The sequence below is a fragment of the Desmodus rotundus genome, chromosome X (assembly GCF_022682495.2).
Source record: "Desmodus rotundus isolate HL8 chromosome X, HLdesRot8A.1, whole genome shotgun sequence".
Taxonomy (NCBI): Eukaryota; Metazoa; Chordata; class Mammalia; order Chiroptera; family Phyllostomidae; genus Desmodus; species Desmodus rotundus.
In genome coordinates this window covers 77,371,832-77,443,920 of record NC_071400.1, presented here as the reverse complement: position 1 = coordinate 77,443,920, position 72,089 = coordinate 77,371,832, and the positions used below count along the sequence as shown (strand labels likewise).

Below are 72,089 nucleotides of genomic sequence, written 5' to 3'. Positions count from 1 at the left end.
TAAAAACATTGAAATCAACCATCCCAGGGCATGAACTTGCATATAAAACTGGCATCTACAACTTGCCGTGAAACACATATGCCAATTCCTAGTTGACTATGTCTTTCTTAAGCGTATGTTATAGAAATTTTTTTTTCTTGATTAACTTACATTTATTCTCAGCGTGCCCAATTCTGTGACAAGTAGGCTTGAGCCCTGGTCATTCTGGCTCTCGTGGGCAGCGTGTTCCAACAGCTACCTGCAGCTCTACCCCTTGAACTCCACCTGTGGGTACACCTTGGTGGATCTGTGGTACCTGCCTTCGGAGGGATGGTAGTTGGAGAGCAGTAGTGTATAATCTGGCCCTTCTCTCTCAAAGGGGAACAGACCGGGGTGCCACTTGATGGCTTCCACATGGAGCTCCTGGGATGGGAGTTGCAACTCCTGCAGAGCTTCCTGCTGGGCCTCAAGCATGGACTTGAAGGCTTCCCTCTCCATCTCATGCATTTGCTGCTTGTACAGAAGCAAAGCTCTCTGTTCAACCTCCTCAAAGGAAAGCAATCCCTGAAGTCACTGTCTCACTTTCTCCAAGAACCTCACAGGCATAATAAAATCTTCAATGGGAATTAAATCCTGGCTAGCCTTTCTAGTCATCCGATCCTCTTTTTCAAAGGGTCCTTTGCAGCTGGGTCTTTTTTAAGGATCTGTCTTCTTTTTTTGCAGAGGTGCATCTCTAATGGGAATGAGTTCCCAGAAAGACAACAAGCTCACTGGTAGGTGTCTCTAATCTGTGTTCGCCATGTTCCCAGATGTCAGCATGGCGAGCACAGAGCACATGATAGCTCCCAGCACTGTGGTGGCCTTGGCCCCTAAGGCAGCCAACCAGCTGCTTCTGGGCGCAAACCTCAGCAGTCCAGCCCACGATGCCTCACACTACAGTCCAAGTTATTTTTAATATTGTGTTTGTGACGTCTAGGGCACTTCGCAGGGTCTATGAATGCTAAATGAAAGAAATAAGTGGCCCTCTCATTTTTGTGGCCTCCAAAAAACTAAAGGGATTTTCAAGCAGTATGTATGCGTATACTAATACTCCATAAATTCATTAGTTTACTCTCACATGGCAGTATTAGAACAACCGGTGAACATTTGGTAGATTCAGCTTCTGCTTTTTTCATGTGCTCTCTCTTCCAAAAACTTTTTAATAACAAAATCACTCAGGTAGAGACAGCATATTCTAAGGCTTTAGGCTAATGTTGGTTCCTAAGCGTCCTTCAAATCTGTTTCAAATATGTCATGATGGATCTAGGGGGAATATGTAGACACAGAGATCAGCCAGTCTGATCTCCACAGAATAGGAGTGAATCCACTGCCAGAGCTTGGCCCATTCCTAACTACACCAGACACAGTGGGGGGCTTCTGCCAGTCTGCTCTGATTTTGTCTGGGAGACCTGCGCTCACTCATCAGTGGAAGATATATCATAATGTTTAACTCATCTTATATATGGGACACATGAGAAAGCCTAAACAACTAGAACTCCAGGGTTTCATTTTCATGATTACTAAGCACATTCCTTTAACAAAGGAAGAGAGAAATATGCCTTTCTGCAATGGACAAGTAAAGATTTATTTTCTAGTCTTTTACTGTGTCCCTGTGCCCAGTGTGCTTATAGATGACAAGACTGAGCTCAGGTGTGTAGCTTTGGACACTAAATATCACAAATGCCAGCATCAGGCCTGCTGTAACTACACTGGCTGGCTGGCCAGTGCTTGTGCGGCAAGGCCAAGGGCCTGCCTTGGATGTCATTCATGTTTCATGTTGTACCATTTAGAAAGGGGAAGCCAGAAGTACAGAGACATTTTAAAGGCCATTTGAGATTGCAAACATGTAGGGAGAGGAATGCACTGTGCTGGGAGTTGTAAGAGCCATTTATCCTTTAAAATTTTCCACAGCCTTTATGGGAGGGCAGTAAGGAGTGAGGGCAGGAAAGGGACATGGCTTATTCAGCAGCAGACTTTGGCACGAACAGAGAAACACCACTGCTGACTCTGAAGATGACTCTGAGAAGTCATCCACTCGGGCACAGAGCTTTCTTTGGTCTAGCAAACAAAGAACACGTGCTGGTCCCCTAAAGAATAAAAGTAAGATGTTGTGATGCCACTTGAAATTGTGGAAGTACTTCAGTCTTTTCTTTTTAAGCTGTAGTCTTTCTCAGCCTTTTAGAGAGTATAAAAAGCAAGAGGTAGTACTATTAACTTATTAAGCAAAATCACTATCCCTCGTGTGGTATGTAAGTGAGGCACATATTGTCTGTGAGGTGAGGGTATGAGAAGAGGAAAATTAAAGTCATAGAGGCATAGGAAAAAGGAGTTTTATTAAATGACCCAAAAGATAGCTCAGAATTATCACATTTTTTGTGTGTGTGTAAGCCCGTGGTGTGTATGTAGTGTCAAAATGAAAAGGAGGTTCACATATCAATCCATGCAGAAATCAGGAGCACAAAATAACAGCAAAAGGAAATAATTGAGGAAGAAATTTTGGAAGCCAAAAAATTTAATAAATATTTTAAAGAATTGTACAGAGATTGTTTTATACGGTGGCACCACTGGGCCTGCTGATTTAATCGATGCTAATCACAGCAGGTTGCTAGGCAATACACATCCTGGTGCCAGTCTGGTGATTCTATTATTCTTTGTAAAGTGCCTATCTCTGCTTTCAGAGACTGTCACGTTTTGTTGTTCAAGGGTGCAATTATACTGTTTTTGTTTTGTTTTGTTTTTTTACCATTTAAGGTTGTGATATCTCTATGTACTTTTCTTGAGAATTAAGTATGTGTATTCCTGTCAAAACTGGACCCTGAAGTCCTTCAAAAAGAAGATAACATAGGAAAATGTCAATATTACAGGTAGTTTTCAGTAAGCCAACAAGGGAAACGGGGATTAACACTGATGCTAGTGCAATTTATGTGCAGAACACTTCCTGACACATGTCTCTGGCATTCTTGAAAGTCACATGGTCTCCAGGGAACAAACTCCATTACTGAGGGCATTTCAAAGAGCTTAGAACAGAAATCTAAGTGAATATATGGAAAACAAACCCTGAAATTGCACTTTTATATTGAGGATCACCTCATCCTTTCCATAACGCCATACTAGTATTTCTTTACCATACTAGGATTTCTTTATGACATATCTCATATTCTGTATTCACCGGTTTATCGCCAAATGAAGGTCAGCTCCCTGAGTTTTGCAGTTTTACTCTTGTGCATCTCTGTTTGGGGGAGTATCTTTCACACATAGTCTGGGGTATATAACTGTTGGGAACCAAGTTTGCCCAGATGCATTTATACTGGCATAAATTTAGTGCAAACTTAGTTTTATTTCAACTTTGTTGTGTACGTTCTTATTAGATATAAAACTTTCTTCCTAAAACTATTTTAACTTTGAACATTAATTTTCTAAATAAACTAGAATACATTTTATGTTTGAACTAAATGGCTATACCTCATCTATGCATAGAAATGTTTGTACTTCTAGTTTCACCTTAAACACATAAAGAGCTTGGAAGTCGTCGCTCCCATCCTTGCAAAAATAAGATTGAAAAACTGAAAATTATTGACTTTTTCTCAGACCCATCAGAGAACTAGGGTCACAGGGCAAATTTCTACCCCCCACCCCAATCAGAAGAGACAACCACATCCAGAGAGACGTAGCTAAGATACGTTTACCTGGAGTAGATGTTGATGGAACCATCAACCGATATGAACATGTAAAGAGTAACTTTAATGCATAGTTGGAGACTGGGTGTCGGTTAACATGAGAGTGAGAAATTCTTAGACAGCCAGTCTTATGAAGGCCTCTATACTTTTGTGGGCTTTGTCTCTAGGAACCTTGACAGGCTCTCATAATGAAACCCAGGGAAGATCCCTTTATTGTTCTGGCAAGGAAAAGGGAAGAGTAACCATTGTGAAATATATTCTGAGCTTTCTCCATCACAAAATTCTCACATTCCAGTCTCCTCTAGTCTTCCTGTTTTAGAGAAGGGAGTTGGGGGACATAGTCAACAAAAGTCAGGGCTTCAAGGACATAGACTGTGATGTTGTAGCCGGGGGAGGCAATATGGAGTTGTGGGGGGGCTATATAGCTCTGGAGAAATTCTTGTGGAGACCACAGTATACAAGGCCACTAACAGACTGAGATTTAATATGAAAATTGTAGAATATGCTCTCATTCCCATATTTTACCGTGTCACCTACAGGGCTCCAGTGTCATAGCATTGGGTGAGAGTTGAAAGAGCTGAAGAATACTTTGGGAAACTTAAGAGGAGGAAAAAAAAAAACCCCACAAAAACAAGGACACTAGAAGAGTTTGAAATCTCTGGCACCTATAGCTACATCAAACATTAAATACTGGCAAACTCTCAGAAAGATTAACTTAAATATGCACACTAAATACCTGTTTACTTCAGTGCTAATTACCTGATATAACATATCCAGCTTTCAACACAAATTAAAAGGCATGCCAAAAGGCAAAGGAAAACAGCCCGATGGGGGGAAAAAAACAAGCATCAGAATCAGACTTAGATATGATATAGATGTTGGGATTATTAGGAGGGAAATTTAAAATATCTATGATTAATAATTTCAAGGGTCTAGTGGGAGAAAATGACAATATGAAAGCATGATGTAGGTGGGTAGAGTAAGCAAAGTGATATAAATGCTAAGAATCAAAAGTGTATGCTAGAAATTTTTAAAAATGCAATATCAAAAATGAAGAAACCCTTCAATGGTGTATCAGTAATGTATACTTTTAAACTTATATGAAAAGAGAAGAAATGACAAACACAATGGAACATCCAAGAACAGAGGTACAATATCAAAAGGTATAAATTATGTGTAATTGGAATATCAGAAGCAGAAGCGAAAGAACGCAACAAAAGAAATGTTTGAAGTATTCGTGGCCTGGAATTTCCCAAAGTTATTGACAGACACCAAACTAGAGATTTGGGAATCTCAGAGAAGACAAATCAGGATAAATACCAAAAAACAAAAGAAAACAACAACCAAGAAGCCACACCTATCCATATCACATCAAAACTGCATAAAAGCAAAGGCAAAGAAAAACATCTTGAAAGAAGCTGGTGGTGGGTTGTAAACACCTCACCTACAGAGCAACAGTATGGTGTTTTGAGTGAAAGAATGACCTCAAATGCCTTGGGCTTCAGAGCAGATAAGGGAAATTGGCAGGACCTTCAGAAGAACAGATGTTCAGTAATTAGAAGTTTGCCCAGCCGCCCATATAGATAAATCATAGAAAGTTTGCTGTGTTAATAACTCTTATTATGGGAAAGGACTCCAATTTAGATTCTTCTAGGTAGTGAAGGAATGGGCGGACGTTTCTCTTGATCCCTTAGGACCCTGATTACCTTCAGGTCACAATAATCCACATGCCAAAATAGCACATTCTGGGGAGGCCTGTTCGGAACACCTTTAGGGTAATGTATTTTTCCTTTACTAATTTAGAGGTATATTTCACTATATCTTCCCTAGTTGTAGAATTGGTTTATACTGAAGGGGAGCAGGATATACCACTCCAATATTTGCCTCTTTGGCATAATGATTATTTTGGGCTGGTTACTTTAAAGAAACAACAGACATAGCAGAAGCTTCCTACCAGTAAGAGGAGGATAATTAAAATCTAGAAACTCTGCCCTGGTTGGTGTGGCTCAGTTGGTTGGAGCATCATCCCACAAACTGAAAGGTCACGATCAGTTTAATTCACAGTCAGGGCACATGCCTAGGATGCGGGTTTGGCCCCTTGTCAGGACGCCTACAAGAGGTAACTGATCAATGTTTCTCTCTAGCATTGATTTTCTCTCCTTCTCTCTCTGCCTCCCTTCCCCTCTCTCTAAAACCAATAAGCATGTCCTCAGCTAAGAATTTTTTAAAAATTCCCAGTCAGGGCACATGCTTGAGTTTTGGGCCAGATCCCCTGTTGGGGGCATGCAAGAGGCAACCAACTGATGTTTCTCTCACATATCGATATTTTTCTCTCTCTTTCTCCCCCCTACCGATCGATATTTTATTTATCTCTAAAATTAATAAATAAAATCTTTTTCACAAATCTAGAAACTCTTATCAGTGGAGAAGGCCTGGACTTTAATCTGCATAATAAACTCATGCTTGTTTACTGTGCTTTTCTTGATAACTTCCCATAACTGGCTTCACCCACCCCAACATCTTTTGTCTTTAGCTAAACATGGTATTGAAGATGAAGATTTCGGGCATTTTGGGGAATCACTCAGTTTTCCTGGGTATCTCCCATGTATACAGGAAGTATACATGTTAATAAACTTTTGTTTTTCTCCTGTTAATCTGACTTTTGTTATGAATAGAGGCTTCAACCAAGATCCTAGAGGTAAAATTATTTTTCCTCCCCAACAATACCTTCCTTAAAGAGCTAATCATAGTTTCAGGTTGGTCTAGCACATAGAAACAATTGTGGTTTGCAATGACATCTATTGATTGAATCTCCAGAGATGTGTGCTTTTGTTATAAGGATTTATTAAAGGAATTTGAAAACTATTATTGGCAGACAGTTGGCAATGAATGAGAAATTCAAATGACAGGAAATGGACATAATGGTTTGTTCAAGGAGAAGAGACAGTAAGAGAGATAGAAATTGTGATGAAATGCTGGCATAGGAATAGAGGAGAATAGATGAAATATAAATAGTTATTTTAGGACTTAGCCTAGCATGAAATCTTCTTTCTATTGTGTTAAATACACAGAAATTTTAAATCTTGACCATCTTTAAGGGTAAAGTACAGAAGTGTTAACTATAAACACATCGCTGTGCAATAGATCTGTAGAAAATTTTCGTCTTACAAAACTGAACCTCAGTACCCATCGAAAGACAACTCCTCTTTTCCTCATCCCTGTGGCTCCTGGCAACTGCTATTCCACTTTCTGTTTCTGAGTTTGACTAAGTTCAGATACCACATGTAAGTGGAATCATGTAGTAATTCTCCTTTTGTGACTGGTATGTTTAAGCTGGCATAATGTTCTCAAGGTTCACCCATATTGTAGCATGTAACAGGATTTGTGCCTCTTTTTAAGGGTGAATAATATTTTGTTGTATGTATATGCCACATTTCCTTTATCCAATCTTTTGGGATGGACATTTAGGTTGTTTCCACCTCTTGGCTATTGAGAATAGCGCTGCAATGAACATGAGTCTGCAACTATCTCTTAGAGATACTGTTTTCAATTTATTCCTAGAAGTGACATTCCTAGACCATATGGTAATTCTGATTTCAATATTTTGAGACCATACTGTTTTCCATAGAAGCTGTACCATTTGACATTCCCACAAACACTGTACAAGTGTATTGATTTCTCTACATCCTCACTGACACATTACTTTCTGGATTTTTTTTTCATTTAATTTTTGATAGCAACTCATTGAGCTTCTATAAGATGATTATTTTGAATTCTTTATCAACTAATTCATAGATCTGTATTTCTTCAAGGTCAGTTTCTGGAGATTTATTTTGTTTCTTTGATTGAACCATATTTTCTTGTCTTTATATACCTTGTTATTTCTTGCTTCCAGTATTCCTGGACTGGCTTTGTACAGAAAACTTTCACCAATCAACTTGGATACAGATTCTAGGAGCCTCTCAAACATTTTCTGAGGTGTGTCTTTTTTGTGCCTGTGCATGTAATTTCCTAACTATACAGATTTTCCAGTTACTTTTTCAGGAGTTTGTAATCTCTTCTTCCCTCTGGTGTCTGCTTCAGTTATCTGGGTTCTTTGGCGCTACAACATGCCACCAACCTCTTCTTTGTTCTCAGCAGCCCCCAGGTTTCAAGAGTCAGCTGGTTCTCCAAAAGCACTGAGTCAGGTGTGACAGAATCCAGTCCCTCAGGCAGCCCCCTGAAAAACTGGAACATTCGTTGCACATTCCAGTCTTCTCTTCCTGTCCCAAAGGGGAAGCACTGAGTTGAACATTTTCTTTCAATCACACCCAGCTGTGCTGGCTTGGGGGAAGGGCTATCATGGGTGAAATGCAGCAACTTTTCTTACCAATTTCAGTGTGGCTATTCTTGGCTTTGCCTTTTCCTGGGGCACTGAGTCATCCTAACTGGTTTGTGGAGTCCTCATAAAGCCTTTCTGAACCATATATTGTTGTTAAGTCGGTGTCTCTGTGGAGAATGAGGCCTGAAGGTTTCTATTCTGCCATCTTCCTGACATCACTCTTAAATCTCCATTCATGTTTTATAAGGATCAAGTCACTGGGATAAGAAAAGTGAGTTTTATATACTGAATAATTATTATAATAGCTGACCTTTTAAAAATGCTTACTATGTGTTTGACACATGGTATATAATGAAATTCTCACAACTGTATCAATAAGGAGTCTGAATACCACTTCCCTTCCTTCCCCAATTTACCAAATAAGAAAACTAAGAGAGTTTAGGAAGGTGGTTTAACAATGCCTTTCTAGTCAATAGATAAAAGCCACAAAAAGAATAAGAAATCCAGGAGGTGATTTAGTTTAGTTTAGGTAACATGAATTTTATTGCTTAACATCATAGGAAAACCAAAAGAGTCACAGGTAATAAGCATTCAATAACACAATATAACCACACATATAAAACCTTTTCGGAAGTTTTTAGACTTTGGGGAAGGGAGAATGTTTAACTTAAAGTTGATTTAAATCTGATAAGTATACCATTCAAAGAGAAATGGGTTTCTACTATTTCTTGCATGGGATTATAGTTCTGCTTCTGAAGTAACCCTGGATGCCCATTAGGAAAGGTTTGATTAAAATAAAAGGTCTGGCAGAAGTAATGCCTGCTTGAGTGTGGTCGGTAGGGTAATAACATGGGTGTAATAATCTATATTTTTAATTTGAACATTTCACCTACCATATCATATGGTGTGCTTGAGTGTGATATTGTTATGTTACAGCATGACATGCTTATAATTTTGTAATAAAAGATTTTGTAATGAAATAAGGGTGTTATTTATGCCAGACCCTGTATATTAACAAGTCCTAGATCTGTTTAGTCAAAGGAAACCCCCATGTATGCTCAGGGGTAATTTTCCAAACCCAATTAGATGTAGAGATTTATAGCACATTAGCTCCCGCCAGGATAACTTCATGTTGAACCCCCATAAAAAACCAGCAAAACCCTATAAACTGGTTCCACCCACCCCTCACTAACGTCTCATTCCACTTTCCCGCGGTGCACAACAACTCATAGAATTTTATGTCTTCCCATACTCAAGATTCAACTTTGCTATGTTCTCTTTATTATAAGGAAAAAGAATAATTTCTAAGTCAGATTATGTTAATAAATTTTCTTCAGCTACTTTTTCTGTACTGTTCATTTTGCTTTCTCTCTTTTTAGTCACTTTTGCATTTTTAGCACTGCCTCTCAGATGGGAGGAAAGACAAAGGGGCATTGACCAGATATTTTCATTAGATATAACTTTTGTTATAAAGTTCCAGTGCTTAGAAAATATTAATCTCATTTATCATGTTTTAGAAAAGCCAATAAAACTTACAGATAATTCTGGGTTGGAACAAAAAAACAGTAGCATGTTTCTTGTTTATAGATATGGCTTTCTTGATTATCACTTACCAAGGACTGAACTGATTCACAAGCTGGTGGCCTCCAAATTACCTTCCCAGCCTACAGTGCTTCCCTTCCAACCCTTTAAGTGAAATTACATCAAGTCATAATCATTGTTAAAGGTAAACTAATAAAAAATTAAAACAGATTCCCTAAAGCACAATTTCTAATAAGCTAAGTATATATAAGAAAGTGAATTTAAATGGAAGGTATAAATGCAAGAGGAAAAATAAAACCAACAGTAGAACAAAATTTGAGTAGAACTTCAGATGTGACTATTCATTATTTCTGAGCAGAGAGAGTCAGGGCTCATTAGTTCTAGGGAAAATTAAGAATATACATGAGGGAAAGTAAAGTTGGTCAATGCCTCCTAGTGCTTCCTATTCCCTCAGCAAATATTACCATTTCACTCCACTTAAAATATAAAACCCTAATCCTTGGAAAGCTTTCTCTGTGCATTGCATGCCATTTAACTTGCATTTATAATCCTCTGGGAAATAGCCTAATAGCATTTATTATTAGTTTTAGTATTAGTAGGTAGAACTCAGACTCAGTAACTTGTGTCTAGGTTACTAAGAGGTTGTCAAAGCCCTACGGGTCTGCGAGTCTTCTGCCTCCTGAAATATTCACTTGCCTGATACAAAAAATAAAATTACAACCATGAGTATGTTTCCATGATACCAAAATAACAGATGGCTTTAGCTGGAAAAAACTGCATGCACATTTCTGGAATTGTATCTTCAAACAAATATAAACTGACAGATTTTTCATATTTTCATTTTAATTTGGGTGCTGTGAGGATGCAGTTGAAGTGTGACAAAGCCCAAGACAGTGATTGAAATTCAGAGCAGTCAATTTTAGGAAACGCTTATTGTGCTGATAATCCATGGACACACACTTATTACAAAATCTGTTTCCTAGCTCTCACGTCTGTCCTTTTAGTGACCACCACGGTCAAGCATTTCCTATGCCTGCACTATAGCAGGGTGTGAAGTGACAGTAATTTCCTAAACTGTAATAATTTCAGAGCACTGCATGGAGAGTAATGAGGACCCTCATTCAGTGTCATGGTGACCGCTTGCCTCTCTTGGATTGTACATAACTCTAAACTAGGGAAAGTACGTGTGATGTAGCAAAAAAGACACCTGGTGTGGGTGACAAAATACATTTTCTTTGTCTCAGTTGTGCAATCACCTTATTGGAGGAACTTGGAAATGTCATCTAACCCCTTTCAGCCTCAGTACTCAATTTCAGAAGAAGGGCGGGAGGCGAAAGGGAGGAAACCAAGGAAGGGAAGAGGGAAGGAAAAAAGGAAGGAGCCAAGGGAGGAAGGGAGGAAGGAAATGAAGAGGAGAGCGGAAAGAAGTGTAGCAAGCAAAGGGATGAGCAGGAAATAAATAACGGAAGGAGGAAGGAAGGAAACAATAAGGGAACAAAGGGGCATAATTTTAGAAATGTGTTTTTACATATGCCCGTAGACTTTACATCTCACCTTCTGCCTCAATATCCCCTTCCACTTTAATGAAAGCATTTTCCCTATGATCATTCAACAATCATGTACTAAACACCTACCATGTGTAAATGTTATGCTTTATGCTAGGACTACCACAATAAATATCCAACCAGGCCTCCATTCAAAGTTTTTGGAGTGCAGTTAGGGTAATATGTAAAAAAGGCAATTACATCCCTGTCACTTCAGTGAATAAAATCAGTTACAAAGAGGACCATATTTTCTCCATAAGGAAGTGTTTCTGGTTTTGTTCTGTTTTGGTTCCTTTCAGCACTCCTCAGGTGTCACATTTATGGTTTCTGACTTCACTATCTGTTGGCGTCCCTGGAACTGAAGCACATACCAAAGCAAGCCAGGAGGTAGGCTGTTCTTGGCTGAAATAGGCTTTCCCAAACGTCTTGCCAAGATCACCTTTAATTTTTCATCTTATTTCTCCTATGATGTTTCTCCCCCCCCCTCAGGTTTTCCTCCCATTGGGATGCCAATCTATTGGTAAGAGGCTGCCCTAATAATGATTCTGACAGGGGCATTTCTCCTACTGGTTCTCACCTGCCTTGTCTGGCAGCACAGGGCATAGAACTCAGCACACAGATTGGTGGACTTTTGTCTCTGCATTTCTGGGGAATTCATGCAAGGAGCCAAGGAATGATGGTTTGGGCTAAGACATAGGTTCACCCTGCTGCTGGACTCAGTGTGATACATCTGTCCCTTGTTTTACCTGCAAAGTAATTAAACTGCCAACAAATCCTCTGAGTCACCAGAGCTTTTATGTCCAAATACTTTTGCCATCTGTGTTCCCTGGAAATTATTGAGTGGCAGACTGCGCTTGGCAGGCATTCTCTGTTCTCCACGTGGGAATTTATCAATCAACAAATTCAGTGTCTTCAAACTCAACACTTAGTAAACATCACAGCTCTTTTTATAGGTTTGGAAGACTGTCAGTATTTCTATGAGCAGGCTCAGAAATACTTTGGGAAGTGTTTTTACATGCCACCCTGCCAAGTCCCTCAGTAGACAAATATGTTCACTTCTCACTGCCTACCAGGCTATGTTCCAAAGGCAGGACCAGGAGGCATACTGTTTGCAGCCTCCAAAGAATGGAACATTCAAGCTCACTTGGGTAAATAAGCCCTATGACCTAAATCAGCTTGGTCATGCACCTCTATTAGGTTCTTTTTGGTAGATACACAACAGGAGCAGCCAAAGTTTTGATATGGATAACAGTTGAATAGGCTCCAAAGCCTAATTTTCAGGTGATAATAAAAGCAAGCTTTGGATCAAATCCTAGCATATATTCACTTATTAATTACCCATTATCAAGTGTCCATGCAACTTGGAAGTGGCACCTGATAATTGCATTTTTAACAAGAATCCTAGGTGATGCTGAAGCCCACAAAAGTGTGAAGAATGCTGCCTCAAGTCGTGCATCTCTCAGAGCTGATGCCAGCCTAGCTGCCTCCCAGATGGCCTTGGGGCGCTGAGAGAAACCAGGACAGAGCTGCTGGAAGGAGGCCCAGGGAAGGTCACATTTGAGGCAGATTGGATGTGCATTACACCTGCTCTTCAGCTTTGTCTGTTTTATAAAGCATAGAAATTAGCTGTGGAACCTGCCTCAGACATCTTGAATCGCATGCTTGCTCTGGGAAAGTCATATGTATTTTTCCAAAGCTCTGTGGTTGATTGTAATGCACAGTCAAGTTTGTGAATCAGCAACACTGAGCTAGCCAGAAGCCCCTTCCCCTTTCTCCAGCCCAAGTTTAGGGCTTCCAGCAACAAAAAAACACTGTACTTTTGTGGTTCCAGAGTTGCTCTTAATTAGCAGTGTGACCTCTGACATGTCGATTAGTGTGTCAGATCTTCAGTTTTCTCACAAGAAGGTACTTTAAATGTAAGTGAATACAGATATCCTGATAAAATATTATCCCAAGCCCAGCCATCTAATTAACCACAGGTCTTTGTTACAGGTGTGGCAGGAGGCAATATTTTGATAATAATCAAGGCTTTTCTTCCATTATTTTTGACAATCTTGGGCACTCTATCCGTTGGGTTAGTGGTATTCCTTGAGTCAGGGGAGGGCTAACTCAGCCGGGACTATAGAAGGTCAATGAGTTTCTGAGTGTATTTTATAAACTCATAGAACAATTGGTTGTGAAAACCTGGCATTTCAATAAACTCAGCCTTGAAGGAAGCAGCCCTAGAGTTTAGGATTGTATGAGGATGTGAGAACACTTTCTTGCCTCTGGGCAGATAACCCATGTATTTGTTTGAGGAAAGCAAAATATTTGGCAGAGATGATCAAGGGAGTTAGACTGTGGCTTAAGTATCACAGGATCATATTCTAGGGTATCATGTGTGATAGAAATCTAGACAGCCTTTGTGGGACCCAAACATAAAGAGTCGTTAGTGGAAGGCCCCTGGAGAAATGTCAAAGCTGCTCTGGCATCTGAAATCTGGAGTCACAAATTGTGACACATGGCCCTCAACACGGTGGGTAGGGGAGCATCCAAAAGCAGCCTCTTCCCTTCAGAGGAATACGAAAATGGCTAAGAGGGGGCTGGAGACTCTAGGAGTCCTGAGAATGACTGGAAAAGGAAGATACACAGCGGTATACAATAAACCGAGTATCACAGAGCAGAAAGGACACGGACATGTGAGCCGCAGAGGAAGTGGATACATGTCAAGCAATAAACCAATTAAGATTATACAGCTCAGCCAAACCCAGCATGGGTTCTTAGTTCCAATGTGAAGTTTCATATTATCTATCTTTCTATCTATATATTTATCCATCCACCCATCCACCCTTTGATGAATATAGTAATTAAGTCTCTGTCAGTAATACAGCCCATAGTTGGGTGGGTAACAGATTACATTCCTAGCAACCACTGCAATCTTAGTCTAATTTGATCTTGCACAACCCGCAGTTTATTTTTGATTTAAAAAATGCTGCCTAAACACTGGAGATGGGTGATGGTAGTTGCTTCCCCATGAACTTTTCTGTCAGAATAAATTGTCTTAGAACAGACGCTGCCCCATATATAGATATAGATTAATCAAACATTATCAAGCAGGCATGAAACAGTTCATATAACCTATTCTGTGGGCTCCAGATTTTTGTCCCGTTAGGGACTTTAACTACCTTCTTGCATGAAAGGGTCACTCTAGATCAGGGGTGTCAAACTCATCTTCACTGGGGGCCACATTGGCCTCACGGTTGCCTTCAAAAGGCTGAATATAATTTTAGGACTGTGTACATGTAACTACTCCTTAACAGTTAAGCGAGAGCTGGGTGCTGCCGCCAGATGTAAACAAGGTGCCGGGCCAGATAAAACAAGGTGGACGACTGGATTTGGCCCGCGGGCCTTGTGTTTGCCACCTCTGCTCTAAGGTGCGGCTCCAGCATTTGCAACTTCTTATCACATTTCAAGTATGTCTAATATGCAGCTAAGTTTAAGAACCACATTTCCCAACCAGTAGTGGGATGCATGACTGTTTAGAAATCAGTCTAGGCTTGGGCTTCATTCCAAAGGGTAAAATATACCAACCTCATTAGATTCTTAAAACCTCTTTGTGCAGGTGTGGGCAGTATTTGTAACACTAGATTCAGCCAATTTGTAAACCTTAACTACCTTTTATTTCTCTGTAAGAGTCCATTTACAAAAATCACCATTCTATTCAACATGCCTATTTCACGCCCAGATTTCATTTCTGATATTTCATATGTTAATTCACAAAGCCCAGTTTGGTGATTGAAAAATAAGGAACAGAATCACTTTCCGTTGTTGCCTCTTGAGGATAGACTTCTTATTTGAGTACCAGCTGACCGCACTTATTAGACTGTGCATTGTTCTTTAGTGTATCTGGACCCAAGTTAATGTTTGAGCTAACTATTTCAACAATACACATCTAATATATGTGAATGCATCTGCGTATGTCTGTGTATAATGTAAAGTGTATTCTAGGCAGTGTAACACTGCGCACTATCATCACATAGGTAATCTGGGTGCTGTGTTCAACTCCTTCCATGGAGAGGCATGTTCTCAACTTCTGCCACCGGGAAACTACATCCTCAGTACTTGCTGCTTCTTCCTCTTACGTCAACCAAAAAATTTTAATCCTGGTTACTGTTCAGTCTTAAATGACCTTGAGAAAGCAGCATTTGCTTGGAAAGTGCATGTAAAATGATCTGATTCCAAAACACAAATCTCTGTTTGTATTTTCTGGTCTAGAGGAGAGCTGTGGTCTGTCTCTTGGAATTAATTGTCTGGGTCCAAAGAAACATAGATGAGGACAACCCTCATGGTCTCCCACTGATGGGGTGATCCTACTCCTGAAGTCTCTTGGGCCTCAACAACCTCCTAATCCTGTCTCTCCCCTTCCATATCACTAGCTATCTAGCTATCTTTTCTTAATGATCATAGCTTATTACAAAAGTTTTGGTTTTGCTTTTGTATTTTAAAGAAAACAGCAGGATGCTTGTGATATGAGAGCTTGAGCTGTCATAGAAATGCTCTATCATTCCTGTGATAATGTGATTTATAATAAATACATATTTGGTCTTCATCCTGTTTCTGGCACAGAACTCCTTAAACCCTTGGAATTTCCTATGTGATGAGAGTCTTGTTATATTAATAAAGCGGCTTTTGGAAAGCACCTAAATATGGGGGCTGGTTGCCAGGGAAACCAATCATGTGATTAGAGAGTAGTAACTTTTAGTCCCACCTGCAAACCTCCAGGGATGGGACATGGCTAGAGGTTGAATCAGTAACCAATGACCAATGAGTTAATCAGTCATGCCTATGTAATGAAGCCTCCATAAAACCCCAAAGGACAAGGTTTGGTGAGCTTCTAGTTTGGCAAACACATGGATATGTTGGTAGAGTGGTGGCCTGGAGAGAGCCCAGCAGCTCCGTGCCCCTTCTCACACACCCTGCCCTGTGCATCTCTTCCACCTGGCTGTTTCTGAGTCATATCTTTTTATAATAAAACCAGTGATCTATTAAGTAATATGTTTCTCTTGAGTTCTGTGAGCTGCTCTAGCAAATGAATGAAACCCAAGGAAGGATCATTGGAACCTCTCATCTCTAGCAGTTCATTCAGAAGCACAGGTGACAACCTGGACTTGTGACTGCTGTCTGAAGTGAAGGTGGGGGCAGCCTTATAGGACTAAACCCTTAGCCTGTGGGATCTGACACTGTCTCCAGGTAGATAATATCAGAATTGAATTATACTTGCTGGACTGTGTTTACTCTTTAATTATAGTTCATTCATGTTACTATTGAATCCTGGCTATTTTCAGTCCTGAGGATGAGAGGAAATAGCAAGTTCACCAGTTGAGTTACATTACACTTACCTTTCTGTTCCTGAGGCTAACCAATCACTAACCCAAAGCCCTCTTTCTCAAGGCCTTTAGCTTGGATGGTCCCTACACTCAGAGGGAAAAGCAACACCAGGTCCATGATTCAAACTGCAGGATTTTACATTTAATTTTATTCACTGTGGGATGTAATTGAGGCACAGTATCATTCAAAGCCACTGTTTGGTTGTCATTCCTTTGACAAGCAGGTGCCTCAAGAATTTTGGGGAAGATCTTTTTCAGAGATACAGACAGACCAGTGGGCATGAAATTTGGGGGGAATGCTCAGCAGGTGCTGGACACCAGCCATAATCTTGGGTTTGGCTGGGACACCAGTATTTAGTAAGGGAAATAGCAAGAGTAGACCTGGCCCCAGATTCTAAAGGGGGCCCTCGGTATTTGTAGGCAATTATTATAGGAAGGTAGGGACAAGGATAAAGACAAAATCTCAGACGCTAGCTAGAGAGTTAACCCAGTTTTGAGCCCTGGTATGTCAAACTTTGTTTTCCCCTAAGAGAAGGCAAAATTAATCTACTTTTATTACTCTATAAATTTTAGGGTAGTTGTCAAATGTTCAAAGAGAGAATAAATAATGAAAGTACTTATCTTAGTAGCAAGAGTCAACATTGGTTTTGTATTTACCATTCATTGTAGAAGAATAAATCTCTGTGTTTTGTTTAGAGATGACTGTATTAGAGTCACAAGTATATTTTTTATAAATAAGCCCACAAGAAGAAATTTTAAATTAAAAAGCTTTCTCATGGACAAGTAAATCCATGTCACATACATAGTAGATGTGTTGCTACATTTAGCAAGGACAAATATATTGAGCTAAACGTTAGAAGGCTAGTGCTTTACAATTGTGGTGAGTAAATCCAATTTCCTGTAATAAATACTGCAACAGATAACATTTTTTATAGAATACATATTCAACAAGCCCCTTGTAATTATAGTCTTGAGGTTAAGGATTACATCGCACTAGGGATAAAAATAAAGCTCTGCAAATGGAAACAGAAAGTTACCAGAAATTTCTTCCATTTGCAACAAACTTGCCCCAAATCAGTTTTACAATGACAAGATAAGAAATATGTATAGATTAAGTTAAATCTGTACATGGCTAATGCTATTTATACCTTGTGCCTTAATGATAATTGATTTGTAAATATTTCCAGCAATCTCTGTTATCTTTTCAGTAAGGATTAACAAGGAGACCTCTATCCTGCTTTCCCAAAAGCACTTGTGTCAAAAATTATTTCCCCTAATTTTTTCTTACTAATACAATTAAAATATTTGGTGTATAGTTTTATTTTAACCAAAGTGAATCATAACATTTGGTGCTTAAACATTTCCAATTCCACATTACACTCTAGATGATTTGCTTAAGTATTTTCCAAGTATTATTTTATTTGTCCTTCCTTAGAGCTTTATGAACTAGGTATTCTTATTCCCATTTTGCAGATAAAGAAACTGAGGAATAGAGAGAAGTTGCTCAACTAACATGTGCCAGAGCAGGAATTGGAACCCACTTTGTTTCCAAAGCCCTCTCTCAGAGATATAGGGTAGTGTGGCCCAAGATGCAGGATAGTATAGTCTGAGGCCCAATTTACAAAGTGCATACATAGCACTGTTCATAGTGCAGTAGAGATTTTTGAATGATGTAGCAATGCTGCCTATGTGCAGTTGACTAAATCTAACTCAAGTGGACTTGGGCATCACCTGCTGAATGGTTGACTGTGTGGGCAGAATTGTTCCTGGTACTTTGTGAGTTGACTTGCAAACTATTGGGAACTGATGGCCCCAGATATCTGAGTACTCTACTTTTTTTTTGCAGAAATATATCTAAGCTGATTTTTCACAGCCAAAATCCCAAGGGATGGGACAGAGGGGATTCCTACCACATAATGGAATCCTTCACAATTGAGATAATTTATAAACATCTTTGAATGACACTACTCTTTTAATAATGAAGTTTCTCTATTTTAGAATGTATATGTTGCCGACAAGTTACATTGCATTTTCCACTGAGTTTTTGTGTAATATAAAAGAATGTTTATACCAAGATATAAAACTCTATTGAAGAATGAAAATCACTTTCATTTATTTAAAGAGAAAGGTGATAATTTGAGGATGACATTTGAATAATACTCTAATTTACTATTTGTCAGTTTCTTAAGAAATTAATAGCTTATAGCTTGAGGTCTATGCAAAACACATAGTTCTAGTCACTCAAGGAACCAGGGCACTAAATGATCTTTGGGGGCCCCTCTACGATTGTTTTTAAAGAAAAGGTAGTCATAGGGGCATATACACAGTAAAACAAAGGGGGAACATGGTGCTTAGAATCCAGAAACTGATATTTTAATTGTAGGAATTTTACAATAACTGAGGAATTGGGAGCAAGTCATGACCTCATTTGACCTACATCTCCTGTATTCAACATGAGGAGACTGAAGTAAATCATTTTAAGATGATTTTAAGCTATAAACTCTATAACTTTAATGCATTGGAATCTCATTGCATTAAGGTGATTTTTGGATCACTTCTAAGTTAGTTTTCATGTTTCACATCAATAATGTAGAGAAAATACAGGAATAATTCTTTTTTTACAATTTACTTACCTACACACATGTTCTGTGAAGAGAATTCCAGTCTGTATTTACAGAAAAAATATAATTTAGGCAACAACAGGATATGAAAATACATTTATACAAGAAATAAACTCAGTGCATGTAACCTGTCATGTTTACATGAAGATGTCAATAGTCTGGGGAAAATAAAATATCTACTATGAATATGGAGAATATCTCTTCCTTGCTCCTAAAGGAAAACACTGTAAGTAGCTAAGAGTTTTCATCAATATTATTGTTTGTGAAAAGAAATATCTGAATGTCTCAGATAATATCCTGTATAAGCTGTTTGATGTTCTCAGAGCAAGCAGTTTCTGATATCTAAGAAATCTCACAAATTAGAGCACATATATTTATGGATGCCCATTTTTAAGATGTTTCTCCAACACCTTGTCATCATGATCTGCTAACATTTCCAGGATCTTCCTTAATCCCCTTGAGGGAGATCTAGGCCAGCCTGACATTGGTAGCACCGTGTGAACAACATTATGTGGTGGTCAACAGCATATTCTTGCTCTTTCAGGCTAAGTTTGCCATTAGTTGATAGTTCTGTCAACATGAACCTTTATACATTTCACTTAACTCCAGCAGGGACCAAGTAGGATTAGACTCTGACTATAGAAATTCATATTTTAAGTAACATTTCAGAAAATATTTCCTAAATCAACTGATATGTTCTTTTTAATTGACTGGATTAACTACATATTCCCCATACCTCTCTTCTCCATGGAATACCCTGCCTCCTCATCTTGTCTGTATGGCAAATTCCTACTTACTATCCCATGCCATTTCAAGTGTTACCTCTTATAGGAAGTCTCCAAAATTCTTCCAGGTATGATCAGTTGCCTCCTTTCCTGTCATTCCCATAGCATGTTGCATTCAGAACCATTAGAGCACTCCCCCACTGCATATGTATGTGCTTTCCACTCAGAATTCAATCAAAGAGTGGTCAATCAAGGCACGTTCCTCAAGGGTATCAAGGTATAAGGGAATGACTCCACTAAAATAAATTGGAATTGGATTGGTAGTTAATTCTCATTTGCCAAAAACTACTTGCACAAATTATGGGATGCTAACTAACCCAGGCTATAATTCAACGTGGAGATTAGAGTATGAAAGGAGAAAAGGAAAAATAAAGGAAGGAAGGGGAAAAGATGGAGGGAAAAAGGAAGGAGGGAAGATAGGAACCCATTGTCAGTTTTTAATTATTATATTTGTTGTCATTCATGTGTGATTTCATGGTATAGCTACAGGCCGTTTTGCCAACCCTGACATAATAAGCTAGTTGCAGCTGTGAACACATGATTTTCACTGAGGATAAAATTACCTTACATGAATATAGTTGCAAAATCTTGATCCATGATGCTTAAGAAATTTTGTCCCAATTTTTTATCTGCCAATGTATTTCTAAATTTACCATAGATTTTCTGATCCTCAGGTCTCCACTTTTCCTTCTATTTTTCACTTTTATTTTTTTAACTAAGCACTTCAAAATCACATTTCAAAATTTCAGAGAAGGTAATAAACTAAGTCACTCATTCACAGAAAAAAGGACTTTCTTCTGCATTACTTAATTTCAGAATTTTATATTTTAAATTTCTGTTTAATGAGAACTCCTTTGCAAAAACGTTCCATATTTGTTGCATAGAGTCAGTGGAGCATGGGATTGGTATGGGACAAATGTTATGATAACAGGTCAGAAAAACAAGAAAGGAAAGTATAATTTTGCAATGTATATATTTAAGACAAGTAAAACACTTGATGAGGCTCTACATATAAATTTGTATAAAAGAACCCTGGCTGGTGTGGCTCAGTGGATTGAGTACTGGACTGCAAACTAAAGGGTCACCAGTCTGATTCCCAGTCAGGGCACATGCCTGGGTTGTGGGCCAGGTCCCCAGTAGGGGGTGTGCAAGAGGCAACCACACATTGATGTTTTTCTCTCTCTCCTTCCCTTCCCCTCTCTCTAAAAACAAATGAATAAAATCTTTTTTAAAAAATTGTATAAAAGAGATAGAGATAACTCAGAGTAATCCTGTCATCAGTCTTCCCTCCCTTGGTCAGTTCTTTCTGTTCCATTGTCCCATAGACCATTTTGCCATTCCACTTACTCTGAATACAGTCTTATTTCTGCAGTGATTTTTGGGTTAACTTTCACATATCTGGGATCATGATATATCCTAGACATGTTAGCATAAGGATCATATAAAATTTTTATCAGTATTTCCTCTCCCACAAGCATATTTTTTCTGGCAAAGCTGACAATGAGGATTTAGGGAGGCAATCTGATAACTCCTGATTAATGATGTTCCCTCCAGGTTTCATTCATTTCTTATTGTATTACATCAGTCTTTGACGTGGATTTTGACATGCACAACAAATTACTCTGTCTTACTTTACTGAGTTGGGCTGCTCCCTTTCTATAAAAAAACTCCCAGATGTGAGCTTTGCTGCATACTGGACTGTTACTGACATTAATGCTGATCATGGACCATAATCATCGGTGATGCAATAGTCCTCCCTTATCTGCTGTTTAACTTTCTTCAGTTTCAGTCACCTGTGGTCAACTGTGGTCTGAAAATATTAAATTTCCCCAATCATCAAACATGGTCTGCTCCTGACATCCATTGGCATCAGCATGGCTCCATGACCCACGATCACCCAAAGCAGATGGTCCTCCTTCTGATGTATTGTCAGAAGGCCAGTAGTAGCCCAACATTACATCACAATGCCTATGTCATTCACCTCCCTTCATCTCACCACGTGGGCACTGTGTCATCTCACATCATCACAAGCATGGAGAGTACAGTATGGTAAGATGTCTTGAGACACCATGTTCACATAACTTTTATTACAGTATATGGTTATGGTTCTATTTTATTATTAGTTATTGTTGTTAATCTTATTGTGCCTAATTTGTAAATTAAACTTTATCATTGTCATGTATGTATAGGAAAATATATAGTATATACAGGGTTTGGTATTATCTGTGGTTTCAGGCATCCACTCAGAGATTGGAATGCATTCTCTGCAGATAAGGGGGAAACTGCTGTATCTGCAAGATCTAATTTCAACAATGGGTGGCAATGCCAATATCTGGTGAAAAGAAAATGGTACCTGTTAGAGGATAAACGGGATTGTTTTCACCCAGAAGGCAATTAATATTAACACCTTTGAGTAGCATAAAGAGTGTTATGCATTATCAGTGTATGTAGAGGCAGTAATCTGCTTCATCACATCAGATTTCAATATTAGAATCTGTCTTATTATTACAGCTTGTTGGCTTCATCACAGCAATTCAGGTTACAAATGTGGCCACGAGGGTTCCCTCAAAGTTAAACTGTCCACACAAATTGTTCAGGCCTCTCAGGTGGCTGGGTGTGATGTCAGGAATCTTAACAGCAAAGCACATTCCAGACAAAAAGCCTTTGTTGTTTTGGATCTAAACTAAGAGCTGAGGTGGAGGCCGAAGCTTACGCATAGAGATGGTGGAGTCAGGGGACCACCTCTGTCCCCATTGCTGCTTCTGACGTCACTGAAGTGGCAATGACACGGTTACGGGGCCTGGGTAGCATTTTAGTTGTGTCACTGCTGTGCCATTGAGTAGGTCATTTATATCTCTCAGGACCTCAGATGCATCATCTGTGAAACATGACCTAAAAGCCTGCCTTTTCACATGAGAATTGTGAAGAGTAAATACTTACGCAAACATTCTGCAAAAAGTAAAGTATTATAAAAACATAGGTCATGATTACCCAGTCACACTTTCCTCCCCCATTTAATATGTGCTGAGCATCCGTGCCTTTGCACCTTCCCTTTTGTCTCTCAGATCGCTGACAACCCCTCCTCCCACCCTGGCCCTGCCCCCTGCCACCCCCACCCCATGCCCTAATATATCTGACTCACCCTTCAAGATGCTAGTTAAAGAGCACATTTGCTTTTCCTACCCACCCATGCTGCTCTCTCCAGACAGTTGACTATCTTGTTTTAGTGCTGAGGCTCTACTAAGTGTATACCTAGCATTTTACGTTGTATCCAAACTGGGTTTGGTGCCCTCTTGTATTTGTAAAATCTTTGCTCTCAAAAGACAGCAGCATGTTTATTTTTGGTATTTTCAATGCTGGCCAGAGGATGCTGGGAGATTGGAGACATTTGATGGAGTAGTGGGAGAAGAGGCCTGTAGGTATGGTCCACATTATTTCATTATTGCAGGTTCCATGCAGGGATTGTGGGGGTGGCAGGGAAGGTTAAGCTGTGCTTTGTACATTATAGCAATAATTTTCAATTAGTGTGCCACAAGAATTTTTAAAAAATGCAATACTTAACTATTTAGTTAGGGTCACTGACCTCTTTTCCCTTAGATTGCCAAATAAAAAAATGACAACAGCCAACACAACAATAGCCATCTGGTGTGAGTGAATAAAAATTATACCTATTTCTTGTCAGATTGGTAAAAAATATATTTTTCAGGGTGCCGCAGAATTTTAGTCATTAGCTTATATGTGCCATGAGATGAAAAAGTTTGAAAATCGCTGCGTTACAGGGTTCATGCCAGTCCAGGTAGTCTAAGGAGCTAACCACCACACATTGTCAATATGTAATGTGTTACTACATACCACATTTCCTTCAACTCTGTTTTTGGGGGGAGAGAGGAAAAAATATAGAGATACTTTAGGCATCTTAGGTATATGGAGGTTTTCATGTACATCCACGAAGGTCCACTGTATATCCACAAATATCTTTAAAGTATCTAACATGTTCCAGGTCCTTTCTCACTGATGGTCTCTCTGTTCTTAAATAATACCTGGATATGATTATGAAACCTAAATGGTTCAAAAAATATAGGGAAAGAACTAAATCTCCTTTGCACTCCTGACCCTGAGTTCCCTGTCTTCTATCCTGGGGCAGATAAAATTAGCAGCTTCTAGTGCAGTCTTCCAGATAGATAGATGAAGAGATAGATATAAAGATAGATATACACAGCCACACATTGATATAGATACAAACAAATAAAAGACTATGGATATACTTGTATACGAGGTCTGTCCAGAAAAATTCGAGTCATTTTTAATAGAATAACAATGGATTGTGCCACATCGGTGTAACCTGGCAGCCAAAGAGAATGGACTGGAATACACATGTGTGAACAATAACAACTTCACTGTACTTGTCAGTGGGGGCAGTAGATGCTATTGAGTGAGCATGTGCACTGTGTGACCACCACATTCAAAATGACTGAGGAAGTAGAGCAATGAATTTGCATCAAATTTTGCATGAAGCTTGAACATTCTTCTGCAGAAACTATTCAGATGATTCACAAGGCTGCAGCTATGGGCAACTGATGATTGGCAGCTTCATCACAACAACACACCTGCTCATGCATCACATCCTGTGCAGAGTTTTTTGGTGAAACATCGACTCACCAAGTGACTGAGCCCCCCTACAGCACAGATTTGGTGCCCAGCAACTTCTGGCTTTTCCCAAAACTAAAATCACCCTTGAAAGGGAAGAGATTTCAAACCATTGATGAGATTCAGGAAAATACGACAGCACAGCTGATGGCAATTGGGAGAACTGTGTGAGTTCCCAAGGTGCCTACTTTGAAGGGGACTGAGGCATCATTGTCCTATGTACAGTGTTTCTTGTATCTTGTATCTTCTTCAATAAATGTCTCTTTTTCATATTACATAGCTGGATACCTTCTGGACAGACCTCATGTGTGTGTGTGTATAGGACATATTTAGATAAGGATAGCTAGATGATTGATAACTTGATAGGTAAAATTTATAAATAAAGTATCTTATTTAATAGATTTTGAGTTTACAAAATTTGGTTTTGTGAATAGACTCAAGAATGCTTGAGGATTTCATCATTTATGAGCATAAATAGGTTCTGTAATATGTATATTATGAATGGGTGAAACTTCTTAATATTTAGAGTTTACTGAAGTCCTTGATGGTCTCAAAGCAGTAGTACACTCTGGAGGACCTTTGATCAGTCTGGTGTCCGCAGTTTACATGGGAGTGCACATTTCCTGGATGTTGGTCTTTCTTTATGTGGAAGAGGGCAATTACTCTTTCAGTTTGGACAAGGACACATTTTATAAGTACTGTGGGGTAACACAGCTCATATACTTCAAGAACCTCTCGTGTGAAGAAGAAAAATTAATATGACTTTTATCTGTTGTTTATGGGAATTTGGCACATTTGATTTTTCAATTTGCCATCTTTATTATAGATAACATACCATGAGAATCCCTGTAACATTTCTGGAAAAATTGTAATAAATTTTGATGGATACTTAACTGGTCATTAGAATGAATTTAGGAAGATAAATTTGTGGGGGGCTCAGTTAATTGGATCAACATTCTGTGGTCATAACTGATAGATGGATGCTATTGTATAAGCCCTTTCTCATAACAGATAGTTGCCCATTTTGTGGAAGAGTCTCAAAAACTGAAAAATATCATTAATTAAAAACAATTCTACAGCGCTTTTAATATCAAATTAGCATAGATCCACCATTAAAGATGTTGGAATTAAGCTGACTTTCTTTGGGGTTAACAAAGTTGTACGACTTTATATATTTGTTTAAGCACAGACCTCACTTTCTGTGAGACTTTTTTAAAAAAGATTTTTATTTATTTATTTTTTAGAGAGAGGGGAAGGAAGGGAGAAAGAGAGGGAGAGAAACATCAATGTGTGGTTGCTTGTCAGGTGCCCCCTACTGGGGACCTGGCTGGAAACCCAGGCATGTGCCCTGACTAGGAATTGAACTGGTGACCCTTTGATTTGCAGGGTGGCACTCAATCCTCCTCTGAGTCACACCAGTCGGGGCCTATGAGGCTTTTTATTAAGGCAGTTTGTACCACAAGAAAGTGTGCGTTTTTGTTTTTTAACTACTTGAGGATACAGACCAAGTCCCACAATGTCACTCAACAAAGCAGATAGTTCATTTGAAAATCAGAAGCCATTTAAGAGACTCTGTCCTAGACAATTACAGTGTGATTTTGTGAAATGAATTTATACTTTCAAAAATGCATACTTTTGAAAGAAAGGCCTAGATTAAATGTCATTCATTACTTTAGAGATAAAATAAAAATAATGAATTGAAGAACAGTTTTCTGAGCCCCCACAATTTACTTTATTCTATCTTATTTTATTTTTTCAAAAAGCTGATTGTTTGTTTTTCCAATTTTGCCTGTTGACTGTATTGAGATATAATACCCTGGGCTTATGATATAAAAATGAAAAAAGAAGCACTATTGCTGTCTTAGTTAAATTTCTTAATTTTTCTGGGAGGATTAGGCCTGGTCAAATCTTTGTCCTACTTTATTACAAATTTTAAAATAAATTCTAGTGAGTGTGCGGTGCTTTACATTGCACAAATGGCTTTCTGTCACGCTGTCTTGTGTTTCTCACAATAATTCTGAGAGGCAGGTTTGGGAAATCCTCTCACTTCATAGATGAGAAACCGGTGTCAGCAAGGGCTGGGTTTGTCCAGGTTAACAGGGTCCGGTGCACAGTGAACCCGGTGCCCCTCACACTCCTCCTCCTCCAAGGCCCACACTCTTCCCACAGCACCACTCAACTCCTCAAGAACTAGGTGGGGAAACAAGCTGTCAGTTGTCTGACAGGGTTTTGATCTATCATCTCATTAAATTCCTCAACTACCAAGAAACCCAAAAGGGAATGATAGGCCATTTCTCATATAAGCTAAGAAAATACAGCCTTGAAGGTGGTCTCTTGGAGTAACGTTAAGAATCAATTGGGGGACAAGTCTTGTCAAGTCAAAGGCCTCTCATCTGTCGTGAGGGTTTCAGGAAGAGCAGCCTTGTCTTCCTTCCTGCACCCACATCCCTCATGTTCCTGCTCAGCACCCATTGTGGGTGCCATTGCCATTCCAGGGAGTCAAGGAGGCTGGCAGATGTGATATTCTTCCCCCAGCTGCTCGTTATGTATCAAAGTTAATTTATGTAGTGAGTATGTCTTGCAGAATGGTTCTTGGATATATTCCTTTCCTGATATTCTCCAGGAGAGACATGATGTGATTCAGACAGTTCAATAGATTGTTTTCAGGAAGCGGCCACATCTGCGATGGATGACCAAAATGTGCTGCATCCTGAGAGAGAGGAGAGAACAATGCAAAAATGACAAAGAAACCACCCAAATGTCCTATCAGAGGCTTTCTCTCATCAGTCAATACCCACCTGCAGATACAATTCAATTCATAGCATTAAAATGGGTCAGTATCCTGTATGGCATATTGTTAATGAAAACATTACTCAAACTGTGTGGCCTTCCTTTAGTTTTTAGTATGGTATTTCCATACCTTCTTCCCTTGAGGAAAGTGTCAATGTCTGATTATTTCTTCTAACCCAGCACACGTCTGTCGAATGGGGGCTCATACATACACAGGCTTTTCCAGAACCAGAACTGCTTACAATCTGCCTTCTACCTGACATCCCGAGACACCCACAGTTTCCCTGAACCAGTCACAACTCATGGAACTTTCAACAAAGTAGTTACAAACTGTGTCCACAAGGAGGCACCAGGCCAAGCAGAATAATTACGGGTGGAAAGTATCTGAAAATTGTATGACCACAATAGCAAACATGATGAGAGCGAGAAGACAGAGGGATGACATTCTGTCACCCCAAGTTCCAATACCTCAGTGATACACTCTTTCCAGGTTGAGTTATGTATATGCTGAGACCCCATTTCATTTCATTTCACTTTGTTAATTTAATTTCGTGCATGTATGTGTGCATTTCGTTTTTGAATTAGAGGACTTCATTCCTCCTCCCCTTCCAGTCCCATACTTCTCACAACCATTCCCAGAGGCCACATGTAAACCGAGTCTAACTTATTTGTACTGTTATTTCCAAAGCTACCATATATTCCTGTGGAATATCCTCTGTTAGGCCTTGGTTAGTAAATTAGACACCCTGGCTGTATCTATTGAATCTCCCTGAAGAGGAGGGAAAACTAATCCCTTGTGAGTGGAAAATCACTTATAGAAGCTGGAAAAACAGTTTAAAAGTACAAGAACAAGTTATTTTAGCTTTTCTTTATGATTGGTTTACCTGAATGGCATGCATAGCCTAAAAGCATAACTTATGTAATGAGATGGGCAGTGGCTTTCCTGTGACCAGGTTTTCAACCATTGGGCTCTATAGAGCTCTAGTTTGATCAGTTTATATGATAATGACCATTCCATTAGCTACAGTCTCCAAAGGAGCCATAACAGGTCTTTTTGTGGGGGGGGCTATCTCATATGACACTAAATATAGTATTATAAGAAATACACATTTAATAATTGTTTATAAATTTGTCTTTATTTTACTGATGGTTTCAGGGAGAATCTCTTTCTCTCCATCCACTCCCTTCATCTTCCCTTTCAAAATTTTTAGTAATGTTTTAATTTTAATTACCATTTTCATTTTTACAGCACCCTAAAACATTGTGTTTTATATGATTTTTATATCATCTTCGCATTCATATAACAGTTTGAAATTATAAAGCATGTACCTATTTATTTTCTTATGACATGAGCCCATATGTTCCTTGGGTCAAATATCCTCTTTTGCAGTTAAACTGTACACAGTGAATACCCATATGTATATTTTACTCCAAAGGTTAATATTCATTTTTTAAAACTTTATTTTTATTGTTATTTTTATAAATTACTTTATTGTTGTTCACTTACAGTTGTCTGCATTTTCTCCCCACTATTCCCTCTCACCCCATCCAAACCCACCTCCCTCCCTTGCTTCCACCCTCCCCCTTGGTTATGTCCATGTGTCCTTTATAGTAGTTCCTGAGAATCCTTCTCCCCACTGTCCCACCCCTATCTGGCTATGGTTAGATTGTTCTTAATTTCAATGTCTCTGGTTATATTTTGTTTGCTTTTTTCTTTTGTTGATTATATTCCAGTTAAAGGTGAGATCATATGGTATTTGTCCCTCACTACCTGGCTTATTTCACTTAGCATAATGCTCTCCAGTTCTATCCATGCTGTTGCAAAGGGTATAAGCTCATCATTTCTCTCTGCTGCATAGAATTCCATTGTGTAAATGCAACATAGTTTTTTGATCCACTCATTTACTGATGGGCACTTAGGTTGCTTCTAGCACTTGGCTATTGTAAATTCCATTGCTATGAACATTGGGGTGCATAGGTTCTTTTGGATTGGTGTTTCAGGGTTCTTAGGGTATAATCCCAGCAGCGGAATTGCTGGGTCAAAAGGCAGTTCCATTTTTAGTTTTCTGAGGAAATTCCATACTGTTTTCCACAGTGGCCTCACCAGTCTGCATTCCCACCAACAGTGCACTAGGATTCCCTTTTCTCTGTATCCTCTCCAACACTTGTTTGTCGATTTGTTTATGATGGCCATTCTGACTGGTGTGAGGTGGTATCTCATTGTGGTTTTAATTTTCATCTCTCTGATGACTACTGATTCTGAGCACCTTTTCATATATCTCTGGACCCTCTGTATGTTCTCCTTGGAGAAGTGCCTGTTCAAGTCTTTTGCCCATTTTTTAGTTGAGTTTTTTGTCTTCCTGGAGTGGAGTCATGTGAGTTCTCTATATATTTTGGAGATCAGACCCTTGTCTGAGGTATCATTGGCAAATATGTTTCCCCATACTGTTGGTTCTCTTTTCATTTTAATGCTGTTTTCTTTAGCCATGCAGAAGCTTTTTAACTTGATGAGGTCCCATTTGTTTATTGTTTCCTTTATGTCCCTTGCTTTAGGGGATGTGTCTGTGAGGATGTTGCTGCATGGAATGTCTGAGATTTTCCTGCCAATGTTTTCCTCTAGGACTTTTATGGTGTTACGACCTATATTTAAGTCTTTTATCCACCTTGAATTGATTTTTGTGTGTGGTGTAAGTTGGTGATCGAGTTTCATTTTTTTGCACATAGCTGTCCAGATCTTCCAACACCATTTGTTGAAGAGGCTATTATTGCTCCATTTTATGCTTCTTCCCCCTTCGTCAAATATTAATTGAACATAGAGAACTGGTTTATTTCTGGACTCTCTGTTCTGTTCCATTGGTCTATGTGCCTGTTTTTATGCCAGTACCAGGCTGTTTTGATGACAGTGGCCTTGTAATACAGTTTGATATCCGGTATTGTGATCCCTCCTGCTTTGTTCTTCTTTCTCAAAATTGCTGCAGCTATTTGGGGTCATTTATGGTTCCAAATAAATTTCTGAAATGTTTTCTCTGTATCTGTGAAATATGTCATGGGTACTTTAATAGGGATTGCATTGAATCTATAAATCACTTTGGGTAGTATGGCATTTTGATGATGTTAATTCTTCCAATCCATGAGCATGGTACATGCATCCATTTGTTTATGTCTTCCTTAATTTCTTTCTTCAGAGTTGTATGGTTTTTTGAGTAGAGGTCTTTTACCTCCTTGATTAGGTTTATTCCTAGGTACTTTATTTTTCTTGTTGCTATATTAAATGGGATTTTTTTCCCGATTTCTGTTTCTGATATTTCATTGTTTGTGTACAAGAATGCCTTTGATTTCTGACTATTGATTTTGTATCCAGCTGTTTTGCCAAATTCATTTATTAGGTTGAGTAGTTTTTTGGTGGAGTCTATAGAATTTTCTACGTACATTATCATGTATCTGCAAACAATGACAGTTTTGTTTCCTCCTTTCCAATATGGATGCCTTTTATTTCTTTTTCTTGTCTGATTGCTGTGGCTAGGACTTCCAGTAGTATGTTGAATAAGAGTGATGAAAGCAGGCATACTTGTCTTGTTCCTGATCTTAGTGGGAAAGATTTCATTTTTTGCCCATTAAGTATGATATTGGCTGTAGGTCTCTCAGATATGGCCTTTATTATGTTGAGGAATGCTCCTTCTATTCCCACTTTGTTGAGGGTTTTTATCATAAATGGGTGCTATACCTTATGAAATGCTTTTTCTGCATCTATTGATATGATCATGTGGTTTTTGTCTTTGCTTTTGTTTATGTGGTGTATTATGTTTATTGATTTGTGAATATTGTACCATCCTTGCATCTCTGGGATGAATCCCACTTGATCATGATTTATGATCTTTTTAATGTATTGCTGGATGCAGTTTGCCAATATTTTGTTGAAGATTTTAGCATCTATGTTCATCAGCATTATTGGCCTGAAGTTTTCTTTCTTTGTTATGTCTTTATTTGGTTTGGGGATTAGGATGATTTTGGCTTCATAAAAAGAGTTTGGGAGTCTTCCATCTTCTTGAATTTTTTCTAATAATCTCTGGAGGATGGGGGTTAGCTCTCCCTTAAGTGGTTTGTAAAATTCTCCTGTGTGACTGTCTGATCCAGGGCTTTTGTGTTTCGAAAGCTTTTTGATTACTGTTTCAACTTCATCAGCTGTTATTGGTCTGTTCAGGCTTTCTGCCTCTTCATTGAGTTTTGGAAGATTATATTTTTTCTAGAAATTTGTCCATTTCTCCTAGGTTTTCAAATTTCTTGGCATATAGTTCTTCATAGTAATTTCTTACAATCCTTTGTATTGTTGTGGTATCAGTTGTAATCTCTCCTCTTCCATTTCTGATTGTGTTTATTTGGATCCTCTGTCTTTTTTTCTTTACCTCAAAATCACACATCAGTGGTACACAATCTTCGTTCTACAAAACTTTTCCACTACATCCTAATATAAACCTACAACTGTGAAACCCCCGAAATTCTAAAACTGAAATTATTTTCCTAGAAATTTTGGCACAGAACTCTTTGGCATATAAACTTAAAGGAGTGTGAGGCTATATATAGTGTATTTATCATGTAATGAAAGTTTTTATAACAAACTGCAAAGGTGTTTATGAGTTTGATTCCCTGCTGGCAGAATTACATAAAACATGTGCTATCAATTCCTTATCTTTCTGAAATCTGAAATTTTTTGGTTTTCAAATTGCATCTGACCAAAAGAACTTCAGGTAAGAGATTATGGGCATCACACATACACACACGCATGCACACACTTGTGTGCATTTTATTGGAGATAAATTCAGGAATTTGTAAATGAAAAAAATATAAACAGATCTTTTTTTTATTTGTTAGGTTTTTTAATTTGCTCATTTTCTTCATGACTGTCCAAGGTGAAATGTGGTATGCAGTGTTTCCAGACATATTTGAATGAGTAACCTCTTTATCAAGGAGCTTCTTATGTGCTATCAACAAAACTTTTGGGGGAAAAATCACATAAAAGTACTAAGAGCATCTGCCCCAGATTTGGATGGTTGCACAATTCTCTCACTTGCAACACTCAGAAGATTGTACTTGCAAAGTCTTGAATCATGTCCACATAACCAAATCTGATGGTTATTATTCATTTCCCGTCTTCCCTGTCGTAGTAGTTGACACTGTTGATCACCTACTGCTTGAAACTTTATTTGGCACTCAGGACACCACTCTGCTGTTTTCTGGCACTACATCATTTGCTGCGGGTTTTGTCTTCTTTGTTGGAATAACAACCTCTAATTAATCTCTAAATGGTGGAATGCCTTAGAGTTTACATCTCACATCTGTTCTTTTCTTGATCTATACTTACTATCTCATGTAATCTAATTCCCAAGTCCCTGATTTTAAATGCCCATTTATATATGAAACCCCCCAAATGTGCATGTCTACCCCAAACCTCTCTTACTGATACCCATCTTCCTCTGCTTTGGGGTTTATTAGGCATCCTGAATTAACCATGTTGGGAAATTGTGTTCCTGATTGTTCCCTGACCCAAATATAATCCATTTCCCAGAGTTCTCCTTCTCAGTATGTCAGTTTACTAACTGTGTCCAACCAACTCTTTGAGGGAGTATTTGATTTGCTAAAAAGTTCAGGTCAACAAATAATTGTACATTCTTTTAACTTTGTAAATGTTTGGCCTTCGTTTTGAGTCCCAATTCAGCATGAAGGTAAAAGATTTAATTCAATCATCACCATTATAAAATGTTCTTAGTCAAATCAAATTTAAATCAGACGATTAAGGATTTTTGCATATCCCTCCTTCCTCTTTGGATGGCTAACATGTTCAAAGGCTCATGTGGAATAATGCCATTTTAGAAAAGTCCTGAATGTGGATGATCAGCAGAGCTTTGTGCAGATGTACTCTGAGGGGCACCTGACTCACAGGCTTCCACGGTGTCCAGGCTCTGTAAGCCCATCCACCCACACTATATTCTGTTTTGCTCAGTCATGAGATCCTTAGCAGACCATCAGCCTCTCTCAGCCCTTCTGAACCCCCTTACTGGGAGAGAAGGCAAAGCTATGGAAACTTCCAGGTGTTATCCTGTGAGAAAGATTCTGAGTGTGCTAGGCCATCTCAGTCCAGACCTTTTGGCTGCCATTTTTCTTCTGTGTGCTATCTATTTTCCGAGCCTTTTAAACCAGTCTTTAAAAAAAAACAAAACACAGAAAAAAAAAAAAAACTATACTATCTCTCCCCTGAGAAGGAAGAGGGGATATCTCAGAATCCCCACTAACGGATCCACACTGTCTAACATTACCCTTCTCTGACTCTTAACTGGACTGAAATAACTCTGTCTAGTCTACAGGTTAGGGAAATTGGTATTTTTATGCATTCTATTTGCTTTCAAATACCTATTACAAACTATTTCAGGCATATAAGATTATAGGCAATGTTACCTCTACCCAGTTTAGATATGAAGCAGTATGTATGAAACTGAAGAAGACACCTGTATCAGTTTCATTAGCAACAAGCAACCCCCAAATTTCAGTGACTTGAAACCAAAGTGCATTCCTCATTCACACCAAATGTTCCACATGGATTGGCAGGGATGGTGTCTCTGGGAGTTCACGCAAGCTGATGGCAAGCTTTATCCTAATGTATAGATGATCGCATCTGCTGCAGAAAAGTCAGCTTTCCCCCCCACCCTTATATTTCTTTCTTGTCTCTGCAATTGCCAGAACTGCAAAAACAATACTGAAATATCATAGTGATCATGGACCTGTTTTTCTGTTCCTCATTTTAAAGGATGGTTTTAGCTAGTCACCATGAAGTATAAGTTTTTGTTGTGGTTAACGATGTTTTGCATAATTTTCATCTTTTTCCAAACTATTATTTAAGCCTAAAATGTACTTTGTTTTGGTGCAGGGGAGAATGTGAACGCAGTCCCCCACTACCACAAATTATGTGGTCAAGTTTCCCACATTTGGGGAAATCGCAGGGGTCAGCACATCATGAGTGCAATGGAAAAGCCTCGCCCTGGGAAAACCACCCACGTGATCATAGTGTCTCCCCTGACAGGTAAGTATAAAATGTATTTCTTCTATTCTTTTAGAGATTGGCTTTTGATATTCAAAACCAAATGATGGCACTAAAACAATTTTAATCTTTTCCTCAGCATTCTGCTGTATGTTCCCATTCTCTGGGGCAAGAAGTGTGGGAATGATTCAGTCTCCTTGCCTTGTTCTAATGGGGAAGAATTGTGTGTTTCAAATAAAAGGAATTGTCAGGAATGACAGGCAAATCAGTTATTATACCAATATGTTACCTAATAACATGACACTTAAGGATTTTTTACAAAAATAATCTCACTGCTAACATTCATTCACACAGCTGCTGTTCAGTCATGTATATGTTACTATTTATCCATTCTCCTGCTGGTAGTTGTTTTCAGGATTTTACTACTCTGTAAGATTCTGTGAACATTCCTGTGCATGTGTTGTGGTGCTGCTAGTAGTGGTGGTAGATGGATGCAAAAGTTTCTTTTGGGTGTATGATTAGCAAGGAAATTGCTTGGTTATAGGGCGTATGAATGTTTATCTTTGCAAGATACTGCCAATTGTTTTCCAAAGTGATTGTAGTAATTAATACTTCTTCCAGCCATGTCTAAAAGATCACAATAATCCAGGTCTGGTCCAACACTTGGTATTATGAGATTTCTTATTTTCACCAAGAGAAGGGGCGTGAAATTGCATCTCATTTCTGGTATTGATTCTCATTTCCTTGCTCACTAAAGTGGTTGACCACTTTTCTGCAATATTTCTGCAATAAATACTCCCTCATCTGTGAAATACCTATTTATGTCTTTACATCTACTATTGAGTTATTTGTCCTTTTAACAAATGAGAAAAATAGAGATTGAAAAAGTCAAAGACACTCCAGAGAAAGAGGACAGCTTTTAAGGTCAAGTAAAAACTATAATTTTAAAGAATAAACAGCTTCTTCAGCTTCAGTAGCTGATGCTCAAGTGATGCTCAGTTGGACTATGGTTTAGAAAATAATTCCAAACTAATTGACAGAGAGACTTTTTCAAAGAATTTATTTTTAGCTTTAAGGTCATCTCTGGGTTCAAATCTGAAAGCTTTGACTGATTTTAAGAGGATGAAAGTTGCTAGAAAGTTATTTTGCTAGTAAGGTGGAGAGGAAGAGCCAGCATTTGGGCAAAATTGGGAGACAGGCTATGTGCTGGATGTTCCCAGTCACTCTCCATTTCTGGGATCCCATGCCTTCAGTTAGCACGGTTGACATAAGGATGTCCAAACCTGTAGAAAGATTTTATACATTTATTAGAGTTTATTTGAGCCAAACAGAGGATATACCTGGAAACAAGATTCAGCAGACTGAGAAAAATCCTTCCGGGAATGACAGTTTACAGCTTCTTTTGTGCATTTAGAATGAAGGAGGGAACAGGAGGAAGATTACATGCAAGTGAGAGAAAGTAAAGTGGGGATTGGATTACAACGGCAATTTTCAACCTTTCAACCTTTTCATCTCGTGGCACACATAGATTAATTACTAAAATTTTGTGGCACACCAAAAAATATATTTTTTTGACAATCTGAAAAAAAAATAGGTATAATTTTTATTCACTCACACCGGATGGCTATTGTGTTGGCTGCTGTCATTGTTTTATTTGACAGTCTAAGGGAAGAGAGGTCAATGCTCCTGACTAAATAGGTACTGCGTATTTTAAAAATTCTTGTGGCACACTGGTTGAAAATGGTGTATTACGGGATAGTTAACAATATTATGTGCTCTCTTGAGGGTGGTTATGCTTCCTGAAGGGTCTGAAAACAAGGCATTTCAAAGGTGTTGGTAATTTAGATGCACAAAAACAATGCACAGGGTTTGCTTAAGGCAAAGGTATACCTTTTACTAAAGAAGCTGTGCCTGGGGCGTGCCTACCCGCCATGACCTGTTCAGTTCATTCTTTCTGAGCAAATCACCCTGTAATATTACTTTTGATTAGTTATTACAGTACCCTTTTTTCATCCACAGGACCCTCAAGAACTTTAATAAAGGGACTATTGACGTAGATGTAGACAAAATTAAGAAGCATATGACAGCGTTTTATGTTGAATGTCTTTTAAGAAATCTTGAATATTTTGCTTCCAGAATTGTCAGAGAGCACAACACAGACATATCACGGTCTCTGGTTTGCTTCTTGTTTGGTTTGCTTTGCTAGATTGATATGCATCCTGATTCAAAATTTTACAATGTAATTTTTCTGAGGGAGGAAAAATAGTCTTCCCTCTACCCTTCTAGGTTCTTGGCGGAGACCCCCCTATATAAAAGACAGATTAACATGAGAAAAAAAACAGAAATTTAATAACGTATATAACTTCTGTGTACTTGGAAAAGACCCAGGAAAACTGAGTAACTCTCCAAATGGCCTTAACCACGTCCTTAAATACCGTCTCCAGCTAAAGACAAAGGAAGACGCTGCAGGCAGGGGGAGCTAGCAATGACAGGTTTCCGGGAAAGGCACAGTGAATAAGGATAAAGTTGTTATGCTGATTTAAGTCATTGACTTCTCTATTGAGAAAGGTTTTTAGAGATTTAGTCATTCTTTAATTCTTGGTACAGAAGAGGGAGACACCTTTACAAATGGATTATTTCCCTTATAAGTGTAAATGCCCCTTACAAAAGGATTACTTCTATTCAGTCTTATCTCTGCTGCTTAAAAAAATAATAATAATCAGCCTAAAACAAGTCCTTAAGACAAAGAGATGTATTTTGGGGTGGCTAATTCTGCCTGCCTTCGTTTTCAGTTTTCATAATTATAAGTCAGAGAAAGAATGTAGATAAGAATGAATACTTAATGACTAAGTAACCTGATTTCTAAAATCTTCCTGTGAACAAAAAAAATAGTACTGCTCTTATAAAAATTAAAGATAATATGCATGTTTATGGATGTGTTTGTTTGAGGTTCAACAGAAATCTGAAACAGTATGTTTTATATATCTGAAGAAAGCAAACAAGCAAAGATCCAGCAGAAGGAAAAGGATAAATACATAACACAGAACTACATTTTATGTCCTTTTATCTATTTGAATCCTACAAATTTAATAATATTAATTCCACGAATAAAAGGAGGACAGAAAAGGAATTGGAATTTCAGAAATAAAGAGAATATCTTCTAGAAAAAGATGATAAAATCAATTATCAAGCAAACATGATCATAAAAAGTTACATGGTTTCTTTTTCTACTTAGAAGAGAAGAGGGTATATTGATATTTGCTTTAGATGGTAGAAGGAAAATAAAGTTGAAATGTTGGGAGTGAAAATGCTTGCTTATTCTTCAGCTAACAGGATATTTTTGTGAAATAACAAAAATTCAACTGAGTAAATTTAAAGATAGAATTGAATTTTGTTTAACGACTCATGAATCAGGCTGCATCCCATCTGGCAATAGAAAGAAAGTCCATGGAGCTGCGAAAAAGGAAAGATGTTTTTAAAAGCAGAAAGAGAGAGAGTGGAACAAAGGGAATTAGCAAAAGAATGTAGTGTTTAAAGCAAGGTTTGGTCAGTCAGTTGCTCATAAGGGGACTGAAAGGGGCCTAGGATCACCCCCTGGTGCTGAAAGGAAATTGCGCATTGACTGATCATTTAAAGATCACATTCCTGGGAAAAGCTGAAGCTGCAATGAGGTTAGGTATTAAGTCTTGGTGGGACTTAGCGCAAGTCATTTCTTTTTAGGCCTTTTTTCTCTCTCTTTTTGTAACGTTTGTAAGAGCAAGACAGAGTAAGCAAAGCAAGAGAGCATGTACAGGTATAGATATACCAAAAGGTATTTAGATAAATCTATAAATTGATATAGATGTATATGATGTGACTTATAATAAGAAATATATATTTGATCTTTGTCCCCATTAACGGCATAGAGCTCCTAAAATCTTTGTAATTTCCAAAGTGGTTAGAATAACAAAAGTGTCTTTTGTTATGTCAATGAAGTAACTTTTGTTAAGACCTAAGGATGGGGGCTGGTTGCCTGGAGAACCAATTTTGCATTAGAGTGTTGGAACTTTCAGTCCGGATACTTAACTCCTGGGGTGGGGATGGGGGGATTGGAGTTTGAATCAGTCACCAATGGGTAATGATTTCATCATTATGCCCATTTAATGAAGCCACCATAACAACCCAAAGGGACAGGCTTCAAAGAGCTTCCAGATTGGTGAAGATGCAGAGACCTGTGAGAGTGTCACACCCAGAGAGGGCATGAAAGCTTTGAGTCCTTTCCCCACACCTTGCCCTGTGCATCTCTTCCATCTGGTTGTTCCTGAGTTATATGAGTCATATCTTTTTATAATAAACCAGTGATCTATTAAGTGAAATGTTTCTCTGAGTTCTGTGATCTGCTCTAGCAAATTAATTGAACCCAAGGAGTGTGTTGTTAGAACCTCAGATCTATAGCAGTTTGCTCAGTAATACAGGTGACAACCTGGACTTGCTACTGGTAACTGAAGTGGAGTAGGGGGTTAGTCTCTTACAACGGAATTCTTAACCTGTGGGATGTGACACTATCTCTAGGTTGATAATGTCTGAATTCAGCTGAATTATAAGACACCTAGCTGGTGTCTGGAGAATTGAGCGTTGGTGTGGGGAAATCTCCCACATCCTCCCACACTGGAATTGGCGACCAGAATACTCTTACCTTGGTACATGCATGCCTTGACTTCATATTTATATATATAGTCTTCTGAATAACAATGGCCTTTTTGCAAAAGATGAATGTTTTTATAATAAATGAATTAATCTTGTTTATAATCCATTTTACATGTGAAAATGGAATATATATCACAGTATATATTACAGTATCACAGTATATATATATATTGTGTATATATACATATATATATACAATATATATCACAGTATATCTCTCAAAGAGAGACTAGGGCTAAGCATACATTCAAGTTCAAGTTATGAACTCTGAACTTATGTGAATTCTTTGAAGCCTGTGTCCCAACTCATTTGAAAGTATTCATCTTTGCATAAGCATTCACTCTTGTTTGTGCTTTATATTCCCAATATGTTGGGTAAAATAGAAAAGAAGAAAATTGGGTAGGATATGTTGTCAATTTTTTTTGTCATATAATTTATCCAGGAATAGATTATTGGACTGAAACAGATTTCCTGTGTGTTTCTGAGCAATTCCTTTGTTAACTGTGCCTACCTACCAGCATAAACCAAACTATCAAGTTGAATTTGGGGCATAAGCTGAGATTTACCAAAGTTATTTTGTTTTTGTTTTGCGAATCCTACATCTATATATATTGTACCCTTGGACATATCAATGACTTTTTTTTGTGTGTGAAAAGGGTAGGGAAATCTACCCAAAGGCACAGAGTCCTTTCGGACAGTGATTAATGAATTTCTCAGAGTCTATAAGAAATCATATTTCAAGGCTATTCAAAATTATTGAAATGTCAACCCCATTTTCCAAGAGGCATAATCATGAGATGAATGCCAGTTAAATTCAAATTCCAAATGCAATGTCATAGAACCTATTTAGAAATGTCTTGTGTATTAGACTGATTTTTTCTTTTTGCTTGTTCTGGGTTTTTTTTGTTTTGTTTTGTTTTGTTTTACTATATGATAGCATTAATAGCTGAATGAGTTTCAACTGTGATAATAATTCATTTACTTTTCTAGCTCAAATCATTGTTAATGACTGACAATAACTGTATTCTCTGTGCCAGTGGACTGGTTTATAACTCATGATACCTGTTCTGTATTATTCCTTTTGCAAATTTTCATCAAATATGACTTCAGTTAAAAGGGAAGAAAAATGAATTGCTATTTATCTTCACAAATGTTTGCTAAAAAAATGAGGGGCATTTTGTTAATGTTTGAGGTATTAGTGACTTGCCCAAGATCACATAGTCATTCTGTGTGAGAACCTGTGTTCTCTCATGGGTCTGACTACCGCTAAAGCCTGTTCTCTTACTGCTATCTCCAACTGCCAAACTTTACTATCTTATTACCTGAGCTCTCTCCTCCCTCACTCTGCTCAGCTATGGTTTCTGTACAGAAAAGTCATGAGAGGTTTTCATAAAAGATATCTTCAAGACACATTGCTTTTGTGTTTCCTCCTTTTAAAGTTCCTTGACATGTTTCAGTCTTTAATCCTCTATCTTTTCTCCCAATTTATCTCAGATATATAATGCCAATCTCAGTTTGCTCTACTGATAAAGAGGAAAGGGATATGGTTATTGATATTTTTTTAATATCAAAAATGTTCAAAATAAATGCATTTTATTTAAACTATACTTCTAATACTAAAATGCTACAGCAATGGTGCCATAACTAGCTTAATGTCAACAGCCAGAAAAATTGAAAGTTGTCATTTCTTTCAAGTGAGACTCTGATCTCCTTGTCAGCCTACCTTGATCTAATCTGTCCTTGTCTGTTGAGTTAGAAGGAGCAGAGGAGACATTCTGGAGAATCAATAGGTGTTACAGAGTGTTCTGCAAAGGAACTGACACTTGGTGCCTCATTCACTGAAGGGTGAAAAGTTGACCATGGGGCCAGAGGAGGATTGCAAGATGTGCTCTAAATTAGATCCAAACACCTTCTAATCTTTTAGAATACTATTAACCAGTCTAGTGCTGAGTAAACCTTTATTGAGTACCTATTGAGGGGAGGCTGTAGGTGAGCACTGGATTGACAAGATTAGTACCTTTCCTTTGAAGATCTAATGATGAATCTTGTAATGAAAACATTCCTTCACACCCAGAGCTTGCATAACTGAGCTTGGAATACCTACCCAGCAAAGAAAGTAAATGGAGAGGCAAGTGGGGCAAATCTATGTTAGGAAAAACTCACTAACATGAGGGGAAAATAAAAATGACCAATATAGCACTCCTGGATAGTTTTCCCTGAGCATGGGATATTTCTTCTGTCCCCTATTTGTACTTCTATTCTGTATTTCCTAAAAAAGCTCTGTATTTCTTAAACAAGAAATCACCTGTGGTCCCACCCAAAACCTAGTGGATCAGAATCTTTGTGAAATGGACCTATGAAACTCCAATAATAACAGGCGCCCCTGGGTAATTTTATTGGGAAGTTTAGGAAACATGGCTATAGCTAGGGTCTGAAACTCCACACCATTTGAGGTTATCTCAGTGTTTGAGCAGAAGATCTCAAACATTCATTTGCACAAAAGAACCTAATTCTCCAGTATTTGAGCTTAATCCATTTAGTTTGTCAAATCTTCTCAAAGGTTGGGAAATATTCACACTAAGAATGTTAATGTTCCCACACCCACCCTCATAGAGTTTAAGTGAGTGGGCCTGCTGTGGAGCCAGCCCATTTATCTTTGTTTTGACTAGTATGTTAAGGAATTCTGATGAAGGCGATCTTTGGAAGGCACTTGAGAAATACTGGTTCAATTAGAACTTATTCCTCTTGAAAATAAACAGATTTCACTCTTAGACTTTGGAGTCAAGGAAAGATTTGAAAATTGGGTTGAATTCCAGATTATAAATACATTAGAGTATAAACTCTGAGAGGATAGCAGTTTTTTTTGGGGGGGAGGATTGTGTTTTTCCCCTCTTTTGTTCAGTAATGTATGCCCAGCACCTAGATGAGTGGCTTTTACATAGTTGCACACAATTTGTTGACCTTTTTAACCAGATAATAAAAATAATGTTTTAGGCTGCAATAAAGAATAACAAGTGTTTATTTGAGCAAAGAAGGGATTGCAATCTAGGTCACAGATTCAGGGAGCAAGCTAAACTGTGCTCCAGAGGTGACAAAGACAGGCAGGGTTTATGAAGGGTGCGGCCAAACCAGCTGTTCTCCTCCCTGTCCTCTCTGGAATGAAAGACTTGGCTAGGTCCGCAGGGATTGGTGAGCCGCACCCTGAAAATGGAGGATGCTGGTTTTTGAAACTGATTGGCTCCTTTCAAGGTGAAGGATGCAGATGGTCTGCTAACTGTGATGAAGAAGAGGAAGTCAAGTCCATGCATGTTCATGCAGCAATCGTTGATCCAGGATGTTGGTGGATGGCTTTGAGCTGAGTTTAGGAACAACAGGTCAGCAAGTTAACATAAGTTCCAAGATATAAAACGAGATGTGCATAGGTTCCACTTCCTCAGTGGCCTCCCAATTTTTAAGTGAGTGTGTCAGTGATGCTGATTCCATTTTATTTTTTCTATGATCAAGTTAATAAGTGAATTCAAGGTATAAAGACCTCGTGTCTCTTATTCTTGCGTTTCTTCATTTTAATGGCTTATCATAACCAGAAGGAATGTGCAAATGAATTTGCAAACAGAGAGCAGGGTGGTAGTGACAGGAGTGGAGAAGAAAATTCTAAAAATGCATGAGAACTTCAGCAGGGAGAAGAGTCAATAAAGAAAAGCCGGGGTGGCAGCGGGCATCCCCTGGGGGAATACGGGCCTTGGCCTCATGCCCAGAGTGGTGGTGCGCATGCGCGTGGTGGAGCGGTGCGGTGGGGGGTTGGTGGCTGGGGCTCTCGGCAAGCACGGAGGGGAACGCGGGCACATAGCACATAGTGCGCATGACCAGATACTGCGCACGGCCTCGCTGTGCGTCAATACGCCATACAATCCCGGGCCCGCGTGTACGTCCACGCTTTCGGGAGCCACCGCTGCCATTTTGCTGGTGTGGAAGCACATCTGCCGAGTGAGCAGCTGGGAGCTGGGAGACAGGAGTCAGGAGACAAGAATCAGAGCCGGGAGCTGACGCCGGAGCCAGGAGCCGGGAGCCGGGAGCTGGGAGCCGTGAGTCGGGAGTCGGGAGCCGGGAGCCGGGAAGTGGGAGCCGGAGCCAGGAGCCGGAGCCGGGACCCGGGAGCTGTACCCGGGAGTCAGAAGCCAGTAGCCGCAGCCAGGAGCCGGTAGCTGCAGCCAGGAGCCGGAGCCGGGAGCCGGAGCCGGAGCCGGGAGCCGGAGCCGGGAGCCGGAGCCGCAGCCGGGAGCCGGAGCCGCAGCCGGGAGCCGGAGCCAGGAGCCGGAGACGGGAGACGGGAATTGGAGCCGTGAGTCGGGAGCTGGAGCTGGGAGCCGGAGCTGGGACCCGGGAGCTGGGAGCCGGGAGCAGGGAGCCAGAGCTGGGAGCCGGGAGTTGGGAGCCAGGGGTTGGGAATCTGGAGCCGGGAGCCAGAACCGGGAGTCAGAGCTGGGAGTAGAGTTGGGAGTCGGGAGTTGAGAGTCGGGAGTTGGGAGTCGGGAGTTGGGAGTCAGAGCTAGAAGCTGGGAGTGGGAGCTGGAGCTGGGAGCCGAAGAGTACTGATTTGGCAGGGACCATCACCATGGCTTCAGCCTCGCTGCGGGTGGCAGTGGTGTGCTCCAGCAACCAAAATCGGAGCATGGAAGCCCACCGTCTCCTCAAGAGGAAGGGATTCGCTGTCCAGTCCTTTGGAACAGGGACTCATGTGAGGCTTCCAGGACCAACAGCTGACCAGCCCAATGTTTATGATTTCAATACCACTTACGATGAAATATACAGAGATCTTATTAGGAAAGACAGAGAGCTCTATACAAAGAATGGCATTTTGCATATGTTGAAGAGAAACAAGGCGATCAAGCCGAGGCCCGAAAGGTTCCAGAACTGCAGAGATGTATTCGACCTGATTCTTACCTGCGAAGAGCAAGTTTATAACCAGGTGGTGAAAGAATTGAATTCCAGAAAGAGTGTGACCTTCCAGCTGGTGCATGTGGTTAACTTGAACATCAGAGATAATTTCGAAGAGGCCAGCCTGGGGGCGTTCCTGTTCTCTGAGTTCTGCCAGTGCTTTCAGCTCTTGGATGACGTGGACAAGGAGCTCGGGGAAGTGCTGCTGGAGTTCGAGGAGAATAGTGGCCAGACCTTCCTGCACACCGTCTGCTTCTACTGACGGGCCACTGCTACCTCCTGAAGCCGCATTCTTGAACTTCCCCGTGTAAATATGTTTTCCTTCCTGATACTTGTGTTTACCTTGAGTGCTTGTATTGGTAGAGAGTAGCATAACCTAATAAACTTTACAGATGAGATGAGAAGATACATGTAAATGCAGATTAATAGCTACCAAATATCTTTTTTAGCAAAGTTTTTATCCCATTTTTACTTAAGAGTGGGATATTGTTTATGAAGGTTTTTTCTTTAATCAAAAAAGAAATAAACGGTTTATAAGTACATTTTCACCCAATATGTCTTGTGTCTTTCATTGTGCATTGCTCCCCTCCCCACTACCTGGCTGGAATGTACAAATACTTGAGTAAAGCAATGGAGCTGTATCTATTAGGAAAGAACCTGCAATTGTACAGTAAACAGGTGCTGTTGGGAAAAAAAGCCAGAAGGGATAGGGCCTACAGAGATATACCTAGGTGGCTGCAGGCTTGGATACCCGCTATTGGCCCCAGAGGCTTAGGGTTGCCTACTGTGATGAGAGATGACACTGTTAGTGCTGCAGCATGGAAAGCTACAGGATGAGGTGTGGAGCAAGCAGTGGGAAGAATACTGGAAGTGAAATTGTAACTGTCCCCTTCCTTATTTTCTGAGCTTTCCCTATGTGTGTTTAGGTGTATAATCTCATTTAGTGTCAACAGGTCGGTGGGACTGTGGCATCTAATGACTTGGATTTGCTACTCTACCTCAGTTCTTTTCAGCCTCGTATGGAATTGTGTCCTTTGTTCAGCGTCTGAGTGTTCACTTGCTCTTATGTTGGGGAAAGAGAAACGCTGAGTGTTAGTGACCTCACAGCTGAGAAGAGACCAGCCTGTGCTGTGCACCTCTTAACGCCTTCTCCATGGGTTCCTGCCAGCAACTAATGACTCCAAGGGGTTAGAATTGTCCCCTGCAGAGACAAGTCTGTTCCTGCCTTAGGTGTGGATGTGAGAATGTTAAGGGGACAGTATAATGGCTCCTCCCAGCTGTTTCTGAATCTGGGATGGTATTCTTTGAGAGAGACGTATTTTCCGGGGCTGCAGATATTGAGGTTTTAACAAATTTTTGGATCTAACAAATGGAATTCGTAGCGTGTGTGGTGTGTGTTGCAATCACAGGAGGTAGGTTTTTCCTTAATTATTAAGTGCCAAGTGAAAGATGAGGGGTAAAAAAATACAATGGGATATAGTTAATGAATCAGGTTCATGTAGCACTATTCCGGTGCTTTCTGAATGTGTTGGTGTTAAGAAAAAATTGCACAGGTGTTGTTGTTACGGATTTTCCACAACAGGGACTAGGTAGGATTGCACTTGAAATATGTAGGATGCCAGAAAATTTCCCTTTCTTCTACACAGATCTGCACTGTGTGTGTGGCGGCTCTCCAGGGCATAAACGACACTTATGTCAAAGATTAGTACTGTATTTCTCTCTTTTTCCTTTTCCCTTCCTCCCTTCCTTTCTTTCCCTTCCTTTTCTTTCTTTCTTTCTTTTTTTTTTTTTAACCTATGACAAGTGTTTTGAGGAAACTAGCTTTGTTGGTGACCCAGGAAACACAGGTAGCTCTACTTTTCTGAAAACGATGTGGTCCAACATCTTTTCATTTTCCATAGCTACCTTGGAGAAACTGCTTACTGTAGAACAATCATACCATTTGTAGAGCACTGCATTGTTCACCAGGCGTCTTCACATGTGTTTTGAGCCCCACAATGAATTTGAAAGACTAGGTTTATTCCACTTTTTATAATATAAAAGTGAGGCTCAGAAATTTTAAAGAAATTCCCAGAGACTGGAAAGCAGACAACAAATAGACATTTTATTCTAAATTTTATACTTTTCTCCCAATAGCAGCTTATGACTCTCACAATGAATGAAAAATAAATCCCTGAATTGGGAGCAAGAGGTTTGGATAGAATATGTCAGAGTTTTGCTCACACTGGCATTTGGATGCCAAGTCAAATTAGGCAGGCACTTGTGTTGTTTGACTTAAAGTAGTGGTTTTCAGATGTGGTCCCAACCAGCAGCCACATCAGCATCACTGGGGAGCTTGTTAGAAATGTAGACTCTTCAGGCCCCAACCCAGACCTGCTGGATCAGAAACTCTGAGGAGGAGCCCAGAATCTGTGTTGTAAACCAGTCCTGCAGGTGGTCCTGATGCCTGCTACTGTTTGAGAAACACTGATTTAAAGGTACATTCTCACAAAGTTCTTCTCCGATCCCCTTATCCCACAATTCAATGTTTAGTTTGAAAGCCTTTTCTGATACATAATCAGCATTCATCTATAACAGGAAGGTTTTATCTACAACAGTGAGTGAGAAAGAGCCACAGATGCACTAAGCATTTGGAAGGGTGAAGAAGATGAAGGAAAAACGTGACTGGTTGAGAGCATAAAGTTATTCTGGAAGGCTGTTAGGAGCCTCATGTCTTCGAGCTTCAGAATTGAGAAAAAACAAGAAAGAAAATGAAGAAAGGGCTGAATTTACATCATTTTTATTTTTTAATTATTTATTTTTAAAGACTTTATTTATTTATTTTTAGAGAGAGGGGAAAGAAGGGAGAAAGGGAGAGAAACACATATGTATTGCCTCTCACTCACCCCCACCTGGGGACTTGGCCCACAAACCCAGGATACGCCCTGACTGGGAATTGAACCGGTGACCTGTTAGTTTGTGGGCTGGTACTCAATCCACTGAGCCACACCAGGCAGGGCTATTTTTTTTAAATTAAATATTTTATTGTTCTGTCACAGTTGTCCAAATATTTCCCCCTTTGCTCTCTCCCACCCAGCCCACTCCCCCACAGTGAATCCCTACCCTGCTCTCCATGTCCATGGGTCATTCATATATGTTCCTTAATGTTTCCTAAATGTACACTTTCCAATTGTGCCTAAGGTTAGTTCTATCATAATCAGTTACTTCTCCTGAAATACTGTTGTCATTTTAAATTGGTAATTCCAGCCCATTATTTCAACTCATCAATTGATGCCATCTACTAATTTTAAAAGCAAAAACAAACATAATGACTCTCAGTACAAATCATCTTTACCAAGACAGGGGACATCCCTACTTCAAGACTGGAAAGGACCTGGGTAATGCAGAAGTAAAATGTGTTTGTCCTAGGGAATGTGCCTGGGTGAGCTCTTAACAAGCCCACAAATGTAGCCCTTGGGGAGGATTCTGTGGGTTTGGGGGAGCTAATAATAGAGTATAAAGTAATGGCAAGAGTTGATTGCTACTCAGAAAGCCCAGCTTGCACCGAGTGAACCCTCTTCCTGGGTATCTTCCAGTCCCTGGTTTGTTTCATGAGTATTTGTCATACAGTTTAATAGAAATAACAAAGATGCTTTCTTTGTCCATGCAAATAAAAGAAGTGCTCTGCTCCTCCATAGCAGTGAAAGCCCCTTTCCTTTCTTTCACTTTGTCCACATTTGGGCCAGGGTAGGAGACTCACTTCCATGGAACTTGACAAGATGCCAGGAAGTAGCCCTAGTCTTGACTCTTAGGAAGAAGAAGGGTGTGTCCTTTGCTAGACCTTTTGAGTTTCTAATGCTAAATGGAGACACAAAAGTAAATTTTATGTGGTGGTATAGACATCTTCATTTTATATGTCCAAGAGAAAACTGTAAAAGCCCTTGTTATACGAAGATTATTAATTTCTTCCAGATATGTGCACAAAGATTTGGAGAATAATTTTCCTCAGGTCAAATGTTCTTAGTTTCAGAAGCAGGTGTCACTCTTTCTAGGGCAGAAGAGCCGAACTCAAGATACTGTCATTTGGGACCTTCCTGCTCTTTTGATCTTGGCTACAGGTATGTATTTGTGATCATGCATCTCACACAAAGCCCCCCACAGTGTCAGCCCATCCTTTCAGATTCATTGTTTGACGCTTCTCTGAAAGTCAGTTTCCTACAGGCCATACTTACTTTTAGCAGTTTTCTTGAGATATTGTCACAGGTGGGCACAGGTAACCAGACTCTTGGTGATTGTGGACAAAGAAATGAACTGAACACAGAGAGTTTATAGCAGAAAGAGAAAGACAGCAAATTAATTAAGCAGTAGTACACTCCACAGAACATGGAAGCGGACCAGCTCCTGGCAGAGATTGACCTCAGGGGCTGGAGGGATTCTATCCTTATAGGGTGGATATTTCCTGGCTAGTTTCAACGGGCTTTTATTGCACATGTACAAGTAGTTGTATTACTTTAAAACTACTACACATGTGGTCTCCCGTGATTTTCCTTGATTGGCCACCAGAGAAGGAGATCACACAATATTAATTTATTATAATGCTATTATAATGAAGCAGGGGTCATGTAGCATCTTCTGCGCAGGTGTGTTCATGAGTCACCATGATTCAGCGCTTTTCCAGAAAGCAGAAACAACTGGTCTCAGAACAGGATCTCTGTCCTGTATGGATGTCCTTTATCTTAGCCCTGGGGCACCTCCGGAGTTTCCTCCTTCCTACTTCCTGCCTGAACTTCATTGACATAAAAATTATGTATATTTGAGGTGTACACTTGATATTTTGATAATACATACACATTATTAAATGGTTACCACAGTCAAGCTACTGAACATAGCCGTTATCTGTACATAGTTACCGTTGGGGGGAGTGTGTTAAGATTTAAGAGCTACCCTCCTAGAAAATTACAGGTATACAAAACAGTACTGCTAACTGTCACCACTATTGCTGTACATTAGATCTCTAGATCAAGACAAGTTGTCAGACTATTTCTCAATCACTTATTTTATAAATGATTTGGATATTAGTCCTAGGAGGAAAACATTCTTAGATTTAAATGAGCAACAACAAAGCCTCTTCTCCTTTGACCCTCATAGCAGTCACGTATGACATTATCTAGGACTCCCACCATCCACTCTCCTCAGCCTGTATGTTGCACCTGCATTCTCTGATTATTTTCCACTCTAACTCCTCCACCATCCTTGATGGTGTAAACATCCTTATAAGCAGTGTCTCCGGTCTCCAGTGCTCCAGCCTCCTCCTGCCTTTATAGGACGGGCAGGCAGTGACTAGTATAACCCCCTCCCGACCCCAGGGTCACTAGGGACCAAACGCCAGTGTAGAGAGGGAGTAATCTTATGCAAATGCAGCCTAAAACTACATGAGTTATTTGTTCATGTATTTTTTTTTATCTTGAAGCTGTCCTGACCCCTGATTGATTGATAATGAGGGTGTGTTTCCTCAGTCAGTGAGATTCCAGAAAATCAGTCAGAAAATCAACTCTTGCACTCAACAGTGGGCCACGTTGCTCTGTAGCCTCACAAGCAACCGGACTTTCCTGTGAAGCACATGGCGGGGACAGGTTGGTGACACAGGTGTTCTCTCCAGGTTTTCTGACTCTGTTCCAGTCAGAATTCACATAACTTCTTCAGGGAAGGGGATTGAGAGTTGTTTGTAATTGCTTTCATAACAGAACAGATCCTTGAAAACAATTTAACTCCCTAGTTTGGTTTTTACAGCCTGTGATTTCAAAAGTTGTCACCAAAGCCAGCTGTTGGACAGCAATTAGCATGAGACTGTGGAGACAGAATGAAGGAGGAAATGGGTTTAGAGCTCACTGTGGAGAGGTGGTGTCCAATCTATCAAAGTTACCTAAAGTCTTAGGCTAGCTCCTAATTGAACACTTGTAGGGGCCAGGCATAAATTACATATTTTAATTCTCCACCTATAAGGTGTGTGACGTCGTTTTGTCTATCTGTCGATGGTTAAATCTGAGGCAGAGAGAGGATAAATAGCTGGCCCAAAATGGTGGGACTGACACTCCAATGCAGGGATGCTTAACCCCCAAGCTGATGGTTTTCACCACCCCACCCTCTTCTGTACTTGGTGCTACTCCTACCCCAAGCTTCCCTCCTGAACTCCCAAACCCCCAAGATCATTGAGAAATAATCTACATCTGCCCATCTTTGCATTTCTCTCATTGCTTCACTTGATCTGTATATAGTAGGTGCTCAATATTGGATTATAAAATAAATGAATAGATACATTTTTATAAAACAGATCTGTATCAGGTCCTAATATTTGCAGGAGGCTTGTTCACAAAATGAAAAAATAAAAATAAAAAAGCAAAAACTCTTTTCTTCTTGGTCAATAATGTTTTAACAGGTACAATGAAAAGAAAAATATTAATTCAGGGAGGGGTGACAGTATGTTTTGGTTTGTGAGGTGGATGTCACAGCTGAATGACAGGCTCAAGTGCTGCAGCCCTCCCTGCATCTGCTGCCTTACAGTGATGTCATCATGGGCAGAGGGCACCTCCCTGCCCCTCGACTTTCACCTGGACCTGCAGACTTGCATTGTCCTATGGCAGGTGGGTGGAAGTGACTGACAGTCAGTTCCAAATCGAAACCCTACATGACCTCGTGCATTTCTCCTTACCCTCTTGCACCCAAGTATCAGCATAAGGAGAGCTTTTCCCGGCCTGGAAACCCAATGAGACATGAAGTAGAGCTGGGTCAGCCACGCCTACTCTGCTTTGTCCAACACTCTGTTCTGTGACCCTTACCATCCAATTGCAGATACAGTGAAATAAAAATGTCTGTCAAAGCCACTGAGTGTATGGTAGTATCTAATGGATACAGGAGATATTCCCATTGTTTTCAGAGTTAAATGCCAGGGGCTCTAGGTCAGCAACATGCTATACTAATATTACAAACACTCTGTCTCTCATCTTTGGATTCTTTAAGTATAATTAAACTTCAGAGATGGCCAGGGCTGAGAAGCTAGGACATAGTCAGCCAAATGAACAACTATAGGCACTCCCCAATCTTCTGTCAAGAAGAAAAGTCTCTCGGGGCTTATTCCTGAATATAGAGAGTAGTTCTGTATTAGCAAGTTGTACTTGGATGTTTATAAGGAAATTTTTAATATTGTCTTCAATTTAAAATGTGGTTTGTGAAATATGTGTGTGCATATGGCACATGCTGCTGGCCCTAGTTTATTTAGCATTTCAGAGTCTATATTTAGAAATTTAGACTCTTCTGGTGCCCTTCCACTGTCTTTATCTCTGGTCAAGTCCAGATGGTTTGTTAATTAATATAATGTAAAGAATGATTTTAATTGTTTAGTGGAGTGGTTTCACCATAGGTGGATTGGCTAGAAATAATGTCTATATTTTACCCTTTGCAGGAAGTAGATAAGAGATCCTGAGAAGCCAGGGCCCTGTACCTTTTAGGCAGGTGCCCCAGTTCTGTGACTAGCTCTGGTTCTTGTATGTAGTCACTTTTAGGGGAGTCTGAATAGTGTCATGTTGGTCTTACACAGACATTTGCAACAATTTTTGCTGAAATGCCCGAAAGGACAATGTTGTGCTTGCTTTCTCATAATTACGGCATGTAGAGCAGAATACTGTCTGTGACTTATAACGTGTCATTTTGTGGTGAGGTGCCAGAGGAAGAGACCTAGAGACCTTTTTCTATCTCTAACTGGTGGAGGTTACCAATATCTACCAAAACTGTCTAATGATCGAGTATAACCAAACTGCCTTTGCTCAGTTTATACACGTTTCTTAAAGAGATTGAGTTATAAGCCCCTTGTAAGTGGAATGAATAAATTAATAGGTGGCTAAGTCCTTCAGGAAACAAAAATACTGCTACATGTAATATGAAAGGTAAAGCCAGAAACTAGTTAAAGCCATAAAGGCAGAATTTTGCTCGATAATAACTACTGCAATAGGGGGGCAGAACTCAGTGTCACCTGAACCGAACTTCACTGAAACATCCCCAATGGCATATCGCAACATAACTACCTGGCAGCTGGCTCAGACTGGTAAAGGAATTTGACTAAAGTCCCCTATATAGCTGACCACAGTGCAGGACTTACAGGTAGAATATTTTTTCTTAGAATATAATGCAGCACATGTACATGTTTGGACATTGGGTTAAAATAAACAGGTTCCTTCAGGATCTCATATAAACTCTTTATCATGAATAAATTTATTAATTGTTCTTTTAAGTAAATGAAAATTCAGATAGACTCAGGTGCTTTACATAATCTTATTTCTCCTTTCAATTTTGAAATATTCAATGTATGAAACATTGATTTGAATTATATCTGATCAATGGCTTTAACAGTACCTATCTATAGACAGATAAAAAAGCTACTTCAACATTATCTATCTTTTTTGTATCTCTCTATCCTGAGGCAACTATCTCCAGGTTTAACCTTTATTTTTAGTACATTTTTATTGTAATAATACTTTTTGATTTGAGCTTTATAACTCTTGAGTTTTTCTCCTTCAACATCTCTGTCATTAGTATTTAAGACAGGGTCCCATAGCCTCAGCCAGGGTCACAGTGAACTAAATGTTGATATTAATCATGTGACCTATCTAAGGCCTAAATGTGAAGGTCAGGTCAAGTTGTGTGCCACCTAGATAAATATAGAATATCCATAAGTGGGATATTTGGAGAGAGAAATAAGACACTTAGTGAGATGATGCTTGAGAGAAGCTGGACCTTCTCCTACTTTGAATTTCAGGCTCCCACAAATTAGCAAGTCCTGTAATGCAAAAGTGATTCTTTTTGAAAGATGGAGTGTTATGAACTATTCTTCTAGCATGCACCACATTCAGAGGGTTTTGTGTGTGTGTGTGTGTGTCTATCCCTGTTCACATTGCTGCTTCTTTGGCAACCAAACGTATTTGGATACAAATAATCACTTCCAGTTTCTCACTATAGTCTTCTGAATGACCTGCTGGAAAGTGAAATCTTTGAAAAAATCTAGAAGATGGAGTAGATGAAAGAAGGGAGAAGAGAAGACTATGATTAGTTTATGGCTTTGTTCTTTTGGAGTGGGGGAAAAGAAACAAACTACTCTGGCCACTGCTTCCTGGAAGCATGGAATGAGGTTCATACCATCTTTGGCACATCTGCCTTATTCTATTTCAGAGAATGTGCTTCTCGGTTTATTCTCCTTGGTGGTGATGTTAGTAAAAATTGAATCTTGAGCTGATTTCAATGTCTTATCTCATCTTTGCCTCAGTGATATTGCCTTACAGAGTATTGCCCTGCATATCATAGGAGGGAGTGGGCACCAGTTACAGAGACCACCCACTCTCTGCCTCCATGAATATGCTTAACCAGGAATCAATTTAAGGAAAAGAAGAAGGAGCAGGAGGAGCTGAGACACTGAAATAGTTTAATTCAAATGAGGCATGAACAATACCTAAAATCACTGCATGAATTATTTAAATCATAAATCAGATACATTTAAGCCAAATTACATACACAATAAATATGTGTGTATATGTATATGGATTCCACCACCCAGGAACCAGTATAGCTTCGGCAAAGACCAGATTAATTATAAAATAAAAAATAAATATGCTCCATTTTTCTACCCATTCCATTTGTTAAATAAAATTTGCAACCCAGCTGCATTTTCTATCTTGGACTATTCTTTCATTACCTTCAAGTTCCTTTAATTATATCCCATTCCTAGATTGAAATCTCACTAACAGTTTATAGTTTCTAGAAAAATCAAATGTACACAGTATTTGTTCAGTAATTAATTTCTGAATGAATTGCCACTTAAGATTAACTCACTGGATTTCTTGAACATGGGAGAACTGAGTTTGAATTCCAATTTTACAGTCACATGGAGTCAGACATGGTAGAAATACCTCTATGCGTTTCCTTTAATATAATGAATAATGAATGCCTTTGGAGGGAAAGAAAGTCTCTTCTCCACGTGACTCCACTATTAAAGGAAGGAGCATTGTCCCAAGGTGAGGAGTATTTCCTCAGAGCCTTGCAGATGGGAACAACTCAAAGTAGATAAAATACACAAACCCAGTAGTCAGAGAGCCTTGATTTCACACTCCAACAGCTTGGAGTCCTGAGGATGAGCAACCATGTGGAATTTCCATTTTTGTTTTTGTTTTTAATTTTTAAAAATTAAGGTACAATTGATAAATAACATATTAGTTTCAGGTGTACAACATAATGATTTGATATTCATATATATGAAAAATAACCACCACAATAAGTGTAGTTAACATCTGTCATCACACAATTAACAAAATTTTTTTATGATGAGGACTTTTAAGATTTACTCTCTAGCAACTTTTAAATATGCAATAAAATATTATTAAATATAGTCACCATATTGTATATTATATCCCATGACTTAATTATTTTATAACTGGAAGTTTGTACCTTTTGACCACCTTTACCCAATTCTCCCATCCCCCACCCCCACCCCTGACAACCACCAATGTGTTCTGTTTGTGTGTTTTAGATTCCACATATAAGTATGTAAGTGAGATCATATGGTACTTGTCTTTCTGTGTCTAACTTATTTCACTTAGCACAATACCCTCTAGATCCATCTATGTTGTCACAAATAGCAAGATTTCTTTCTTTAAAATTTTGTTTTATTTATGATTTTTTTAGAGAGAGAGAGGAAGGAGGGGGAGAGAGAGAGAGAGAGAGGAAAACATCCATTCATTGTTCCACTTAGTTATGCATTCATTGGTTGATTCTTTTATGTGCCCTGACCGGGATGAAACCCGCAACCTTGGCAAATCGAATGATGCTGTAACCACCTGAGCTACCTGGCCAGAGAACGATGTCTTTCTTTCTTATGGTCAAAAAATACTTGGAGATTTTATCTTCAGTGAAGAAACTGCAATGGCATCCAACAGTACACCAAGCACTTACATTGCTGCAGGTCTGTGAATGAATTAGGCTCTCGAGCTTGGCTGTCTTTGCATGAAACAACTGTCAAGGAAATGCTGACAAGAAATGTAATTACATTCCTTCCCTTCACACAATTACCAGAGGGGAAATCGAGTTTTAGCAGGAACATGATGGCTGTAAGTTTTATTGTTTATTAAACATGCAATCAATCATCAGAAATTTTCATAGAGAGAATCCAAGAATATGCCAGGGAATTTTATTAATTGAAATTAATCTTGATGTATCTTTGCAAGAGATTTGAAAGCAGGGATTGTATTTTATTATGGCAGGAAATGTGTGATTTATATGCACAAACTTAAGTTGGCTGAGCTCTTGAGACAGGTCCCTTTCTTCTTGTAGGAAGCTATAGATCCTTTCACAATTTTCAAAGAGAATGGACCTTCCACCTAAATACTATACTATAGCTGATCACTCTAACTCTTGAGTGCTCACCTATTTAATTATTAGATTCTAATTTGTTCTCCTATAAATCACTTTTAGGTGGGCATGCTGAATAGCGAAAGCTAATAATCCTTTTCAAATATCTGTCAGGACTCTACTGCCTGATACAAAAGACCTCTAGACAGTTGAGCATCACTACATTATCAAGGACAGCAGCACCATTAAGTGAGAGGAAAAACTAGGTATCTAGGGCAAAAGTGCTGATCGGCTACAAGCTTCTGGGTTTGACAATTCCAGTAGCCTGTATCAAGGGGAAACTGTGGACCCATTGAATTGCATTGTTAAACAAATCAGGAGGCTTTAAAAAAAATACCAGTCTTAAAAACAATTTTACACGATCTACCAGAAATGAAACCACAACTGTGCCGGAAAGTGTGCTATTGGCAAAACTATCAAAACAGATTTTGATGACATTAATATTTTAAGTCTGTCTCTGTGGCAAAACATGGCATATTTGAGATGAAAGGGTACATATTATCCTAAGAGGTCTGCTAAAGAAATAATTAATTTCTCTATTTGCCAAACATATTTTAAGGGTGCTGTTCCTTCTTTTAGAAACCTTTCTTCAATCAATTTTTCAAAGAATGTCTTTTAAGAGAGTATAAAAGAATTGCTCCATGTCCTTGTAGACTTCAGAGTGTCGGAAATATGGAAGACTGTAGAGATCCATGTGATCCCTACATTTTTAATTTTATTTTTTAAATCCTCATTTGAGGACATGTTTATTGACTTGAGTGAGTGAGAGAGAGACAGAGAGAGACAGAGAGAGAGAAAGAATCATCGATGTGAGAGAAACATTAATTGGTTGCCTCCCATACATGCCCTGACCTGGGATTGAACCCACAGCCTAGGTATGTGCTCCGACCAGGAATTGAACCTGCAACCTTTTGATGCATGGGATGACACTCCAACTAACTGAACCACCTGGCCAGGGCACCCATTTTTTAATTGGGTTGTTTGTCTTCCTGATATTGAGTTGTATAAGTTATTTACATATTATATTTTGGAAATTAACCCTTTGTCAGATGTATCATTGGCAAATATGGTCTCCCATTCATTGTGATCCCTTATCATTTTGTTGATGGTTTCCTTTGCTGTGCAAAAGATTTTTAGTCTGTTGGAGTCCCATTTATTTATTTTATCTTTTGTTTCCCTTGCACAAGGAGATATGTCAGAAAAAATATTGGCGTGAAAAATGTCTGACATTTTACTGTCTTTGTCCTCTTCTAGAATTTTTATGGTCTTGAGTCTAACATTTAAGTCTTTAATCCATTTGGAGTTTATTCTAGTGTATGGAATGAGAAGGTGGCCTAGTTTCATTTTTTTGCATATATCTGTCCAATTTTCCTAACACCATTTATTGAATAAGCTGTCTTTACTCCATTGTATTTTCTTGCCTCTTTTGTCAAATATTAATTGACCATAAAGTTGCACATTTATTTCTGGGCTCTCTATTCTTTCCCATTGATCTATGTCAGTTTTTGTGCCCGTACTATGTTGTTTTGATTACTGTGGCCTTGTAGTACAGTTTGACATCAGGTAGCATGATTCTTCTGACTGTTTTTCTTTCTGAAGATTGCTGTGGCTATTTGGGGTCTTTTGTGATTCTATATAAATTTTTGGAATATTTGTCCTAGCTTTGTGAAATACACCATTAGTATCTTGACAGGAATTGGATGTAGACATTTTAATGATGTTAATTCTTCCTGTCCATGAACATGGTTTGTGCTTCCAATTATTTGTATCTTCTTCAATCTCTTTCTTCCGTGTCTTTTAATTTTTTAAGTATAAGACTTCTACATCCTTGGTTAAATTTCTTCCTAGGTATTTTATTATTTTTTGATGCAATTGTAAGTGGGATTGTTTTCTTAGTTTCCCTTTCTGATAGTTCATGATTGGTGTATAAAAATGCAAGTGATTTCTGGGTATTTATTTTGTAACCTGCTACTTTACTGAATTCATGCATCAGTTCTAGTAGTTTCTTGGTGGAATCTTTAGGATTCTCTATGTACAGTATCATGTCATCTGCAAATGGTGACAGTTTTACTTCTTCCTTTACAATTTGGATGCCTTTTCTTTCTTCTTTTTCTCTGGTTGCTGTGGCTAGGATTTTCCAGTACTATGTGGAATACGTGATGAAAGCAGACATCCCTGTCTTGTTTCTGAGCTTAAGGGAAATGCTTTTAGGTTTTTGCCCATTAAGCATAATGTTGGCTGCGGGTTTGTCATACATGGTGTTATGTTGAGGTTTGTTCCTTTGATTCTCACTTTGCTGAGAGGTTTTATGATAAATTGGTGCTGGGTTTTATCTAATGATTTTTCAGCATCTATTGATATGATCATATGAATTTTATCCATCATATTGTTTATATGGTGTGTCATATTTATTGACTTGAGGCTATTGTACCAACCTTGCATCCCTGGAATAAATCCGACTTGATCATGGTGTATGATTTTTTTAGTGTGTTGTTGGATCTGGTTTGCTAATATTTTGTTGAAAATTTTAGCATCTATATTCATCAGGGATATTGGCCTATAATTTTCTTCCTTTCTAGTATCTTTATCTGTTTTAAAATTAGGATAATGCTGGCCTTGTAAAATAAGCTCAGAAGTCTCCCCTTCTCTTGAATTTTTTGGATAAGTCTGAGAGGGGTAGGTGATAGTTCTTTGAATGTTGGTAAAATTTCCCTGTGAAGCCATCTAGTCCAAGACTTTTGTTTGTTGGGAGGTTTTTTTTTTTATTATTACTGCTTCAGTTTCATTAGCTGTAATCTGTCTATTCAGATTCTCTGATTCTTTCTAATTCAGTTTTGGAAGACTGTATGTTTCTAGGAATGTATCCATTTCATCCAGATGGTCCAATTTGTTGGCATATAGTTGTTTGTAATATTTCCTTACCATCCTTTGTAGTTCTTTGGTGTCAGTTGTTACTTCTCTTTCATTTCTTACTATATTTACTTAGGCCGCCTCTCTTTTTTTCTTAATGAGTCTGGCTAAAGGTCTGTCAATCTCATTTGTCCTTCAAAGAACCATCTCTTGGTGTCATTGATTTTTCTACTGTTTTTTCAAACTCTATTTCTGCTCTGATCTTTATTATTACCTCTCTTCTACACAGTTTGGAGTTTGTTTGTTGTTTTTTTTTCTAGTTCCTTTAAGGGTAAAGTTAGATTGTTCATTTGAGCTTTTTCTTGTTTCTTGAGATAGGCCTGCAATGCTAGGAAATTCCCTCTTATGGCTACTTTTGCTGTGTGCCATAGATTTTTGTGTTGTGTTCTCATTTTCATCTGTTTCAAGGTATCTTTTGATTTCTTCCTTGATCTCATTGTTAACCCATTCATTGTTTAGTAACATGTTATTTAGCCTCCGTGTCTCTGTGTGTTTTTCTTTTTTCCCCCTTATAATTGATTTGTAGTTCCATACCATTATGTCAGAAAAGATCCTTGATATGATTTCAGTCTTCTTCAATTTATTGAGACTTGTTTTGTGGCGTAATGTGGTCTTCTAGAGAATATATTATGTGCACTGAAGAAGAATGCATATTCTGCTGCTTTTGGGTGAAATGCTCTGAAGATATTAGTTAAATCTATCTGATGATCTACTGTGTCATTTAAGGCCACTATTTCCTGGTTGATTTTCTGTCTGGAAGATCTATCCATTGATGTCAACGGGGTGTTAAAGTCCCCTCCTATGACGATATTACTGTCAGTCTATCCCTTTATGTCCGTCAACATTAGCTTTTCAAGGGTGTCCAACCTGCAGCCCATGGGCCACATGCGGCCCAAGATGGCTATGAATGTGGCCCAACATAAAATCGTAAATTTACTTAAAACGTTACTTAGTTTTATACTAAGTTTTATTACTGAGATATGTACATTTTCTATATTAGTGATTGCAAACTTGGGACCTGCTCAATGATTTTAAAAGATTATTGAAAGGGATGCTGCATAATTAGGGTTATTGTGTGAGGACTTTTCTGCTTATCTGTGGTGGCAGATGTCACAAAAATTATGCACGGACCTTTATTTTTGCTCATTAGTTTTCATTAGTGTTTGTGTGTTTAACGTGGCCCAAGACAACTCTTCTTCCAGTGTGGCCCAGAAACGCCAAAAGATTGGACACCCCTGCTTTACATATTTAGGGGTTCCTGTGTTGGGTGCATAATGTCTCTTTGACTAGGGCTATATCCTCTTGTTGGATTGCTCTCTTTTTCGCTATGTAATGTCCTTTTACTGTTGTTGCAGCTTTTGCTTTGAAGTCTATTTTGTCTGATATAAATATTGCTATCCCAACTTTTTTTTTCCTGACTTAGGGGATTTCAAACAACAATAAATCTTACCTCTTACACTTCCTGAGTTTCAGGAATTTGAGCGCTATTTAACTAGGTGATTCCGGCTTGGGCTGTCTCCTGAGGTGGTGGGTAGATATCAGCCAAGGCTGAAGTTATCTGAAGGTTTGAATTGGACTGAACAATCCACCCCCAGAACTTATTTAACATAGCTGACAAGTTTGTGCTGGCTGTTAGCATGAGGCTTCATTTCCTCTTCCTATGCACCTCTCCATGGATTGTTTGAATATCCTCACAACGTGTTAGCTAGTTTCCCTTAGAGGGAGTGGTCAAGGAGTCCAAGGCAAATGCTGAAATACTTTTGATAACCTAGCTTTAGAAACCTCACATCATCACTTCTACAGAATCCTATTGGTCAGATAGGTCAGCTCTAATTCCAAGTAGAAGTGTAGGATTCACAGGTATGGATATCAGGAGAAGATCATTGGGGAACCTCTTTGTGGCTATCTACCAAAGTGTGGTTTTCTGTAAGGGAAGGAGTCCTCTACTTTATTTCCCGAGATCCTAGCCTGGTTCATGATTGATCCGAAAGATGACAGATGACATTGAATTTTTGAGCTTGTATAGTTGGGAGAATTCTAGCTCTACATTTTATAAAAAGAGAGATGAAGAAGCTTAAGAGGAAAATATATAACTGATTTATTTTACATATTTTAAAGAGTGAAACAGAAGAAGAATATATTTATTTAATTTTAACCCCTCAAATCTCAAAAGCTAATTCAAAGAGATAAAATTCAACACATTCTATATTCACTTACTTTGAAGTGTATGAATTGCATTGTGAGTAAGATATGTCATAACTCATTGCTTCATTTTAGATGGAACCTTATACTTTTCAGCAGGTGCTAAAATATTGAAGAGAATTGGAAAAATTTTCAGAATAGCTTCTTAACAATTACAGTCCTCATGGAGATGTAAAGAGTAAAAATAGTGATGACTTACTTCACTTGCTGGCAAATTCCAAAAGAAATCATAATAGACACTTTATACAGGGGCATTGTTCTTTGTCATAAGCTGAATTCCTCATCTCTGCTGTCATTTTCTGATAACAGGTAATGCCGCTGCATGTATCTACTCTAATCACACAGGGCCAGATTCATTTAATAACACACAGCATCAGGGCTGTATCTGGCCCTGCTGAATCCCTATGGGTGCTCTTTTTATCCTCTGGGTTTGAAGCTTCGTTATTCCTTAAGTACTTATTAGAACTGTAAATAATCCCCAAATGGAGATTTTTTAATGCAAGCATGAGTACGTATGTGAGCGAAGGTATAATCATTTTCTGTATTTTATTTCATCCCATTGAAAAGCATCATGTCCTTGTGTTGTAGCAGGTGTATATAAACTGTTGATGAATATATATTGTTTGAGCTTTGCAAGATAATTTCCCCTAAACATCCAATGATCAGTTGTCAACTAAAATGGCCTTACAGTCCAATTTCCTAGAGCAACACTGCCTGCTACCTGCCCAGTCTGTCACTGGCTACCACGGGAGAGATGTCAGGTGACACTAACAAATCTTGCAAATACAGGGGCGCTGAACAGGCATGCAGCCATCTTGGAGATGCTTAACACAGGAGCCATTGTGTCTGAGAGGAAAAGACAAAAATATTACTAGAGTTTTTGCTTTTGCTAGGGCTTTTTGGTTTTCTGAAGCCCTTCCTTTTCACTGTGTTTAAATATCCAATTTAGCATATCTTTTTAGAGGAACAGTTTTAACCAAACTCATGTTGGAACTATGCAATTGAGAAAGAAGGGCTCCTAGCAGTATGCCGTAGTTATTAGTGATAAGAAATAATTCAAGGTGTGTAAACATTTGCCTGGAGAAATGTGAGGATCTTCCATCGGTAATTGTGCAATACTTCTGGAGACAGACGACACAGTGTTTTGCTTAGCGTTCCATTCTAGGTGTGATTCTCAAGCAGGTAATTTGCACTGAGGATCTCATCCATGGCTCATGTCCACTATTAGCATCTCTCCAAAATCTGTTTGTGGCCCAGAAAGGGAAATGTAGGCCACAAGCTGGGAAAAGTGACCCAGGAAAAGTGATCCAGCTTTTATCCTCTCGATTATTGTCATTCTTTTTATGACATTTATAATATCAAGGGAGTCAAATTTTAATTTCCTTGATAGATTGTGCTTATCATGATTAAGAAATTCTTCCCTGACTTAAAATCTCAAGAATTTCTTTAGATTAAAAAGAAATTCATGCCCTGGCTGGTGTGGCTCAGTGGATTGAGTACCATCATGCGAACCAAGGGGCTGCAGGTTCGATTCCCAGTCAGGGAACATGCCTGGGTTGCGGGCCAGGTCCACAGTAGGGGGCATGTGAGAGGCAACCACACATTGATGTTTCTTCCCCTGTCTTCCTCCCTTCCCCTCTCTCTAAAAATAAATAAATAAAATCTTTGAAAAAATAAAAAGAAATTCATTTTTTAATCCACTTGGAACTGCTTTATGGGTAAGGTATAATGATTCCAATTTAATTTTATTACCACATTTAGATAACAGATAAATAAGTAACACATTTTCCATTGAATAATCATTCTATCTTTGTCACATGTACAGATCCCATTTATTTCTGTGTATCTTTCTGTGCTCTGTATTCTTTGTTCTTTGCTTTTCTGTCCGTCTGCCAAAACCTCACTTTCTTAACCACAGTGAATGTTTGTAATATGTTGTGATAACCGAAAGCACAAGTGTCTGTCATTGTTCTTTTTCCCCCTAAAATTGCCTTCGTTATTATGAGTCACTTGCTTTTTCAAATAATTTTAGAATTGTATTCTTAAATTTCATGGAAATAGGGAACAGGTAGGATTTTTATGGGAACTGTCTTAAAATTATAGATTGAGGCATAGCTGATATCTTCACAATATGTGTTTGCTAATTTTATCCATTCAATTTTTATGCCTCATTTGTTAGAATTTTTACACCTTTTATATTTTCCTGATGTTGGCAGTTGAATCTTTCCTTCAGCCTTATCAGTAATAAAACTGTTACTTTGAATTTTTTTTCTCTATTAGATACCTTTGCCTGTCACTAAACAAGTTTCTGACTTGGGTGAAAGGAATAGGGATGTTATTGGTCAGTAACCTAATACCCCAACACCTTGGATCATTGGCTGGAAACCTGACATTTGGGGAAGAAAGATTCGTGCTTCTGATACAGCTTGGGTAGGAGGCATAAGGTTTCAATGCTTTCATAAGGTCATAAAGGGGTTTTTTTTTGTTTATTTTTTTTTTGACATTGGTAAGTTTTTAACTGGCTCAGGCAGGACAAACCTCAGTAAGCATAGACAACAGAGCTTCTGGCTGACCTCAGCCTGACCCACATCAGTGTAACTTTTAACCAAGCAGTCTCTGCTAACACAGGGGTTAAATGACCAAAAGATAAAGCCATTTAGTCCTAGTGCGTGCCTATATCAAAACAAACTGAGCTTTCCGTCTTTGAACTTTCCAGGCATTTGTGCATAGGGGAAAAGGAAAAAAAGATAAAAAGAGGGGGAACCAAAACCTTTTGTTGTTTTCCATACCAAACATACATATTGAAATTTTAAACTTCCAACAGCAGAAAGAATCATGAAGGACTCAGAGCAACAGTATATGTGGTTAGCGCCAAGCGTAAGTAGGTAATGCTGGTTCAGAAGGCCCAAATTCAGTCCCTCTTAATGGAATTTTGGACTACATTCAGGGCAAATTGTTTATTCTAGTATAATGAAGTGACTTTTAGAAAATTAGTTAGAGAGCAAGATCATGACCTTGGTTTGTCTAATTGGATGCTCTTTCTTGATATATTGAATCCTTAGTGAATGATCAAGGATGTGGAGGTAATATTCATTAGAACTATTTATGTAATGTTCTGTTTTCTATTCTATTCTATTCTATTCTATTCTATTCTATTCTATTCTATTCTATCCCATCCCATGCCATCCCATGCCATCCCATGCCATCCCGTCCTATCCCTTCCCATCCCATTTTAAAATGCTGGCCAGGCCTCACAAATTAATTTCACATCTCACTATAAGCCCTGACCTGTAATGTAAAAATCACTGTACTAGGCTATTAGTGAGACAGGATTTCTGATGCAGGTTTCTCTCTCATTCCTCAGGAGTTACCTAGATTTCTGTTTCTTTTCAAATACTGGTTCTGTCAACTTTCTGAGCTCTACATTGAATTCTATGACATTATCTTTGGATTTCAACCCAACTCAGTTTCTAGTTACAGTTCAACTCAAGATGATTCATAACTTTAAACAGAATAATGCTTATGAGAATGGAAATGCAATTGGCTCTTTGATGAATCTTCCCCCTAAAATGAATGTTTGGTAAGGACATAATTTGAAATTACATTTGCTAGCATGCAACTTTGAGAGAGGATCAGGTGATGGGGTATGGCAGTCTGGTTCAAGCTGTGCAATTCAAGAAGTGAAAGGCATATTTGTTAATCTACAAAGTTATTACTACAACTACAATGAAAGCAAAATCCTTATAACAGCCCTGGCTGGTGTGGTTCAGTGGATTGATTGTTGGCCTGCGAACCAAAAGGTCGCTGGTTTGATTCCCAGTCAGGGCACATGCCTGGGTTGCAGGCCAGGTCTCCAGTGGGGGGTGCTCAAGGGGCAACCACACATTGGTGTTTCTCTCCCTCACTTCTCCCTCCCTTCCCCTCTCTCTAAATATAAATAAATAACATCTTTAAAAAATCCTTATGACAAAATCTTTAAGAAATAGATTATAGTGAAAGTCATTTAAATAACAGGCTTATTCTTCTGCCTTAAATATAAATATTTATATATGTTTAATCTCGAACTCTTTAGTGCCTATTGTATCAGTATATATGTATATTATACATCTATATTTATATTTATATACATATATACATACACATTGATTGTTTAATAATAACTAAACGATGGCTCTTTCATTTAGTATCATTTATGTTAATACACACAAATATTAAAACAAATCCTATCAATCAGCTGGAGATTCTCCTCTCCATTCATATCTGATGCACTAGTGCATCAGAGATGTTAGAATCTCACAGCTAGTAAGTGTCAGAGCCAGGGTTTGCTTTCAGGTCTATTGAATTTTAAAGCCTGAAATTTATAAATTTACACTGTTCCTCTAGCAATAGGAGTAGGAGATTAAAGATCAATAAAAAATAAGTTGATATATCTGTTAACTCACTATTTTCAATCATTTCCCAAACTTCCCTTTGCATTTGTATATTCTTTTTCACAAGTAATGCAAAACTGGTTTCCTATATGTCAGCGCTCTCCATCTATGCCTCTTTAACTTCAGCTCTCTCTTTCAAAGTAAAAGTCACATTGCCCAAAGTGAAAGTTGAATTGCCTGCCTAGTTCAAAATTCCATCTAGCTTCACTTGTACTCATAGGTAGATTTACATTAAGAACTAAATATCTGAGTGTCTCTGACAAATCCGCTGCTCTTTCTTTGCATAAGTAGCTGCTTCATAGTAAGTGAAGATGGAATGCTGAATAAGCATAGCAGAAACTCTGTTATATGGCCTCTGGTGAATATATAACAAGAAATCAATGTGAAGAGAGAGCAGATCTATGGCCAACAGTGTGGTGATTGCTGGGGGGAAGGGGGCCTACGGAGCCTAAAAGGTAATGTAAAAAAAAATACAATAAAGATTAAATTTTTAAAAAAAGAAGAAAGAATAGGTCTCGGATGGACTAGCTGTAATGGGCAGATTTAACATGACATTAATAAAACTCAATCTTTAGGACCCTTAACTTGAGCAGGCGACTTCCAAGGCTGTCACTGGTTATAACAATATTATATTCATTTTTTAAATGTCATTTATTTATTTTTTAAAAGATTTTACTTATTTTACTTTTAGACAGAGGGGAAGGAAGGGAGAAAGAGAGGGAGAGAAACATCAGTGTGTGGTTGCCTGTCATGCGGCCCCTACTGAGGACCTGGCCCACAACCTGGCATGTGTCCTGACTGGGACTCAAACCCGTGACCCTTTGGTTTACAGGCTGGTGCTCAATCCACTGAGCCACACCAGCCAGGGCACAATATTATATTCTTTTTCGTAAAGACTCCCCCATACCAAATTACATAAGCTTCATGTTCTATAAAATGTAGATGTTCTCCTTGGAAAAGTGAACAAATTACAGGTATCCTTGGTTCAAACACAAGATCACAATCAAGAGTAAGAAAAAGAATAGCAAGAGAATTAACATAGAAAATATGAGGAGCAATAAAGAACAAAATGACAGAGTAGATAAGAAAAGGACAGTTTGGGCATAATCGAGAAATCTCTTGGTGCCGTTAAATCCAAGGAATGTGGGATTAGAAACTAAAGAGATATATGCCTTTGCTTTTTATGTGGGGACATTCTTTGCCAGTAAAACTCCTACATCAGTCCCCAACACAAGAAGCTTCAATCTATTTAGTTTCAATTTGTTATTAGAAAGATTGTGCAAAACCTTTAAGCAAGAATTGCTTACCTTCCTATAGTTCTTGAAAACATACCCAGAAGCTAAAACTCAGTGTGCCAATTCAAGACACATCATAGGTAAATAGTAAAGTAGAACACATCAAGTAATGCTAGAAAAATAGTTTCCTTAGAGTAATCAAGAACGTCTGATCTAAACAAAATGTTGACTCATCTCAGTTCTGAAATCCATTGTTTGTTTCCTTTTCTTTTTTCCTCTTTACTGAAGCTGAAATAATCATAAGTAAAGAAACAGCAAAATGACTGTATTTTACCTAAACATAGTATGTTGCTTTGTTCTGATTTGTGGTAATAGTTCGACTCTGCTATTTTTGTATGATTCTCATTTATTTCTGTGTATAAGTGATCTGTCTGCTGTGGCTATATCTTTCTCTAGTTTTGTCAATTCCTGCAGACTTTTGAAAAAGTGACAAATAGCAACATACAAAGTTGTAATTAATAATATTTACCTTATAACAATAAAGATCCTTTCTTAATTGGAAATTTTCATAAGATCCAAAGCTCTTGGATACTTAAGGAATTATCTTTCAAACAAGAGAGAGAAAGATTGGATTGGAGAGCAGTTCATAAATTAGGAATAGATTTATTAAAATAGAAAAGAAATCAAATCACAAAGAACCTCCCTATCTTCATGAGATATAAAGGGTTTGGAAGAGTAGGAAGAATTTATAAGCATATTGAAGGGAAGAATAATTTCACTCAAAATTACAGGAACTACTTAGAACAAATACATAAGAGTGGAGCAAGTAGAGGGAGATCGAGGTCTCTCTCTGAAGGGGGAGAGTGTTTTCTGTTTGGGGGGAAGTAGTGAAGGAGATATATGATGGCCTTAAGTGTAGGTTGGTAAAAACTGATTAGGTACTCACCAAACCTATTCCCGCCTGTCAGGCCCGCTGCTAAAACTGTAGTCTTTATCCTCCTTGAATATATTGGAGCCATATGACAACCTCTTGCCAATGGGAAGCAGGTTGCAATAGTGTGTTCTTCCTGGATTGAGGCATTTGAAAGTGGGTGTGATTCATATTCACTGTCCATCTACCCTTTTGCTGAATGGATGGTGTAACAAAAATCTTTAATGCATTTGTTGAGGATGCAGTTACACAGCGTGGAAGGAGGCTGGAGACCTCCATCACCTTTCCGTAAGAGTCACAAAACCAGGTTTTGTATGAAGGAAAATTAAACCGTTATTGTAGTAAACATCTCATATTTGTTTGTGACAAAAGCTAAGGTTAACTAACTAGACTCTGCCACTACAAATAGAATGTTGTGCCCACAATACATGTTCTTCTTTGACTGGCTCTCTCTCTCTGCAAATGAAACATGAGGGCATATTTGGAGAGTCTAGCAGAGGCACATGCATCATCACCTATAGTGCACCTCCACCCCCCACCCCCAAAAAAAGATTCTTCTCTTGCTGGGAAGGTGGTACCGCTTCAGTAAGTTAGTTGCCTTGGTAAAAGAAACAGCTGGAGTATAGAAGGTACTTGATTGATCCATGCTACCTGTTGATTAATCCTAAGAAATGAGTGACAGATGTCAAAGGGGAGGAGGGTGGAGGTGTCAAAGGGGGAGTGACACTCCCACAGAGTGTCACTCCAGTGGACATCCTCTCAAGGAAGCGTAAGTACAAGTGCTGGTTCACCTCATGGCTTAGCTTTATCACCTTCCATTATCTTTTCAACTTACTGAGATCTTGCCTCCTTCCGGAGCATTTATATAACTCTGATCTCAAACTGGAATCAGTGGTTTCTAATTAATAGACAGTAATGGCACTTTTCAGTCTTCACTCAACTTGTCTTCTCCGCTGGGTTTCATCGTCACTGCTGACAATCCCGTCCATCTTCAAACTCTCCCATTTTCTACTCTTTCATTTGTTCTAGATTTCTGCTCAGATTTCAGATTATTCCTTCTCAAGGTCAGTTAAAACATCATTTTTCTCTTTCAGCCTCTTAAATGGTCAATTTACTCAGAGTGTCTTCTTAGTTACCCTTTCTGGGCAAAAGTCCATATTTTAAATTCTCACCTATAAGCCGAAAGCCCCCAAGGGTTTCCCTCCAGCCAACACCGCTCTCCTTATCCTCATGCCTTACCACTGGCTGCTTCACAGAAATCTACACATTTCACTTTTATCAATTCCAGATGGAGCTCAAACTACTAATTTTAAAACTTCATGTATTATCTTGTTCCCCAAATCTATCCTGATCTTATAACCCAGTCCAAAAAGACAGAAATATAAACCAGAACCAATTGGTTACCAACAGATCCATTTTACCGCCATAATATATCTCATATCTGTCCCCTTCTGTCTGGACTTACTCCCCTACCCCACTCAACACCAACACTAAGCCCTTTCATTTAGGACAAGAGCTACTGCAAAATTATTTTTATTTGTAGTTTTATGCTGTTTTCAGCCAACACAAAATCAAATTCTACACAATCAGAAGAGGGACTTGTCTAACATGCAGATTGGATCATATACATAACCTGCTTAAAAACACTTTCATCCCACTGTGACAGACCCAAACTCCTCAGTGGGGCAAATGCCCCTTCTTTCTACAGCATTCCTGAATCTTGTAGGTCAATGGCTGTTCCGTTTTTTTCAGCATGAGGCACTTTCATTTCTGACATGTCCCCTTTTCCATGCCCAGAATTTAATGAAAACCTCCCCCCTAAGCAAAACATTTTGCAGAGGATTAAAGAAAATATAATCACAGATTTATTTTATTAACAATTGCTTTTCTCCTTATGAACATGTGTTATAGCTAAGATCAAAAAGAAAGAGGAGGTAAGTAAATATCAACTTTGGACTGCTGTGAAAGTACTTTGGGCTAGTAGTCTGTTTAGGTAGTGACATTGATAAAGAAGGACGAATAAAAGTTCTGTGCAACCTGTCTTTCTAGTGCAAACGCCTCATTTACCCCATTCAAGAAAAGCATCAGAAGGCAGACAAGTCCAAGTAAAGGTACAAAAATAAACTTGAATCCATTCTAGTGTCATACACAAATGGTGGTTAGAGTGATTTTTTTTTTCGAAAGTACTAGTGACACTTCAGGAAACAACTGTGAAAGTTTGGACTGGAGAGCAGTTCATAAATTAGAAATAGATTTATTAAAATAGAAAAGAAATCAAATCACAAAGAGCCTCCATATCTTCATGAGATATAAAGGGTTTGGAAGAGTAGGAAGAATTTATAAGCATATTGAAGGGAAAAATAATTTCACTCAAAATTACAGGAACTGCTTAGAACGAATACATAGGAATGGAGCAAGTAGAGGGAGGTCAAGGTCTCTCCCTGAAGGGGGAGAGTGTTTTCTGTTTGAGGGGGAAGTAGTGAAGGAGATATATGATGACCTTAAATGTAGGTTGGTAAAAACTGATTAGGTACTCATCAAACCTATTCACCATCACAAATGGTGGTTAGAGTGATTTTTTTTTTTTGAAAGTACTAGTGACACTTCAGGAAACAACTGTGGTGATGGAAAAATGTGGATGACAGGCAACCAGGCCTTCTGTCCTCCCTTTACTGTCCTTTTACAGAAGCTGTAGATATCACTTACACTTAGCACATGCTATTCGAATAATTTGTTGACACATCTGTCTTCTGTTAATGTACACATTGCAAGTTCCTTCAGAATAGGAACTATGTACCGTTTTTTTCTCTGTGGTTCCTAAGAAATTGTATAGAACATGGAGATAGCGAACAATGTTTGCTCAATGAATGAATGAACAAATATTTTCAAGTGCTTTTCAATTTTTCACTTTTTGGATTTATCTTTTCATTTCCCATTTTCTCTTCATGAAAACAGCAGATTTATTGTAGTGGCAAAGTCTGGAAGTTAATCTTAGCTTTTTCACAGATAAGATAACTTCTGAAATGGCGAAGTACTGCAACGCATCAGAGTGCACTGATTGGAAAATGTGCGACTAACTGAGATTACCATGGGGTTAAGTGACCCTTTTCCTGATTGGTACTTATTTCTTGTGTAAGTTCCATTTCATTAGAGGCTCCTTAAAAAGACAAAGGAGCCTTGGTTGCCTCATGACTGGTAGAGTGTCGACAGTTAAGATAAAGGTAGTTAGGACATTATGGGTCTAGTACCACAGGCACTCGGTGAACATGTCTTCTGTCAAGTAAGCCAGTACATTGTTACCAATGTGAGATAGTTTAGTTTGCTCTCACCTCTTACCAAATATCCTACGCACTTCCAGGTTTTTAGGGCTACTAACCCTGAGTGGAACTAACAGCAATTCTTAATACTATGTCCTATTTTTATTCTGAATAATAGAATATATTGACATTCTACTGGTGCATAAATTAATGTTTTTTCAACTCCCTGCCACCCCGCTGCCCCCATTCTCATGTGTGGCTTGTTTGCTGCTCTTCACAAATTTAAACTCCTCTTCATTAAACAAAAGGCTATGTTCTCCTTCTTTTCCTGTTTCTATAACCTGCACTGAATGAGTGCTATTAAATGGATGACTGATGTAGAGCTCCTGAAAGTGACCATGGTTGATGTTGGACTCATTTTAGTGACAACAGAGCATATTGAGGGTATTTTTCTTTCACGGAAGAACAATATCCACACTAAATTTAGAATAATTTACATGGTGATCTCCAATATAACAGATTCCTATACTTAAATACCATTTTAATATCATGATCAATCATTTATTTTTTTAACACTTGCAGGAAAAGTTTACCTTCTCCTTAAAGCTGAAACAACAAAAAAAATGTGTATATGTTTGTGCACACACACACACACACACACACTTTCCATGTTTTTTTAAAGATTTTATTTATTTATTTTTAGAGAGAGGGGAAAGGAGGGAGAAAGAGGGAGAGAAACATCAAGGTGTGGTTGCCTCTCACGCGCTTCCCATTGGGGACCTGGCCTGCAACCCAGGCATGTGCCCTGACTGGGAGTTGAATGGGTGACCCTTTGGTTCACAGCCCGTACTCAATCCACTGAGCTACACCAGCCAGGACTTCCCGTGTTTAAGCAGTACTTAAACACATATTTAAAAAGTAGGTACAGTAGACTGAACAGAGAGGTTGGAAATGATTGGCACACTGTATAGCCAGCTAATCAGATTAGTCGGCTGGAATTTCATTCTGCCGTCCTCCAAGCTAGAAGGTGAGTTGGAAAAACCAAACATTCATTAGGATTAGCCATTCTTATGTAGTTTTGGCAAAACATTCCTGCAACTCTCATCTGAGAAAAAAAAATAGAGTCGGGGAGGCAAATGTTTATAAAGAATGCAGAGGTAATCCAGTGTGACACTCATTTTTGCCTTGTGATGCTGCTTGCTTGTTCATGTCAGTCCAATGAGTGTGGCTTTCATGCTTGCTCAGCCCTTCTCCCCCTGATGAAACCTGGTTGTCTGGTATTCATGATGACTCTGCAGTAATTTTGACTAATAGTCTCTATAGCTGTCTCTTTTGTGTCAGAGATGACAAGAAACAGCAGGGAGACATATGGAGGATGGAGTACAGGGAATAAAGAAGATGGATTTGAACACAAAACAGGAAAATGGAGAGAGCAGTATATAAGAGGACTCTCAGAATGTTCAAGATTGATGGATTTCACAGATCATTGAGTTCTAGCCCTTCGTCTCCAGGGGGAAACTGAGACCCAAAGGTATTCAAGGGATTGCTGAAGGCTACAAGAATTTCCCAATTTGATATATTTTCATTACTCTAAGTTGCCAATAAAACTGTGGCGGGGAGCCGTGGTGGTGACTCCAGGGTAGTTTCCATACGACCAACAATTCTTCCACTGAGGAAAACTTTTAGTCTTAAGAATATTTTTCCTGTGTTCACTCAAGTATTCTTACTTTTTCTC

At 38.8% G+C, this 72,089-nt stretch overlaps 1 non-coding gene and 2 pseudogenes across 1 annotated transcript; 1 reads left to right on the top strand and 2 right to left on the bottom strand.

The window, feature by feature from the left end:
* Positions 1-246: 246 nt before the first annotated feature.
* LOC112310288 (large ribosomal subunit protein mL40 pseudogene) lies at positions 247-791 on the bottom strand (annotated as a pseudogene).
* A 33,436-nt stretch (positions 792-34,227) lies between these two features.
* On the bottom strand, positions 34,228-34,391 carry LOC112310300 (U1 spliceosomal RNA). The gene has a single exon (XR_002975372.1). It is a non-coding gene; the product is annotated as a U1 spliceosomal RNA (small nuclear RNA).
* Positions 34,392-43,639: 9,248 nt separating this feature from the next.
* Positions 43,640-44,224, top strand: LOC112310299 (RNA polymerase II subunit A C-terminal domain phosphatase SSU72 pseudogene; annotated as a pseudogene).
* The last annotated feature ends 27,865 nt before the right edge of the window (positions 44,225-72,089 follow it).